General features: G+C 44.5%; 2 protein-coding genes across 3 annotated transcripts in view; one reads left to right on the forward strand and one right to left on the reverse strand.

The window, feature by feature from the left end:
* Positions 1 to 20,599, reverse strand: part of abhd6a (abhydrolase domain containing 6, acylglycerol lipase a) — a 37,233-nt gene extending 16,634 nt beyond the window's left edge. The window contains exons 1-4 of one of the 2 annotated variants that reach the window (XM_020484031.2): positions 20,316 to 20,599; positions 16,958 to 17,096; positions 5,683 to 5,842; positions 321 to 434 (exon numbers count right to left, since the gene is read on the reverse strand). In XM_020484031.2, coding sequence (XP_020339620.1) covers positions 321 to 434; positions 5,683 to 5,842; positions 16,958 to 17,076 — 393 coding nt within the window. In that variant the 5' untranslated portion in view covers positions 17,077 to 17,096; positions 20,316 to 20,599. Of the gene's footprint in view, positions 1 to 320; positions 435 to 5,682; positions 5,843 to 16,957; positions 17,097 to 20,310 lie in introns of both variants that reach the window. The other variant, XM_020484033.2, reaches the window with a different exon arrangement.
* Positions 20,600 to 30,862: 10,263 nt separating this feature from the next.
* Positions 30,863 to 49,461, forward strand: LOC109891470 (deoxyribonuclease gamma). The gene is made up of 8 exons (XM_031825834.1): positions 30,863 to 31,270; positions 33,860 to 33,948; positions 39,345 to 39,437; positions 43,436 to 43,548; positions 43,790 to 43,902; positions 45,014 to 45,171; positions 45,441 to 45,537; positions 47,172 to 49,461. The coding sequence occupies exons 1-8, from the start codon at positions 31,106 to 31,108 to the stop codon at positions 47,238 to 47,240; spliced, it is 897 nt and encodes a 298-aa protein (XP_031681694.1). The 5' UTR covers positions 30,863 to 31,105; the 3' UTR covers positions 47,241 to 49,461.
* Positions 49,462 to 60,948: the final 11,487 nt, after the last annotated feature.

Here is a 60,948-nt window from a genome sequence, read left to right on the forward strand (position 1 = left end):
GCGACGAATATGTAGCGAGGGCCAACTATCTGAGAAGTAGTTGGTGAACCAGGCGAGGCAGTCATTTGAGAAACCAAGGCTGTTGAGTCTGCCGATAAGAATAAGGTGATTGACAGAGTCGAAAGCCTTGGCCAGGTACTTACTATGACTGAGATATGTGGTTGTCTCACCTAGCTAAAGAGTTTCTGTTAAATGACTCAATTGTAAATGTAAAATGTGACTTTGGTACAGTAACAGTATATGGTGTTTACAGTGGTGTAACGTGACGGAGATCTTACAGAAGAAAAATTAATGTAATCAATCAATCAACCAATCAGTACCTGTCGTATCCTCTTGACCTGTCCCTCTATGGAATAGTCTCTGGCATCGGTTCGGCTGGTGCCCTCGTGTCCGGGCATGTCAATGCACAGCAGGTGCTGGTGCTTGGGCAGGAACTACAGGTAGAGACAAACAGCACAGTTAACACCTCAACCACACTGTCTATCGACTGCAAATAGACTCCATTCAGCACAGTTAACACCTCAACTATACTGTCTATCTACTACAGATAGACATACAGCACAGTTATATACAAGGTACATCACGGTTAAAAACGAAAAACATTACTTGAGTCTACATATCCTGTCTACTTGATCCATTAATGATCCTTATCCTGTTATTACACTACTAACAACATTGTATTAGCGCGTTACAGTATTTAGTAGGTATAAACATTGTTACTGTAGTAATTACATGGTTACAAAGGTATAACAGCAATGTAACATGACTGTTCACCAGTGTTGTAGTCCGAGTCACTATAGCTATGTCCGAGTCGAGTCCCAAGTCCCCTGTGCTCGAGTCCGAGTCACTATAGCTATGTCCGAGTCACTATGGCTATGTCCGAGTCACTATGGCTATGTCCGAGTCGAGTCCCAAGTCCCCTGTGCTCGAGTCCGAGTCACTATGGCTATGTCCGAGTCGAGTCCCAAGTCCCCTGTGCTCGAGTCCGAGTCACTATGGCTATGTCCGAGTCGAGTCCCAAGTCCCCTGTGCTCGAGTCCGAGTCACTATAGCTATGTCCGAGTCGAGTCCCAAGTCCCCTGTGCTCGAGTCCGAGTCACTATGGCTATGTCCGAGTCGAGTCCCAAGTCCCCTGTGCTCGAGTCCGAGTCACTATGGCTATGTCCGAGTCGAGTCCCAAGTCCCCTGTGCTCGAGTCCGAGTCACTATGGCTATGTCCGAGTCGAGTCCCAAGTCCCCTGTGCTCGAGTCCGAGTCACTATGGCTATGTCCGAGTTGAATCCGAGTCCAAGTCAGAGTCAACAATGCTCGATTCAAGAGTCCCTATGACTAAAGTCCGAGTCCCAGCGCTCCAGTCCGAGTCCCAGCGCTCCAGTCCGAGTCCCAGCGCCCCAGTCATGGGTCACAGTGCAAGTCCTGGTCCCAGTGCTCCAGTCTGAGTCACTGGGTCTGAGTCCTGGTCCCAGTGCTCCAGTCTGAGTCACTGGGTCTGAGTCCTGGTCCCAGTGCTCCAGTCTGAGTCACTGGGTCTGAGTCCTGGTCCCAGTGCTCCAGTCTGAGTCACTGGGTCTGAGTCCTGGTCCCAGTGCTCCAGTCTGAGTCACTGGGTCTGAGTTCAATATTAAATGTGGTATTTTCTGTTGGTTTATGTACAGATAAAAATAAACTGTTGAAAGGAAAATGAATGATTCAGTGGTTCTTCAGACATATTTGGCATTTTGGTTAGTGTTTTTGTTTTGTCACTTGCTAGCCGGATGCTCGTCTCTCTGCTACATTTACGCTTCTTTTGATTTGGTAGAGGAAATCTGCCCAGCAACAACTAGTGGCGAGGAGACTTTCATGTGAGTATTGAAGTTAGGCAAAGATTTTCCTCCTTCCCAATGGTCATAATTGCCTTCAATATCCAATAGCCTATGAAACAAATACGTTGTTCGTACACAGGCTCACACATTTTATGTTAACGTTCAATAGTTACGTCGCATCAATAATGATGTTTTGAAGGGATGAATGGTCTCTAGATGGCTATTAGCTATTGCTCCTGTCAGATTATTATTTGTAATGATTGTAACAGGCTCTCAGATACTTTCTTAGTGACTGCTCACTGATATGTGTAGTTTTAAAAAATCCAGAGTTGTCAGAACCTGGCTGTGGAACGCAAGGGGGAGACTGGTCAGAACCTGGCTATGGAATGCAAGGGGGAGACTGGTCAGAACCTGGCTGGAACGCAAGGGGGAGACTGGTCAGAACCTGGCTGGAACGCAAGGGGGAGACTGGTCAGAACCTGGCTATGGAATGCAAGGGGGAGACTGGTCAGAACCTGGCTGGAACGCAAGGGGGAGACTGGTCAGAACCTGGCTGGAACGCAAGGGGGAGACTGGTCAGAACCTGGCTATGGAACGCAAGGGGGAGACTGGTCAGAACCTGGCTGTGGAACGCAAGGGGGAGACTGGTCAGAACCTGGCTATGGAATGCAAGGGGGAGACTGGTCAGAACCTGGCTATGGACCCGGTTCTGGGATGCAGAGGGAGACTGGTCAGAACCTGGCTATGGACCTGGTTCTGGGATGCAGAGGGAGACTGGTCAGAACCTGGTTATGGGATGCAGGGGGAGACTGGTCAGAACCTGGCTATGGACCTGGTTCTGGGATGCAGGGGGGAGACTGGTCAGAACCTGGTTCTGGGAGGCAGGGGGGAGACGGGTCAGAACCTGGCTATGGAATGCAAGGGGGAGACTGGTCAGAACCTGGCTATGGACCCGGTTCTGGGATGCAGAGGGAGACTGGTCAGAACCTGGCTATGGACCTGGTTCTGGGATGCAGGGGGAGACTGGTCAGAACCTGGTTATGGGATGCAGGGGGGAGACTGGTCAGAACCTGGCTATGGACCTGGTTCTGGGATGCAGGGGGGAGACTGGTCAGAACCTGGTTCTGGGAGGCAGGGGGGAGACGGGTCAGAACCTGGCCATGGGATGCAGGGGGAGACTGGTCAGAACCTGGTCATGGGATGCAGGGGGAGACTGGTCAGAACCTGGTTCTGGGATGCAGGGGGGAGACTGGTCAGAACCTGGTTCTGGGATGCAGGGGGAGACTGGTCAGAACCTGGTTCTGGGATGCAGGGGGAGACTGGTCAGAACCTGGCTGTGGACCTGGTTCTGGGATGCAGGGGGAGACTGGTCAGAACCTGGCCATGGGATGCAGGGGGAGACTGGTCAGAACCTGGCCATGGGATGCAGGGGGAGACGGGTCAGAACCTGGTTCTGGGATGCAGGGGGGAAAGCACTCTTGTTGGATGTGGCAGGGCTTGCAAACCATTACAGATAACAAAGGGAAGCACAGCCGAAAGCAGCCCAGTGACATGAGCCTACCAGACGAGCTAAACTACTTCTATGCTCGACTCGAGGCAAATAACACTGAAACATGCATGAGAGGACCAGCTGTTCCGGAAGACTGTGTGATCACGCTCTCCACAGCCGATGTGAGTAAGACCTTAAAACAGGTCAACATTCACAAGGCCGCAGAGCCAGATGAATTACCAGGATATGCGCTGACCAACTGGCAAGTGTCTTCACTGACATGTTCAACATCTCCCTGTCCAAGTCTGTAATACCAACGTGTTTTAAGAAGAACACCATAGTGCCTGTGCCCAAGAACACTAAGGTAACCTGCCTAAATGACTACCGACCAGTAGCACTCACGTCTGTAGCCATGAAGTGCTTTGAAAGGCTGGTGATGGCTCACATCAACACCATTATCCCAGAAACCCTAGACCCACTCCAATTTGCATACCACCCAAACAGATCCACAGATGATGCAATCTCTATTGCACTCCACACTGCCCTTTCCCACATGGACAAAAGAAACACCTATGTGAGAATGGTATTTATTGAATAGAGCTCAGCGTTCAACACCATAGTGCCCTCAAACCTCATCAATAAGCTAAGGACCCTGGGACTAAACACCTCCCTCTGCAACTGTATCCTGGACTTCCTGACAGGCCTCACCCAAGGGGTAAGGGTAGGTAACAACACATCTGCCACGCTGATCCCCAACACAGGGGCCCCGAAGGGGTGCGTGCTCAGTGTCCTCCTGCACTCCCTGTTCACTCGTGACTGCACGGCCAGGCACGACTCCAACACCATCATTAAGTTTGCCGATGACACAACAGTGCCTGATCACCGACAACAACGAGACAGCCTATAGGGTGGAAGTCAGAGACCTGGTTGTGTGGTGCCAGGACAACAACCTCTCCCTCAACGTGATCAAGACAAAAATGAGATGATTGTGGACTACAGGACCGAGCACGCCCCCATTCTCATCGACGGGGCTGCAGAGGAGCAGGTTGAGAGCTTCAAGTTCCTTGGTATCCACATCACTAACAAACTAGAACCGTCCAAACACACCAAGACAGTTGTGAAGAGTGCGTGACAAAACCCATTCCCCCTCAGGAGACTGAAAAGATTTGGCATGGGTCCGGAGATCCTCAAAAGGTTCTACAGCTGCAACATCGAGTGCATTCTGACATATTGCGTCACTGCCTGGTATGGCAACTGCTCGGCCTCCGACCGCGAGGCACTACAGAGGGTAGTGTGTACGGCCCAGTACATCACTGGGGCCAAGCTTCCTGCCATCGAGGACCTCTATACCAGGCGGTGTCAGAGGAAGGCCCTAAAAATTGTCAAAGACTCCAACCACCCTAGTCATAGACATGGGTATGGCAAGCGGTACCGGAGCACCAAGTCTGGGTCCAAGAGGCTTCTAAACAGCTTCTACCCCCAAGCCATAAAACTCCTGAACATCTAGTCTAATGGCTACCCAGACTATTTGCATTGCCCCCTCTTTTACACTGCTGCTACTCTCTGTTGTTATCATCTAGGCATAGTCACTTTAATAACTCTACCTACATGTACATATTACCTCAACTAACCGGTGCCCCCGCACATCGACTCTGTACCGGTACCCCCCTGTATATAGGCTCGCTATTGCTATTTTACTGCTGCTCTTTAATTACTTGTTACTTTTATTTCTTATTCTTATCAGTATTTTTTTTTAAACTGCATTGTTTAGGTGGCTCGTAAGTTAGCATTTCAATATAAGGTTGTATTCTGTTGTATGTGACTAATAAAATTTGATTTGATGACCAGCTGATCATATCAAATTTTATTTGTCACGTGGACTGATGATGTGGGACGGATGATGTGGGGCGGATGACGTGGGGCGGATGACGTGGGGCGGATGACGTGGGGCGGATGACGTGGGGCGGATGACGTGGGGCGGATGACGTGGGGCGGATGACGTAGGCTGCATGTGCCGTCGTGGCGTGCCCTTCCCACTGCTAGCTACAGAACCCTTGCTGCTCAGCACACCCAATATTCTGCTTATCACAGTGACCAATCCAGTCCAAAAACAAGTCACGAGAAGGCCAGTCCGAGTCACCAATTGTCAAGAAGGCAAGTCATGAAAATCTGAACTCGAGTCCGAGTCCTGGACACAAGTACTACAACACTGCTGTTTACTATGATACTGTATAGTCTGATGTACTATGGTACTGTTTACTATGATACTGTATGGTCTGATTTCAGGTTGACATTATATGTGATATTCAGCAGACACTAAAAGTGTATTTTTAGTAAATGTGATTCCTGCAAAATGTGTGCATGTCTGTCCTACGGCTGTCCATACTGTACCTTAGCCACAGGCAGCCACATGTCCTTGTTAGCAGAAAACCCGTGGAGCATGAGAATAGTGGGGCGGCCCGGACCAGGCTTCCCTCTGTGGGAGTAACAGAACCGGTAGCCTCTGTTCTCAGAGTAGACAACCTGCAGGCCCAGCCGCCGACGCCAGTACCTGATAAGGGGCCGGGGGGAGACAGTCATGGGTCAGTTAGCTAGTTAGGAGAAAGACAGAACATAGTGAGTTAATGACTAACAGAAAGGCAGCAACAGGAAAACTAACAGGAAGGCCATAAAGGGCTTGTCGAGTAACCCCCCCCAACAATGGACATAAAGAGCTTGTTGAGTAACCCCCCCCCCCCCCAATAATGGACATAAAGAGCTTGTTGAGTAACCCCCCCCCCCCCAATAATGGACATAAAGAGCTTGTTGAGTAACCCCCCCCCCAATAATGGACATAAAGGGCTTGTTGAGTAACCCCCCCCCCCAATAATGGACATAAAGAGCTTGTTGAGTAACCCCCCCCCCCCAATAATGCAATAATGGACATAAAGAGCTTGTTGAGTAACCCCCCCCCCCCCCAAATAATGGACATAAAGAGCTTGTTGAGTAACCCCCCCCCCCCCCCCCCCCAATAATGGACATAAAGAGCTTGTTGAGTAACCCCCCCCCAACAATGGACATAAAGAGCTTGTTGAGTAGCCCCCCCCCCCCCCCAATAATGGACATAAAGAGCTTGTTGAGTAACCCCCCCCCCCCCAATAATGGACATAAAGAGCTTGTTGAGTAACCCCCCCAATAATGAACATAAAGAGCTTGTTGAGTAACCCCCCCCCCCCCAATAATGGACATAAAGAGCTTGTTGAGTAACCCCCCCCCCCCCCCCAATAATGCAATAATGGACATAAAGAGCTTGTTGAGTAACCCCCCCCCACCAATATGAACATAAAGAGCTTGTTGAGTAACCCCCCCCCCCCCCAATAATGGACATAAAGAGCTTGTTGAGTAACCCCCCCCCCCCCAATAATGGACATAAAGGGCTTGTCGAGTAACCCCCCCCCCAACAATGGACATAAAGGGCTTGTCGAGTAACACCCCCCAATAATGGACATAAAGGGCTTGTTGAGTAACCCCCCCCCCCCCATTAATGGACATAAAGGGCTTGTCGAGTAACCCCCCCCAATAATGGACATAAAGGGCTTGTTGAGTAACCCCCCCCCCCATTAATGGACATAAAGGGCTTGTCGAGTAACCCCCCCCCAACAATGGACATAAAGGGCTTGTTGAGTAACCCCCCCCCCCCCATTAATGGACATAAAGGGCTTGTCGAGTAACCCCCCCCAATAATGGACATAAAGGGCTTGTCGAGTAACCCCCCCCCCCCCCATTAATGGACATAAAGGGCTTGTTGAGTAACCCCCCCCCAATAATGGACATAAAGGGCTTGTTGAGTAACCCCCCCCCAATAATGGACATAAAGAGCTTGTTGAGTAACCCCCCCCAATAATGGACATAAAGGGCTTGTTGAGTAACCCCCCCCCCAATAATGGACATAAAGAGCTTGTTGAGTAACCCCCCCCCCCCCCCAATAATGCAATAATGGACATAAAGAGCTTGTTGAGTAACCCCCCCCCCCCCCCAATAATGAACATAAAGAGCTTGTTGAGTAACCCCCCCCCCCCCCCCCAATAATGCAATAATGGACATAAAGAGCTTGTTGAGTAACCCCCCCCCCAAAAAAAATAATGGACATAAAGAGCTTGTTGAGTAACCCCCCCCCAAAAAAAATAATGGACATAAAGAGCTTGTTGAGTAACCCCCCCCCCCCAATAATGGACATAAAGAGCTTGTTGAGTAACCCCCCCCCCCAATAATGGACATAAAGAGCTTGTTGAGTAACCCCCCCCCAATAATGGACATAAAGGGCTTGTTGAGTAACCCCCCCCCCCAATAATGGACATAAAGAGCTTGTTGAGTAACCCCCCCCCCCCCCAAATAATGGACATAAAGAGCTTGTTGAGTAACCCCCCCCCCCCAATAATGGACATAAAGAGCTTGTTGAGTAACCCCCCCCAACAATGGACATAAAGAGCTTGTTGAGTAACCCCCCCCCCCCCCCCAATAATGGACATAAAGAGCTTGTTGAGTAACCCCCCCCCCCCCCCCCAATAATGCAATAATGGACATAAAGAGCTTGTTGAGTAACCCCCCCAATAATGAACATAAAGAGCTTGTTGAGTAACCCCCCCCCCCCCAATAATGGACATAAAGAGCTTGTTGAGTAACCCCCCCCCCCCCCCAATAATGCAATAATGGACATAAAGAGCTTGTTGAGTAACCCCCCCCCACCAATAATGAACATAAAGAGCTTGTTGAGTAACCCCCCCCCCCCCAATAATGGACATAAAGAGCTTGTTGAGTAACCCCCCCCCCAATAATGGACATAAAGGGCTTGTCGAGTAACCCCCCCCCCCCAACAATGGACATAAAGGGCTTGTCGAGTAACACCCCCCAATAATGGACATAAATGGCTTGTTGAGTAACCCCCCCCCCCCCCATTAATGGACATAAAGGGCTTGTCGAGTAACCCCCCCCAATAATGGACATAAAGGGCTTGTTGAGTAACCCCCCCCCCCATTAATGGACATAAAGGGCTTGTCGAGTAACCCCCCCCCCAACAATGGACATAAAGGGCTTGTTGAGTAACCCCCCCCCCCCCCCCCCCATTAATGGACATAAAGGGCTTGTCGAGTAACCCCCCCCCAATAATGGACATAAAGGGCTTGTCGAGTAACCCCCCCCCCCCCCCATTAATGGACATAAAGGGCTTGTCGAGTAACCCCCCCCCCAACAATGGACATAAAGGGCTTGTTGAGTAACCCCCCCCCCCCATTAATGGACATAAAGGGCTTGTTGAGTAACCCCCCCCAATAATGGACATAAAGGGCTTGTTGAGTAACCCCCCCCCATTAATGGACATAAAGGGCTTGTCGAGGAACCCCCCCCCCAACAATGGACATAAAGGGCTTGTCGAGTAACCCCCCCCCAACAACGGACATAAAGAGCTTGTTGAGTAACCCCCCCCCCCCCCCCAATAATGGACATAAAGGGCTTGTCGAGTATCCCCCCCCCCCAAAATGGACATAAAGAGCTTGTTGAGTAACCCTGGGGAGTGGGCCATTATAAGGAGTTCAAAGTGGACATTTGGAAAGAGCCTGAAAGAAGAAGGGCTCTGCTGAAAAGCATGAGTCAGCAGGTCAGTGAGAGGTCTGCGCCACAGACATCACTCTCAAAGAATGGACAAGAAGTGAACTTGATTGACAAAGGAGAAGAAGAGTGCCTAGGAGATATGTCTTGGCTGTGGACAGCAGCAGAGGACAAAACTCAATTAGGGCCTCTTCAATGTGAAAGCAGACTGAGTATGTGAAACCATCACGCAATGGTCCAGGGTAACGGAGTGAAACCATCACGCAATGGTCCAGGGTAACGGAGTGAAACCATCACGCAATGGTCCAGGGTAACGGAGTGAAACCATCACGCAATGGTCCAGGGTAACGGAGTGAAACCATCACGCAATGGTCCAGGGTAACGGAGTGAAACCATCACGCAATGGTCCAGGGTAACGGAGTGAAACCATCACGCAATGGTCCAGGGTAACGGAGTGAAACCATCACGCAATGGTCCAGGGGTAACGGAGTGAAACCATCACGCAATGGTCCAGGGTAACGGAGTGAAACCATCACGCAATGGTCCAGGGTAACGGAGTGAAACCATCACGCAATGGTCCAGGGTAACGGAGTGAAACCATCACGCAATGGTCCAGGGTAACGGAGTGAAACCATCTCGTAATGGTCCAGGGTAACGGAGTGAAACCATCTCGCAATGGTCCAGGGTAACGGAGTGAAACCATCACGCAATGGTCCAGGGTAACGGAGTGAAACCATCACGCAATGGTCCAGGGTAACGGAGTGAAACCATCACGCAATGGTCCAGGGTAACGGAGTGAAACCATCACGCAATGGTCCAGGGTAACGGAGTGAAACCATCACGCAATGGTCCAGGGTAACGGAGTGAAACCATCACGCAATGGTCCAGGGTAACGGAGTGAAACCATCACGCAATGGTCCAGGGTAACGGAGTGAAACCATCACGCAATGGTCCAGGGTAACGGAGTGAAACCATCTCGCAATGGTCCAGGGTAACGGAGTGAAACCATCACGCAATGGTCCAGGGTAACGGAGTGAAACCATCTCGCAATGGTCCAGGGTAACGGAGTGAAACCATCACGCAATGGTCCAGGGTAACGGAGTGAAACCATCTCGCAATGGTCCAGGGTAACGGAGTGAAACCATCACGCAATGGTCCAGGGTAACGGAGTGAAACCATCTCGCAATGGTCCAGGGTAACGGAGTGAAACCATCACGCAATGGTCCAGGGTAACGGAGTGAAACCATCTCGTAATGGTCAAGGGTAACGGAGTGAAACCATCTCGTAATGGTCCAGGGTAACGGAGTGAACCCATCTCGTAATGGTCCAGGGTAACGGAGTGAAACCATAAGATTAAATCTGATCATATGTGATCTACTCAAAGCTACTCTGATTTTGAAAGGCTTTGCAGATTAAACATTGGCAATAAATAGTCCCCAGCCCCCCCAAACCCTGCTACCTCTTTCTTTCTCTCTCTCCTTACAGAGGAGGACACAACACAGAAAGACAGTTGAGTTTGACCGCTGCCCACTAAGCTACTGCAATATGAAAATAGCTCTGGTGACTCTGCTTCCCCCGGGATAGACTGACTTAAGGAAAATGTGTGTGTGTGTGTGTGTGTGTGTATGTGTGTGTGTGTGTGGTTTATGTGTGAACAATGTTCATCTAAGACTGTACTATTGACCTTGGATGAGTGATTCAACACAACACTCCCAGCCACAGCCAAGTCCCCACAGCAGCCTTAGTGACGAGATCATGACGGACAGGACAGCTAGTGGGGCCACTCTGTTCTATCTAGTCAGTCCACAGGTCAGGTTGCAGAAGGTAATTCTACTGAACAGATGCCCTAACTTAATTTGACCCATTTTTACAAAACAGGAAAATAATCCTGCAGCAACAGGAAATGTGAATTATAATGAATGGACATTTTTGTAGGAGTAGATACATTTTTCGTTAGGTTAAATCAAGTCAGAAATGTATAAATGGAAATTACAAACTTTAAGATTATTATTTTTAATTGAACCTTTATTTAACTAGGCAAGTCAGTTAAGAACAAATTCTTATTTACAGTGACGGCCTACCGGGGAACAGTGGGTTAACTGCCTTGTTCAGGGGCAGAACAACAGATCGGGGATTCGATCTAGTAACCTTTCGGTTACTGGCCCAAAGCACCTGCCACCTTTTAAAACCTCGAACACAGTACAATCTTGCATTTCTACAAGGAGAATCAAATTAAGATACGGCATCTGTACTCCTTTGTATTGCTTTCAGATAATACTGTGTTGCTCCATGCTCTGGGTGGCCTTTACTCCACTAGATTAGAAATGAGGCAAAGGTAATGGTTGAGTATTGTCAAGGATAGAAATAGGAAACAAATCACTATGGTAACTCCCCAATGTAAAAATCCCCAAATTCTATGTAACAAACACATACAATTCCACCAATGTTAAAATTACTTCACTTTGGGAAATCTGTCCTCCCCCGCCCCAATTCCACCCCTGGGTACAGTACTATAACAACAACTAAAATAGGAAGAATAGACAACGGTCGTTGTGTACAGAATTAGAATGTTAGGGATGGATCTACATTTACATAATGGGTAGCTGGAAAATGGGGGAGTTTAGTATTTAGTTAATCTCGTCCAAGGGTTATGTCGTTTGTAATTGATGAAATGTAAATATTTCTCAGTGTTTCAGAATTTATTTAATTTATTTGACCTTTAACTAGGCAAGTCAGTTAAGAACAAATTCCTATTTTCAATGACGGCCTAGGAACAGTGGGTTAACTGCCTTGTTCAGGGGCAGAACGACAGATTTGTACCTTGTCAGCTCGGGGGTTTGAACTTGCAACCTTCTGGTTACTAGTCCAATGCTCTAACCACTAGGCTACGCTGCCGCCTCTACACTCTAACCACTAGTCTACCCTGCCGCCCCTACACTCTAACCACTAGTCTACCCTGCCGCCCCTCCACTCTAACCACTAGGCTACGCTGCCGCCCCTCCACTCTAACCACTAGGCTACGCTGCCGCCCCTCCACTCTAACCACTAGGCTACGCTGCCGCCCCTCCACTCTAACCACTAGGCTACGCTGCCGCCCCTCCACTCTAACCACTAGGCTACGCTGCCGCCCCTCCACTCTAACCACTAGGCTACGCTGCCGCCCCTCCACTCTAACCACTAGGCTACGCTGCCGCCCCTCCACTCTAACCACTAGGCTACGCTGCCGCCCCTCCACTCTAACCACTAGGCTACGCTGCCGCCCCTCCACTCTAACCACTAGGCTACGCTGCCGCCCCTCCACTCTAACCACTAGGCTACGCTGCCGCCCCTCCACTCTAACCACTAGGCTACGCTGCCGCCCCTCCACTCTAACCACTAGGCTACGCTGCCGCCCCTCCACTCTAACCACTAGGCTACGCTGCCGCCCCTCCACTCTAACCACTAGGCTACGCTGCCGCCCCTCCACTCTAACCACTAGGCTACGCTGCCGCCCCTCCACTCTAACCACTAGGCTACGCTGCCGCCCCTCCACTCTAACCACTAGGCTACGCTGCCGCCCCTCCACTCTAACCACTAGGCTACGCTGCCGCCCCTCCACTCTAACCACTAGGCTACGCTGCCGCCCCTCCACTCTAACCACTAGGCTACGCTGCCGCCCCTCCACTCTAACCACTAGGCTACGCTGCCGCCCCTCCACTCTAACCACTAGGCTACGCTGCCGCCCCTCCACTCTAACCACTAGGCTACGCTGCCGCCCCTCCACTCTAACCACTAGGCTACGCTGCCGCCCCTCCACTCTAACCACTAGGCTACGCTGCCGCCCCTCCACTCTAACCACTAGGCTACGCTGCCGCCCCTCCACTCTAACCACTAGGCTACGCTGCCGCCCCTCCACTCTAACCACTAGGCTACGCTGCCGCCCCTCCACTCTAACCACTAGGCTACGCTGCCGCCCCTCCACTCTAACCACTAGTCTACCCTGCCGCCCCTCCACTCTAACCACTAGGCTACCCTGCCGCCCCTCCACTCTAACCACTAGTCTACCCTGCCGCCTCTACACTCTAACCACCCTCCACACGCAGCATACAAGCCACTGATGCAGACTCCTGGCTTCCACACGCAGCCTACAAGCCACTGATGCAGACATCTATATTCTAATTAATCCATGTAATATAGTCTACACCATCACAATAAATCCATGTAATATAGTCTACCTAGACCATCACAATAAATCCATGTAATATAGTCTACCTAGACCATCACAATAAATCCATGTAATATAGTCTACCTAGACCATCACAATAAATCCATATAGGCCTATGGGGTAGGCTACATGAGGTGTGATACTAACCTTATAGGCCTATGGGCTAGGCTACATGAGGTGTGATACTAACCTTATAGGCCTATGGGCTAGGCTACATGAGGTGTGATACTAACCTTATAGGCCTATGGGCTAGGCTACATGAGGTGTGATACTAACCTTATAGGCCTATGGGGTAGGATACATGAGGTGTGCGACTATGATTCGAAGAAGTCACACCTGTGAATGATGCTGGGCATCATTTACAAGTGATAGTATATAATTCACAAGTGATAAGCTAATAGTCACCCATCAAACTATTAGTGATTTAACCTTGTCTTTACATATACTAAATTATGTGTCTCGAAACAGGGAAAGCGGAAAAACATGTCATCTATGAACTTACATAGCGAATAGAGGACGCTTTTCCCGAGATTCATTTTCATGCCAGCCAGGTAGGCTATACTCCTGTTGTAAAGAAAAGCAATGTGCTTAATATTAGGAAAGACCAAGTCTATAGAAAGCTGATGGGATCCTCCTCTTTTTAGTAGAGGCCATCACTCTGTTTTCTCACGCAATTGCATGGCCTATAGAAATGTTGGATTGTGTTTGATTCGATTTTCCATTACATTGATGTCAGAGTGGTTAAAGGGACAATCGAGTGCTGAGTACCAGGCAGTTAACAAGTTTGGTAGGCTACTAATGACCATAAGCAGCATCAGAGCTTAGAGAAGCCTAATTACCATGACTACATGTGGAATTTGACTACCTTCATGACTAGTGACTGCCGGTGTGGCGGCTGCCCTAGGCTGCATTACACACCGCAATGGATATTCCAACCCTGAGCCCAGGCCTGCTCTGCTCTTGTTGATCAAAAACGTTGTTGTGTGCTCTCTAACTAACCTATGGCTGTGCTGTGTAGGCCTACAGAGGCGGTTCAGGAGGAAAGTCAAATGCTTCTTCGTTATGTTCATGTTATTAGGCCTCCTCTATAAAAATGCACTCTAGCCAATACGGTCTGTTCGGTTTGAGCAGAAGAGCGCGAAGGTGAGAAGGAGGATGACCGGAGGTCAACTTTGATAGCTTGCTACTACTATCATAGAATATTGTTAAAAACAATATGTTTCTTGCCCGTGATGTATTTATCAGAGTTGTTGACCTCACAATAAGCCAGATTCTGCTAACTCACACTGTGATGCTGAAACCTGAAGCAGCAGTCACGGTCACAATCAATCAGAAATGGACAGCTCATGGAGCTGAAAGACGCATTCCAGTAGGCATAACCGATTTCAACGTCTTCATTTTAATTACTAACAACAAGATGACTTTGTGTTGGAGCCTATTTCTTCCCATTTAAGAAATAAGAGCAAGGCCTGTTTGACAGAGGAAATTAGGCTACGGGCTGCTATATCAATAGATTTGTAGGTCATCCACCATGCACTCTTTAAATAGCCTACCTCCGTGTCTGTGAAGGGCTGTTAAGTTAAAACCAGGACTGGAATGGAGTGGGTATGTTCCATAGGCCTTCCTTTAGTAAAGACAGGCCTACCACTCGTTAGCTTAAGATTTATAAGAGAATATAACTGATTGATTAAAGTGATCTATGACAGCGGTTTGGTCCGCAACGCTTTATGATACAAACTAACTGTTTGGGAAAGAGGTGACTCCAAAGCATATAGGGATATAATAGTTTTGTTTCTTTGACATTCAGGAGGTACAACCTTCTATAGTCGAGGAGACAAAAAAAAATCCATCTATTACTATTAATTGATTAAGCTATGTAAAATGACGTAGAATTGCATGACAGAAATTCAATTTATTCTCTGACCTGCAAATACCATGATAAACTCAGCCCAAAAAAAAGAAACATCCCTTTTTCAGGACCCCGTCTTTCAAAGATAATTCGTAAAAATCCAAATAACTTCACAGATCTTCATTGTAAAGGGTTAAAAACACTGTTTCCCATGCTTGTTCAATGAACCATAAACAATTAATGAACATGCCCCTGTGGAACGGTCATTAAGACAATAACAGCTTACAAATGGTTTGCAATTAACATTATGAAAACTTAGGACACTAGAGAGGCCTTTCTAATGACTCTGAAAAACACCAAAAGAAAGATGCCCATGGTCCCTGCTCATCTCCGTGATCGTGCCCTTGGCATGCTGCAAGGAGGCATGAGGACTGCAAACGTGGCCAGGGCAATAAATTGCAATGTCCGTACTGTGAGACGCCTAAGACAGCGCAACAGAGAGACAGGGCGGACAGCTGATCGTCCTCGCAGCGGCAGACCACGTGTAACAACACCTGCACTGGATCAGTACATCCGAGTTACACCAGGAACACACAATCCCTCCATCAGTGCTCAGACTGTCCACAATAGGCTGAGAGCGGCTGGACTGAGGGCTTGTAGGCCTGTTGTAAAAGCAGGTCCTCACCAGACATCACCGGCAACAACGTCGCCTATGGGCACAAACCCACCGTCGCTGGACCAGACAGGACTAACAAAAAGTGCCCTTCACTGATGAGTCGCGGTTTTGTCTCACCAGGGGTGATGGTTGGATTCGCGATTATCGTCGAAGGAATGAGCGTTACACCGAGGCCTGTACTCTGGAGCGGGATCGATTTGGTGGTGGAGGGTCCGTAATGGTCTGGGGCGGTGTGTCACAGCATCATTGGACTGAGCTTGTTGTCATTGCAGGCAATCTCAACCCTATGCGTTACAGGGAAGACATCCTCCTCCCTCCTGCAGGCTCATCCTAACATGACCCTCCAGCATGACAATGCCACCAGTCATACAGCTCATTCTGTGAGCGATTTCCTGCAAGACGGGAATGTCAGTGTTCTGCCATGGCCAGCGAAGAGCCCGGATCTCAATCCCATTGAGCACGTCTGGGACCTGTTGGATCAGAGGGTGAGGGCTAGGGCCATTCCCCCCAGAAATGTCTGGGACGTGTTGGATCGGAGGGCTAGGGCCATTCCCCCCAGAAATGTCTGGGACCTGTTGGATCGGAGGGCTAGGGCCATTCCCCCCAGAAATGTCTGGGACCTGTTGGATCGGAGGGCTAGGGCCATTCCCCCGAGAAATGTCTGGGACCTGTTGGATCGGAGGGTGAGGGCTAGGGCCATTCCCCCGAGAAATGTCCGGGAACCTGCAGGTGCCTTGGTGGAAGAGTGGGGTAACATTTCACGGCAAGAACTGGCAAATCTGGTGCAGTCCATGAGGAGGAGATGCACTGCAGTACTTAATATAGCTGGTAGCCACACCAGATACCGACTGTTACTTTTGATTTTGACCCCCCCCCCCCCCCCTTTGTTCAGGGACACATTATTCCATTTCTGCAAGTCACATGTCTGTGGAACTTATTCAGTTTGTCTCAGTTGTTGAATCTTGTTATGTTCATACAAATATTTGTTAAGTCTGCTGAAAATAAATGCAGTTGACAGTGAGGACGTTTCTTTTTTTGCTGAGTTTAGATTCCGAGGCAATGCTTATACAGTAAATTATATCTTTCCACCCCTACTCTTGTCCACTGTGGTCTGCGAACCCACAACCTTCTCGCCCGCAACCCTGTGCTCTATCAAAATTCCTGCGTTGCCATGTAATGCTTACAGGATGAAGAACCGTTTCTAAACTGACATATCCACAGTGGCATCTCTGCTATCCACTTTGTTTTGTTTTGGGTATAGGGGTCACTTGTTTATTTTTTTAGAGGGTTTAGGTAATATAGATTTAGCTAAAGGGCCGGCCAACCATTTTCACTCCCTTAGTGCAGTTCTTACCAGTTGTAGACATGGATGATAGCAGCAGGCCACATGTAGAATGAGGCAAAGAAGGCCAGGATAGGGATGACTAGAGTTCCTCCCGCCAGGACAAACATGTTCACCACGTCTACATCCATGGCTGTAGCGCTGCAGTTCCCTGCAAACAACACAGTTATTAACACCCACAACATGAGTCAGTTAAACATATTAACACCCGCAACATGAGTCAGTTAAACATATTAACACCCGCAACATGAGTCAGTTAAACATATTAACACCCGCAACATGAGCCAGTTAAACATATGAACCTTTTTGGGATAGGGGGCAGCATTTTCACTTTTGGATGAATAGCGTGCCCAGAGTGAACTGCCTCCTACTCTGTCCCAGATGCTAATATATGCATATTATTGGATAGAAAACACTGAAGTTTCTAAAACTGTTTGAATGGATGTCTGTATAACTAACATAACTAATATGGCAGGCGAAAACCTGAGAAAAATCCAACCACGAAGTAGGACATCTGAGGTTTGTAGTTTTTCAAAGCTTGGCCTACCGAATACACATTGAGATATGGATAAAGTTGCACTTCCTACGGCTTCCACTAGATGTCAACCGTCTTTCTAAACTTGAATGACAATTCTGCTCATGAGACCTCTGAGTCAGTGGTCTGGCAGAGAGCCTTGGTCTCATGACGCGCGCTCCCGACAAAGTTACCTCTCGTTCCGGTGCCTTTCTGAAGACAAAGGAATTCTCCGGTTGGAACATTATTGATATTTTATGTTAAAAACATCCTAACGATTGATTCTATACATCGTTTGACATGTTTCTAAAGGACTGTAACGGAACTTTTAGAGTTTTTGTTTGGATGATATGCTCGCGCCTCATGAAGATGGATTACTGGGCTGAACACGCTAACAATAAATGATGGAACTTTATGGAACAAATCAGTCATTTATTGTCGAACTGGGATTCATGGGAGTGGCTTCTGATGAAGATCATCAAAGGTAAGTGAATATTTATGGTGTTGTTTCTAACTTTGTTGATTCCAAAATGGCGGATATTCCTCTGGCTGTTTTGGGTTCTGAGCGCCGTTCTCAGATTATGCTTTTTCAGTAAAGTTTTTTTGAAATCTGACACAGACTTCTAATTAATGCAACCGCTATCTTTAATTCTGTGAATAACACTAGTATCTTTTATCAATGTTTATTATGAGTATTCACCGGATGTTTTGGAATAAAAACATTACTGCACATAACGCGCCAATGTAAACTGAGATTTTTGGATATAAATATGCACATTATCGAACAAAACATACATGTATTGTGTAACATGATGTCCTATGAGTGTCATCTGATGAAGATCATCAAAGGTTAGTGATTCATTTTATCTATATTTCTGCTTTTTGTGACTCCTATCTTTTTTTCGCGCGCTGCCTTTTCAACGGAATGTTGTCGAGGGGTTCCGCCTGTGCTAGAAAGGTTAACACCTGCAACATGAGCCAGTTAAGTGGCAGCAACAGTCCTGAACCTAGCTTACAGTCCATGTTGGCATCAACAGTTCTGAACCTAGCTACAGTCCATGGTGGCAGCAACAGTCCAGAACCTAGCTTACAGTCCATGGTGGGAGCAACAGTCCTGAACCTAGCTTACAGTCCTGAACCTAGCTTACAGTCCATGGTGGCAGCAACAGTCCTGAACCTAGCTTACAGTCCATGGTGGCAGCAACAGTCCTGAACCTAGCTTACAGTCCACGGTGGCAGCAACAGTCCTGAACCTAGCTACAGTCCATGGTGGCAGCAACAGTCCTGAAGCTAGTTTACAGTCCATGGTGGCAGCAACAGTCCTGAACCTAGCTTACAGTCCATGGTGGCAACAACAGTCCTGAACCTAGCTACAGTCCATGGTGGCAGCAACAGTCCTGAACCTAGCTACAGTCCATGGTGGCAGCAACAGTCCTGAACCTAGCTTACAGTCCATGGTGGCAGCAACAGTCCTGAACCTAGCTTACAGTCCATGGTGTGAGCAACAGTTCTGAACCCAACTTACAGTCCATGTTAGCAGAAACAGTTCTGAACCTAGCTTACAGTCTATGGTGGTAGCAACAGTCCTGAACCTAGTTTACAGTCCATGGTGGGAGCAACAGTCCTGAAACTAGCTTACAGTCCATGGTGGGAGCAACAGACCTGAACCTAGCTTACAGTCCTGAACCTAGCTTACAGTCCATGGTGGCAGCAACAGTCCTGAACATAGCTTACAGTCCTGAACCTAGCTTACAGTCCTGAACCTAGCTTACAGTCCTGAACCTAGCTTACAGTCCATGGTGGCAGCAACAGTCCTGTACCTAGTTTACAGTCCATGGTGGCAGCAACAGTCCTGAACCTAGCTTACAGTCCTGAACCTAGTTTACAGTCCATGGTGGCAGCAACAGTCCTGAACCTAGCTTACAGTCCATGGTGGCAGCAACAGTCCTGAACCTAGCTTACAGTCCACGGTGGCAGCAACAGTCCTGAACCTAGCTTACAGTCCATGGTGGCAGCAACAGTTCTGAACCTAGCTTCGCTGGGGTGGCAGGGTAGCCTAGTGGTTAGAGCGTTAGACTAGTAATCGGAAGGTTGCAAGTTCAAACCCCTGAGCTGACAAGGTAAAAATCTGTCGTTCTGCCCCTGAACAGGCAGTTAACCCACTGTTCCTAGCCCGTCATTGAAAATAAGAATTTGTTCTTAACTAACTTGCCTAGTTAAATAAAGGTAAAACAGTTTTTTAAAAGTTTATACAGTCCATGGTGGCAGCAACAGTCCTGAACCTAAATTACAGTCCACCCTAGTCATTTTCCACACACACACTATGTAAGAGTGCCATTTGAGTTTAGTTATGTAAAAGGGTCAGCTCTGAGCAGACCATTAATTGGAAACTGCAGTCATTCACCATTCAGGACACTGTGCTGTGCAGTGTATTCACCCAATCCCCTAGGGGTGTCAACTGTCCATTGTTCTGCATAGGGACTGTCGACTCATGTTTCAGGACACCCTTCTGAAATTATTACGTATACACAGCCTCACCATTTCCCAATAAAAACTACTGAAACAAAATAATTATGTTACTTCCTGTTTTTTTTTTTTTACACATCAGACACACGCGCATAACAATCAGATCAGGTGCCGGAAAATAGCCAATAACCAGAAAAACACCCACGATCGTCATAATAGATCTCACTAATATCCTTACTCACTAATATGGTTATCAGTAAGCTAATCGGCCATCTTTAAAATGTTAACTTTCAGGTGAATAGGCTAGTTTTTCCTGGCCGGCCATATAATCTAGGCTACACAGTATTAAATGCATGCAATTAATGGCTACAATCAGTTCTGTTACCGTACTGTAGGCTAGACTTCGGTTGTCACAATGAAACACTCCTCTCGCTCTCTCCCTCTCTTCTCTTCCTGCAGTCTTTCTATGAAAATACCCGAGTAATCTTCACCGAAAGCCTACATTTCTATCAACTGACTCTTCACCTAGAGATGTCATGAAGCAACGTTCACTGAGATATGTAACAACGTTTCATCTATCTTAAAGGGAAGGACGATAGAAGCAACAAAAAAAAATACATAAAATGACTGCCGACATCAAGTCAAGGAAAAGGAAGCTCGACCAATAGAGAGGGAGTCAGATCCACATTTATGTAAGTGCTTGACCGAAGAGGGGCGTCAGAAACGTGGGAGAAGAGCCAAACACAGATACAATTTAAATACGGGGGAAATGTATTTGTGAATGTTTATTTAAATTATGTAGTATACCAGACACCTACTTATATTTTAATATTCATGCTCAAGTCATAATTGATATCTTTCCTATCATTTCAACCTAAAAAGTGTATTTCATTGTGTGTTGATGCATTTACAGTTGAAGTCGGAAGTTTACATACACTTAGGTTGGAGTCATTAAAACTCATTTTTCAACCACTCCACAAATGTCTTCTTAACAAACTATAGTTTTGGCAAGTCAGTTAGGACATCTACTTTTGCATGACACAAGTAATTTTTCCAACAATTGTTTACAGACAGATTATTTAACTTATAATTCACTATATCACAATTCCAGTGGGTCAGAAGTGTACATACACTAAATTGACTGTGCCTTTAAACATCTCGGAAATTCCAGAAAATTATGTCTTGGCTTTAGAAGCTTCTGATAGGCTAATTGACATAATTTGAGTCAATTGGAGGTGTACCTGTGGATGTATTTCAAGGCCTACCTTCAAACTCAGTGCCTCTTTGCTTGACATCATGGGAAAATCAAAATGAATCAGCCAAGACATTAGAAAAAAACATTGTAGACCTCCACAAGTCTGGTTCATCCTTGGGAGCAATTTCCAAACGCCTGAAGGTAACACGTTCATCTGTACAAACAATAGTATGCAAGTATAAACACCATGGGAGCACGCAGCCATCATACCGCTCAGGAAGGAGACGCGTTCTGGCTCCTAGAGATGAACGTACTTTGGTGTGAAAGGTGGGAATCAATCCCAGAACAGCAGCAAAGGACCTTGTGAAGATGCTGGAGGAAACAGGTGCAAAAGTATCTATCTCCACAGTAAAACGAGTCCTGTATCGACATATCCTGAAAGGTTGCTCAGCAAGGAAGAAGCCACTGGTCCAAAACCGCCATGAAAAAGCCAGACTACGGTTGCAACTACACATGGGGGACAAAGATCGTACTTTTTGGAGAAATGTCCTCTGATGAAACAAAAATATAACTGTTTGGCCATAATGACCATCGTTATGTTTGGAGGCAAAAGGGGGATGCTTGCAAGCCGAAGAAAACCATCCCAACCGTGAAGCACAGGGGTGGCAGCATCATGTTGTGGAGGTGCTTTGCTGCAGGAGAGACTGGTGCACATCACATAATAGATGGCATCATGGGGGAGGACAATCATGTAGATATATTGAAGCAACATCTCAAGACATCAGTCAGGAAGTTAAAGCTTGGTCACAAATGGATCTTCCAAATGGACAATGACCCCAAGCATACTTCCAAAGTTGTGGCAAAATGGCTTAATGACAACAAAGTCAAGGTATTGGAGTGGCCATCACAAAGCGTGTGTGAGCAAGGAGGCCTACAAACCTGACTCAGTTACACCAGCTCTGTCAGGAGGAATGGGCCAAAATTCACCCAACTTATTGTGAGAAGCTTGTGGAAGGCTACCCGAAACGTTTGACCCAAGTAAACCATTTAACAGCAATGCTACCAAATACTAATTGAGTGTATGTAAACTTCTGACACACTGGGAATGTGATGAAAGAAAAAAAAATCTGAAATAAATCATTCTCTCTACTATTATTCTGACATTTCACATTCTTAAAATAAAGTGGTGATCCTAACTTATCTAAAATAGGGGAATTTTTACTAGGATTAAATGTCAGGAATTGTGACTGAGTTTAAATGTATTTGGCTAAGGTGTATGTAAACTTCTGACTTCGACTGAATACTGTAGATCTCAAGCCTTCACTTCCTTAACATCACTCTTTGGTTAGTGAGTGAGTATAGAGAATGAGGTGGTGTTAAAACACTGTAAGAACACTGAATGATAAACAGAGAGAGAATGAGGTGGTGTAAGAACACTGAATGATAAACAGAGAGAGAATGAGGTGGTGTTAGAACACTGAATGATAAACAGAGAGAGAATGAGGTGGTGTTAGAACACTGAGTGATCACAGAGAGAGAATGAGGTGGTGTTGGAACATTGAGTGATCACAGAGATAGAATGCGATGGTGTTAGAACACTGAATGATCACAGAGAGAGAATGAGGTGGTGTTAGAACACTGAGTGATCACAGAGAGAGAATGAGGTGGTGTTAGAACACTGAATGATCACAGAGAGAGAATGAGGTGGTGTTAGAACACTGAGTGATCACAGAGAGAGAATGAGGTGGTGTTAGAACACTGAGTGAGCCAGAGTTAGGAATGATCACAGAGAGAGAATGATGTGGTGTTAGAACACTGCGTGATCACAGAGATAGAATGAAGTGGTGTTAGAACACTGAGTGATCACAGAGAGAGAATGAGGTGGTGTTAGAACACTGAGTGAGCCAGAGCTAGGAATGATCACAGAGAGCGGTACTAGGCTAATTATAGGATCATCACCAATCATTTTTATCAAATCAAAGTTTATTGGTCATGTACACATATTTGCAGATGTTATCGTAAGGTGCAGCGAAATGCTTGTGTTTGTAGCTCCAACAGTAACACCGAATCCAAAGCAATACAGACACAGTCCATAAAGTAAACATAAAGAAATATCTGAACGAGCAATGTCCGGAATATATATAGCTATCTATCTAATATATACATATATAAACTCAGCAAAAAAAGAAAAGTCCTCTCTGTCAACTGCGTTTATTTTCAGCAAACTTAACATGTGTAAATATTTGTAGGAACATAAGATTCAACAACTGAGACATAAACTGAACAAGTTCCACAGACATGTAACTAACAGAAATGGAATAATGTGTCCCTGAACAAAGGGGGAGTCAAAATCAAAAGTAACAGTCAGTATCTGGGGTGGCCACCAGCTGCATTAAGTACTGCAGTGCATCTCCTCCTCATGGACTGCACCAGATTTGCCAATTCTTGCTGTGAGATGTTACCCCACTCTTCCACCAAGGCACCTGCATGTTCCCGGACATTTCTGGAGGGAATGGCCCTAGCCCTCACCCTCTGATCCAACAGGTCCCAGACGTGCTCAATGGGATTGAGATCCGGGCTCTTCGCTGGCCATGGCAGAACACTGACATTCCCGTCTTGCAGGAAATCGCGCATAGAACGAGCAGTATGGCTGGTGGCATTGTCATGCTGGAGGGTCATGTTAGGATGAGCCTGCAGGAAGGGTACCACATGAGTTAGGAGGATGCCTTCGCTGTCACGCACAGCGCCAATGGGATTGAGATCTGGGCTCTTTGTCTACTTTTGTTCTGACAAATGAAGGCTATTCCATGAGAGAAATTGCCAAGAAACTGAAGATCTCGTACAATGCTGTGTACTACTCCCTTCACAGAACAGCGCAAACTGACTCAAACCAGAATAGAAAGAGGAGTGGGAGGCCCCGGTGCACAACTGAGCAAGGGGACAAGTACAATAGATTGTCTAGTTTGAGAAACAGACACCTAAACAAGTCCTCAACTGGCAGCTTCAATAAATAGTACCCACAAAACACCAGTCTCAACGTCAACAGTGAAGAGGCGACTCTGGGATGCTGGTCTTCTAGGCAGAGTTCCTCTGTCCAGTGTCTCTGTTCTTTTGCCCATCTTAATCTTTTCTTTTTATTGGCTAGACTGAGACATGGCTTTTTCTTTGCAACTCTGCTTTTTGGTCTGCTTTTCCTTCACTCTGCAGTCCAACTCATCCCAAACCATCTCATTTGGGTTGAGGTTGGGTGATTGTGGAGGCCAGGTCATCTGATACAGCACACCATCACTCTCCTTCTTTGTCAAATAGCCCTTACACAGCATGGAGGTGTGTTTTGGGTCATTGTCCTGTTGATAAACAAGTTATAGTCCCACTAAGCGCAAACCAGATGGGATGGCGTATCGCTACAGAGTGCTGTTGTAGCAATGCTGGTTAAGTGTGCCTTGAATTCTAAATAAATCACTGACAGTGACACCAGCAAAGCACCATCACACCTCCTCCTCCATGCTTCACAGTGGGAACCACACATGCAGAGATCATCTGTTCACCTACTCTGCGTCTCACAAAGACACAGCTGTTGGAACCAAAAATTTCACATTTGGACTCATCAGACCAAAGGACAGATTTCCACTGGTCTAATGTCCATTGCTCATGTCTCTTCTTATTGGTGTCCTTAAGTAGTGGTTACTTTGCAGCAATTCGACCATGAAGGCCTGATTTACACAGTCTCCTCTGAACAGTTGATGTTGAGATGTGTCTGTTACTTGAATTTGGGCTGCATTCTGAGGTGCAGTTAACTCTAATGAACTGATCCTCTGCAACAGAGGTAACTCTGGGTCTTCCTTTCCTGTGGTGGTCCTCATGAGAGACAGTTAACTCTAATGAACTTATCCTCTGCAGCAGAGGTAACTCTGGGTCTTCCTTTCCTGTGGTGGTCCTCATGAGAGACAGTTAACTCTAATGAACTTATCCTCTGCAACAGAGGTAACTCTGGGTCTTAGTTTCCTGTGGCGGTCCTCATGAGAGCCAGTTTCATCATAGCGCTTGATGGTTTTTACGACTCCACTTGATAGAAACTTTCAACATTATTGAAAATGTTCCCGTATTGACTGACCTTCATGTCTTATGGTAATGATGGACTGTTGTTTCTCTTTGATATTTGAGCTGTTCTTGCCATAATATTTACTTGTTTTTTTACCAAATAGGGTTATCTTCTGTACACCACCTACTACCTTGTCACAACACAACTGATTCGGCTCAAACACAGTAAGAAGTTAAAAAATTCCACAAATTAACAAGGCACACCTATTAATTAAAATGCATTCCAGATGACTACCTCATGAAGGTGGTTGAGAGAATGTCAAGAGTGTGCAAAGCTGTCATCAAGGCAAAGGGTGGCAACTTTGAAAAAAGTTCAATATAAAACATATTTAGATTTTTTTAATTAATTTTTTTAAAGGTTGCTCCATGAATCCATGTGCCATTTCATAGTTTTGATATCTTCATTATTCTACGTAGAAAACAGTAAAAAAATAATAATCCTTGAATGAGTAGGTGTGTCCAAACTTTTGTCTGGTACTGTATATACACACACAGTGCCTTGCAAAAGTATTCATCCCCCTTGGCATTTTTCATATTTAGTTGCATTACAACCTGTGATATACATACATTTTTATTTGGATATCATGTTATGGACATAAACAAAATAGTCCAAATTGGTGAAGTGAAATGAAAAAATAACTTGTTTAAAAAAATGTTTAAAAAAATGTAAACGTAAAAGTGTTGCGTGCACCACAACAAGAGAGGGCCGCCACCAAAAATCATGGAACAGGCAAGGAAGGCATTAATCAGAGAGGCAACAAAGATGAAGGAGCTGCGGAGATTGGAGTATCTGTCCATAGGTCCACTTTAAGACGAACACTCCACAGAGCTGGGCTTTATGGAAGAGATTGGAGTATCTATCCATTGGTCCACTTTAAGCCATACACTCCACAGAGCTGGGCTTTAGGGAAGAGATTGGAGTATCTGTCCATAGGACCACTTTAAGCCGTACACTCCACAGAGCTGGGCTTTACGGAAGAGATTGGAGTATCTGTCCATAGGACCACTTTAAACCGTACACTCCACAGAGCTGGGCTTTACGGAAGAGATTGGAGTATCTGTCCATAGGACCACTTTAAGCTGTACACTCCACAGAGCTGGGCTTTACGGAAGAGATTGGAGTATCTGTCCATAGGACCACTTTAAGCTGTACACTCCACAGAGCTGGGCTTTACGGAAGAGATTGGAGTATCTGTCCATAGGATCACTTTAAGCCGTACACTCCACAGAGCTGGGCTTTAGGGAAGAGATTGGAGTATCTGTCCATAGGACCACTTTAAGCCGTACACTCCACAGAGCTGGGCTTTATGGAAGAGATTGGAATATCTGTCCATAGGACCACTTTAAGCTGTACACTCCACAGAGCTGGGCTTTATGGAAGAGATTGGAGTATCTGTCCATAGGACCACTTTAAGCTGTACACTCCACAGAGCTGGGCTTTAGGGAAGAGATTGGAGTATCTGTCCATAGGACCACTTTAAGCCATACACTCCACAGAGCTGGGCTTTATGGAAGAGATTGGAGTATCTGTCTATAGGACCACTTTAAGCCATACACTCCACAGAGCTGGGCTTTACGGAAGAGTGTCCAGAAAAAAGCCTTTGCTTAAAGAAAAAAATAAGCAAACACGTTTGGTGTTTTCCTAAAGGCATGTGGGAGACTCCCCAAACATATGGAAGAAGGTACTCTGGTCAGATGAGACTAAAATTGAGCATTTTGGCCATCAAGGAAAACGCTATGTCTGGCGCAAACCCAACACCTGTCATCACCCCGAGAACACCAGGTTTTTCATCGGGGACTGGGAAACTGGTCAGAATTGAAGTAATGATGGATGGAGCTAAATACAAGGATATTCTTGATGGAAACCTGTTTCAGTCTTCCACAGATTTGAGACTGGGACAGAGGTTCCCCTTCCAGCAGGACAATGACCCTAAGTATACTGCTAAAGCAAGTGGTTTAAGTGGAAACATTTAAATGTCTTGGAATGGCCTAGTCAAAGCCCAGACCTCAATCCAATTGAGAATCTGTGGTATGACTTAAAGATCGCTGTACATCAGCGGAATCCATCCAACTTGAAGGAGCCAGAGCAGTTTTGCCTTGAAGAATGGGCAAAAATCCCAGTGGCTAGATGTGCCAAGCTAATAGAGACACACCCCAAGAGACTTGCAGCTGTAATTGCTGCAAAAGGGTGACTCTACAAAGTATTGACTTTGGGGGGGTTAATAGTTATACTATAATATATAATAGTTATGCACGCTCAAGTTCTGTTTTTTTTTTTCTTCTTGTTGGTTTCACAATTAAAAATATTTTGCATCTTCAAAGCGGTAGGCATGTTGTGTAAATCAAATGATACAAACCCCGTGATGATACCATCACGTCTACGCTGTGCTAAACTGTTCATGCCAGATACCATCACATCAACGCTGTGCTAAACTGTTCATGCCAGATACCATCACATCAACGCTGTGCTAAACTGTTCATGTCAGATACCATCACATCAACGCTGTGCTAAACTGTTCATGCCAGATACCATCACATCAACGCTGTGCTAAACTGTTCATGCCAGATACCATCACATCAACGCTGTGCTAAACTGTTCATGCCAGATACCATCACATCAACGCTGTGCTAAACTGTTCATGCCAGATACCATCACATCAACGCTGTGCTAAACTGTTCATGTCAGATACCATCACATCAACGCTGTGCTAAACTGTTCATGCCAGATACCATCACATCAACGCTGTGCTAAACTGTTCATGTCAGATACCATCACATCAACGCTATGCTAAACTGTTCATGTCAGATACTGTCAACGCTGTGCTAAACTGTTCATGCCAGATACCATCACATCAACACTGTGCTAAACTGTTCATGCCAGATACCATCACATCAACGCTGTGCTAAACTGTTCATGTCAGATACTGTCACATCAACGCTATGCTAAACTGTTCATGCCAGATACTGTCAACGCTGTGCTAAACTGTTCATGTCAGATACCATCACATCAACGCTATGCTAAACTGTTCATGCCAGATACTGTCAACGCTGTGCTAAACTGTTCATGTCAGATACCATCACGTCAACGCTGTGCTAAACTGTTCATGTCAGATACCATCACATCAACGCTATGCTAAACTGTTCATGTCAGATACCATCACATCAACGCTATGCTAAACTGTTCATGCCAGATACTGTCAACGCTGTGCTAAACTGTTCATGTCAGATACCATCACGTCAACGCTGTGCTAAACTGTTCATGTCAGATACCATCACGTCAATGCTGTGCTAAACTGTTCATGCCAGATACCATCACATCAACGCTGTGCTAAACTGTTCATGCCAGATACCATCGCGTCTACGCTGTGCTAAACTGTTCATGCCAGATACCATCACGTCTACGCTGTGCTAAACTGTTCATGAAAAGGATAAGAAACTACACTATGAAACAAAGATAAATTATTGAATCAGATGGCTCATTCATCACAAAACCCCACTGATATTGCCAACTACTTTGATGATTGTTTAATTGGAAATATTAGCAAACTTGGACATGATCGCAAGAAACACTGACACTACACATCCAAGTATATCTGACCAGATTATGAAAGACAAGAATCGTACATTTGAATTCCGTAAAGGGAGTGTGGAAGAAGTGAAAAAATGATTGTCATCTATCAACAATGACAAGCCACCGGGGTCTGACAATTTGGATGGAAAATTACTGAGGATAATAGCGGACAATATTACATTTCCTATTTGCCATATTGTCAATTTAAGCCTAGTAGAAAGTATGTCCCCTCAGGCCTGGAGGGAAGCTAAAGTCACTACCTAAGAATAGTAAAGCCACCTTTACTGGCTCAAATAGCTGACCAAATAGGCCTGTTAACAACACTTGGTAAACCTTTGGAAAAAATTGCACTGCTCTACCTTCTTAACAACACTATCAACAAGGCAGGTCCTACAGGCCCTAGTTTCTACCTTCTTAACAACATTATCAACAAGGCAGGTCCTACAGGCCCTAGTTTCTGCCTTCTTAACAACACTATCAACAAGGCAGGTCCTACAGGCCCTAGTTTCTACCTTCTTAACAACACTATCAACAAGGCAGGTCCTATAGGCCCTAGTTTCTACCTTCTTAACAACACTGTCAACAAGGCAGGTACTACAGGCCCTAGTTTTGTAGCACCTGGACTACTGTTCAGTCGTGTGGTCAGGTGCCACAAAGAAGAACTTAGGAAAATTACAATTGTCTCAGAACAGGACAACACGGCTGGCCCTTGGATGTACAAAGAGAGCTAATATTAATAATATGCATGTCACTCTCTCCTGGCACAAAGTGGAGGAGAGATTGACATCATCACTACTTGTATTTATGAGAGGTATTGACATGTTGAATGCACCGAGCTGTCTGTTTGAACTACTGGCGCACAGCTCAGACACCCATTCATACCCCACAAGACATGCCACCAGAGGTCTCTTCACAGTTCCCAAGTCCAGAACAGACTATGGGAGGCACACAGTACTACATAGAGCCATGACTACATGGAACTCTATTCCACATCAAGTAACTGACACAAGCAGTAATGGAGATCCATAATAAACCCCAGGAAGAGTAGCTGCTACCTTGGCAGGAACTAACGGGGATCCATAATAAACCCCAGGAAGAGTAGCCGCTGCCTTGGCAGGAACTAATGGGGATCCATAATAAACCCCAGGAAGAGTAGCCGCTGCCTTGGCAGGAACTAATGGGGATCCATAATAAACCCCAGGAAGAGTAGCTGCTGTCTTGGCAGGAACTAACGGGGATCCATAATAAACCCCAGGAAGAGTAGCTGCTGCCTTGGCAGGAACTAATGGGGATCCATAATAAACCCCAGGAAGAGTAGCTGCTGCCTTGGCAGGAACTAATGGGGATCCATAATAAACCCCAGGAAGAGTAGCTGCTGTCTTGGCAGGAACTAACGGGGATCCATAATAAACCCCAGGAAGAGTAGCCGCTGCCTTGGCAGGAACTAATGGGGATCCATAATAAACCCCAGGAAGAGTAGCTGCTGTCTTGGCAGGAACTAATGGGGATCCATAATAAACCCCAGGAAGAGTAGCTACTGCCTTGGTAGGAACTAATGGGGATCCATAATAAACCCCAGGAAGAGTAGCCGCTGCCTTGGCAGGAACTAATGGGGATCCATAATAAACCCCAGGAAGAGTAGCCGCTGCCTTGGCAGGAACTAATGGGGATCCATAATAAACCCCAGGAAGAGTAGGTGCTGTCTTGGCAGGAACTAATGGGGATCCATAATAAACCCCAGGAAGAGTAGCTGCTGCCTTGGCAGGAACTAATGGGGATCCATAATAAACCCCAGGAAGAGTAGCTGCTGCCTTGGCAGGAACCAAAGGGGATCCATAATAAACCCCAGGAAGAGTAGCTGCTGCCTTGGCAGGAACTAATGGGGATCCATCATAAATATATATAATCTCAATTTAAAAAGCAACACCACACGGCATAACGCCTCGCCCGTATTTGAGCTAGATAGCTTAAATGGCAATGGCCCATTAGTTCCTGCTGATAGACCTCTCACCACATCCTAGAGAGAGACAGAAACAGAGAAACAGAGAGAGAGAGAGAGAGACTGAAACAGAGAAACAGAGAGAGAGAGAGAGCAAGACTGAAACAGAGAAACAGAGAGAGAGAGAGAGAGAGAGAGAGAGAGAGAGAGACTGTAGCCAACATTACAGAAGATATGTGTGTTGTCTTTTTTTAATCACACATCTAAAAAGGAAGTGTTGTGTTTCAGATAGCTTAAACACACACACACAGCAGCTGCTACTTCTCCTGGCTCTCTGTACCCTCAGCCAGTCTGTTGTTGACCTCTCAGTGAGCATGTCGGGTAGTGTTAGTGTTTGGAGGGTAGTGAGCTGGATGGTGCTGGGCATGGTTCTGGGGCTCAGTGGTGGGGGCTCAGCCCTGAAGATCTGTACCTTCAACATCCAGTCCTTTGGAGAGAAGAAAATAGAGAAGCCAGAGGTGGTTGATGTCATATTGGCTGTAAGTAGTCTACATTTATTTAGTTTAACCAGTTGCAATCCGTAGTCTGGATTTTTTATGGCGATTTTGGAGCGGAGGCTTCTTCCTTGCTGAGCGGCCTTTCAGGTTATGTCGATACAGGACTCATGTACTCATCTCTTCTGACCCACTGGGTTTGTGATACAGTGAATTATAAGTGAAATAATCTGTCTGTAAACAAATGTTAGAAAAATGACTTGTGTCATTCACAAAGTAGATGTCCTAACCGACTTGCCAAAACTATAGTTTGTTATAACAAGAAATGTGTGGAGTGGTTGAAAAAATGAGTTTTAATGACTCCAACCTAAGTGTATGTAAACTTCCGACTTCAACTGCAATCCCTTATCATTTGCATAGAAACTGGATGTGGTTGTTCCATTTACAGTCTGCAGTTACGGTCTCTTTTGTGGTGTTCCTGCTAACAGTGAGTTTCGCAGTCGGTTCTGCAAACAGTGGTTGACATTTGAACCTTAGACTCTGTACCTTACGTGTTTACAGCAGACTAGTTGACCGCATTGTGTCACATTCATTACCTCACAACTATGACTTTAGCATAATAAATAATAATAAAACAGGATCCCTTGAAAACGAGACAGTGCATGTCAAGGGCAACAATCGTGTCATTACAATTTACATTAATAGATAAGGCTGTGCATTTACTGTGTGTATAGATAATGCTGTGCATTTACTGTGTGTATAGATAATGCTGTGCATTTACTGTGTGTATAGATAAGGTGGTGCATTTACTGTGCGTATAGATAATGCTGTGCATTTACTGTGTGTATAGATAAGGCTGTGCATTTACTGTGTGTATAGATAAGGTGGTGCATTTACTGTGCGTATAGATAATGCTGTGCATTTACTGTGTGTATAGATAAGGCTGTGCATTTACTGTGTGTATAGATAATGCTGTGCATTTACTGTGTGTATGGATAATGCAGTGCATGTAATGTATAGATAATGCTGTGCATGTACTGTATTGATAATGCAGTGCATGTAATGTATAGATCATGTTGTGCATGTACTGTATAGATAATGCAGTGCATGTAATGTATAGCCAATGCTGTGGATGTACTGTATAGATAATGCAGTGTATGTAATAAATAGATAATGTTGCACATGTACTGTATAGATAATGCAGTGCATGTACTGTATAGATAATGTAGTGCATGTGATGCATAGATAATGTTGTGCATGCACTGTACAGATAATGCTGTGTGTACTGTATAGATAATGCAGCGCTTGTACTGTGTATATAATGCTGTGCATGGATAATGCTGTGCATGTACTGTATGGATAATGATGAGCACGTACTGTATAGATAATGCCGCGCATGTAATGTATAGATAATGTTGTGCATGCAATGTATAGATATGTTGTGCATGTGCTGTACAGATAATGCTGTGCATATACTGTATAGATAATGCTGTGCATGTACTGTATAGATCATGCTGTTCATACACGATATGGAAAATGCTGTTTGTGTCATGTATAGATAATGTTGTGCATATACTGTATGGATAATGCTGTGCATGTACTGTATAGATCATGCTGTTCATACACGATATGGATAATGCTGTTCGTGTCATGTATAGATAATGTTGTGCATATACTGTATGGATAATGCTGTGCATATACTGTATGGATAATGCTGTGCATGTACTGTCTGTACATCAGTAACACTCAGGATGTGTTTTTGATTATTGTATAGTTCCAGTTCCTGGTGTGTTTTGTTGGGTGTAAGCAAAAGACCCCTGAACTGTAGTGTGTATAAATACGTTCCATGGAAAGCAGAGGTGAGGAAGGTGATTGTACAGATGTTACAACGTCCTTCCGAATACGGACGTGTTGAGTAAAGAAGGTGTCCTGACCTCAACCTATTGAACTGCGTATAAATGTGTTCCATGGAAAGCAGAAGTCAGCAAGGGGGATCTGGTGCGACAACATTCTTTAGTAAAACAGAACAGAGTCTGAGTGAGGTCAGGTTAGCGTGAGAATTGGATCTGTGAGAGAATAACTATATTATATAACTAATGAAGTACACTATGTGGTGGGCGTTGTCCTCTATGGGAAATTAAACTTCCTGTATATTAAGTACGCTGCCTTTCAAAAGTTTGGGGTCACTTCAGAATGTCCTTGTTTTTGAAAGAAAAGCACATTTTGTTTGTCCAGCTAACACAACGTGCCATTGGAACACAGGAGTGATGGTTGCTGGTAATGGGCCTCTGTACTCCTATGTAGATATTCCATAAAAAATCTGCCGTTTCCAGCTACAATAGTCATTTACAACATTAACAATGTCTACACTGTATTTCTGATCAATTTTATGTTATTTTAATGGACAACAAAATGTGAATTTCTTTCAAAAACAAGGACATTTCTAAGTGACCCAAAACTTTTGAATGGTAGTGTATATAATATACAGGAAGTTTAATTTCCCATAGAGGAGAATGTCCACCACATAGTAAAACCCTGGCCATCTGAGGAAGTACTTGATGTTAAGTTGAGGTTTCTCATACACATGCACCAGCATCTCTATCCAGTGTACTAAAAGCCGTCTCTATATTGCAGCTGATCGCTCGCTGTGACATCATGCTGGTGATGGAGATTAAAGATCTCAGTGCGAAGGCTTTCCCTCAGCTCATGACTCAACTCAACAGGTAGGTTGACCTGAAAGACACAGTTAAAATGGCAATGGCTGGTGTGATGACCAAGGCCTGAAAGACACAGTTAAAATGACAATGGCTGGTGTGATGACCAAGGCCTGAAAGACACAGTTAAAATGACAATGGCTGGTGTGATGACCAAGGCCTGAAAGACACAGTTAAAATGGCAATGGCTGGTGTGATGACCAAGGCCTGAAAGACACAGTTAAAATGACAATGGCTGGTGTGATGACCAAGGCCTGAAAGACACAGTTAAAATGACAATGGCTGGTGTGATGACCAAGGCCTGAAAGACACAGTTAAAATGGCAATGGCTGGTGTGATGACCAAGGCCTGAAAGACACAGTTAAAATGGCAATGGCTGGTGTGATGACCAAGGCCTGAAAGACACAGTTAAAATGACAATGGCTGGTGTGATGACCAAGGCCTGAAAGACATACTCCCCTGTTACAATAACACTAGTGTGTATTAGTCTGGGTGTTATAAGGACAAAGTGTTGGGGAAGCTACTCTGAAAATGTAGTTTACCAAACTACCAATTACAGTCTATTCTGAAAGTATTCAGACCCCTTGACTTTTTCTACATTTTGTTACGTTACAGCCTTAATTTTAAAATGGATTAAATTGTTTTTCTTCCTCATCAATCTACATAAAATACCCCATAATGGCAAAACAAAAAAACAGTTTTTTAGACATATCACATTTACAGTGCCTTGCGAAAGTATTCGGCCCCCTTGAACTTTGCGACCTTTTGCCACATTTCAGGCTTCAAACATAAAGATATAAAACTGTATTTTTTTGTGAAGAATCAACAACAAGTGGGACACAATCATGAAGTGGAACGACATTTATTGGATATTTCAAACTTTTTTAACGACTCAAAAGCTGAAACATTGGGTGTGAAAAATTATTCAGCCCCCTTAAGTTAATACTTTGTAGCACCACCTTTTGCTGCGATTACAGCTGTATGTCGCTTGGGGTATGTCTCTATCAGTTTTGCACATCGAGAGACTGACATTTTTTCCCATTCCTCCTTGCAAAACAGCTCGAGCTCAGTGAGGTTGGATGGAGAGCATTTGTGAACAGCAGTTTTCAGTTCTTTCCACAGATTCTCGATTGGATTCAGGTCTGGACTTTGACTTGGCCATTCTAACACCTGGATATGTTTATTTTTGAACCATTCCATTGTAGATTTTGCTTTATGTTTTGGATCATTGTCTTGTTGGAAGACAAATCTCCGTCCCAGTCTCAGGTCTTTTGCAGACTCCATCAGGTTTTCTTCCAGAATGGTCCTGTATTTGGCTCCATCCATCTTCCCATCAAGTTTAACCATCTTCCCTGTCCCTGCTGAAGAAAAGCAGGCCCAAACCATGATGCTGCCACCACCATGTTTGACAGTGGGGATGGTGGGGTTCAGGGTGATGAGCTGTGTTGCTTTTACGCCAAACATAACGTTTTGCATTGTTGCCAAAAAGTTCCATTTTGGTTTCATCTGACCAGAGCACCTTCTTCCACATGTTTGGTGTGTCTCCCAGGTGGCTTGTGGCAAACTTTAAACGACACTTTTTATGGATATCTTTAAGAAATGGCTTTCTTCTTGCCACTCTTCCATAAAGGCCAGATTTGTGCAATATACGACTGATTGTTGTCCTATGGACAGAGTCTCCCACCTCAGCTGTAGATCTCTGCAGTTCATCCAGAGTGATCATGGGCCTCTTGGCTGCATCTCTGATCAGTCTTCTCCTTGTATGAGCTGAAAGTTTAGCGGGACGGCCAGGTCTTGGTAGATTTGCAGTGGTCTGATACTCCTGCCATTTCAATATTATCGCTTGCACAGTGCTCCTTGGGATGTTTAAAGCTTGGGAAATCTTTTTGTATCCAAATCCGGCTTTAAACTTCTTCACAACAGTATCTCGGACCTGCCTGGTGTGTTCCTTGTTCTTCATGATGCTCTCTGCGCTTTTAACGGACCTCTGAGACTATCACAGTGCAGGTGCATTTATACGGAGACTTGATTACACACAGGTGGATTGTATTTATCATCATTAGTCATTTAGGTCAACATTGGATCATTCAGAGATCCTCACTGAACTTCTGGAGAGAGTTTGCTGCACTGAAAGTAAAGGGGCTGAATAATTTTTCACGCCCAATGTTTCAGCTTTTGAGTCGTTAAAAAAGTTTGAAATATCCAAAAAATGTCGTTCCACTTCATGATTGTGTCCCACTTGTTGTTGATTCTTCACAAAAAAGTACAGTTTTATATCTTTATGCTTGAAGCCTGAAATGTGGCAAAAGGTCGCAAAGTTCAAGGGGGCCGAATACTTTCGCAAGGCACTGTACATAAGTATTCAGACTCTTTATTCAGTACTTTGTTGAAGCACCTTTGACAGTGATTACAGCCTCAAGTCTTCATGGGTATGACGCTTCAAGTTTGGCACACCTGTATTTGGGGAGTTTCTCCCATTTTTCTCTGCGGATCCTGCGTTGTCTTGGCTGTGTGTTTAGGGTCGTTGTCCTGTTGGAAGATTTATCTTTGCCCCAGTCTGAGGTTCTGAGGGTTCTGGAGCAGGTCTCTCTGTACTTTGCTCCGTTCATCTTTCCCTTGATCCTGACTAGTCTCCCAGTCCCTGCCGCTGAAAAACATCCCCAACAGCTTGATTCTGCCACCAGCATGCTTCACCGTAGGGATGGTGCCAGGTTTCCTCCAGACGTGACGCTTGGCATTCAGGACAAAGAGTTCAATCTTGGCTTCATCAGACAGGAGAATCTGGTTTCTCAATCTTGTTTAGGTGCCTTTTGGCAAACTCCAAGTGGGCTGTCATGTGCCTTTTACTGAGGAGTGGCTTCCGTCTGGCCACTCTATCATAAAGGCCTGATTGGTGGAGTGCTGCAGAGATGGTTGTCCTTCTGGAAGGTTTTCCCATCACCTCCCTGACCAAGGCCCCCTCTCCCCTGATTGCTCAGTTTGGCCGGGTGGCCAGCTCTAGGTATTCTTGGTGGTTTCTAAAGACCTGTTTTCGCTTTGTGATTACATGTAGATTGATGAGAAAATTATATTTAATCCAGTTTAAAATAAGGCTGTAACATAACAAAAATGTGGAAAAGGGTCAAGAGGTCTGAATACTTTCTGAATGCACTGTACTTAACACTGGAAGAATTTAAGATACCCTTAAGAAAAATATATTTTGCTTAACTGAAGTTACTTTGAAAAAGTAGTTCACTACATCCAAACTACTTTGTGAAAAATGATCATATCTAAATCTAAAGTGGCATAGACAACAAACAGCAAGAATAGATCCCTTTGGAATCAGATGGGATCACTTTGGAATCAGATGTGATCACTTTGGAATCAGATGGGATCACTTTGGAATCAGATGTGATCACTTTGGAATCAGATGGGATCACTTTGGAATCAGATGGGATCACTTTGGAATCAGATGTGATCCCTTTGGAATCAGATGTGATCACTTTGGAATCAGATGTGATCACTTTGGAATCAGATGGGATCACTTTGGAATCAGATGTGATCACTTTGGAATCAGATGGGATCACTTTGGAATCAGATGGGATCACTTTGGAATCAGATGGGATCCCTTTGGAATCAGATGGGATCACTTTGGAATCAGATGGGATCACTTTGGAATCAGATGGGATCACTTTGGAATCAGATGTGATCACTTTGGAATCAGATGGGATCACTTTGGAATCAGATGTGATCACTTTGGAATCAGATGGGATCACTTTGGAATCAGATGTGATCACTTTGGAATCAGATGGGATCACTTTGGAATCAGATGTGATCACTTTGGAATCCGATGTGATCCCTTTGGAATCAGATGGGATCACTTTGGAATCAGATGTGATCACTTTGGAATCAGATGTGATCACTTTGGAATCAGATGGGATCACTTTGGAATCAGATGTGATCACTTTGGAATCAGATGTGATCACTTTGGAATCAGATGTGATCACTTTGGAATCAGATGTGATCACTTTGGAATCAGATGTGATCACTTTGGAATCAGATGTGATCACTTTGGAATCAGATGGGATCCCTTTGGAATCAGATGGGATCACTTTGGAATCAGATGTGATCACTTTGGAATCAGATGGGATCACTTTGGAATCAGATGGGATCACTTTGGAATCAGATGGGATCACTTTGGAATCAGATGGGATCACTTTGGAATCAGATGTGATCACTTTGGAATCAGATGGGATCCCTTTGGAATCAGATGGGATCACTTTGGAATCAGATGTGATCACTTTGGAATCAGATGGGATCACTTTGGAATCAGATGGGATCACTTTGGAATCAGATGTGATCCCTTTGGAATCAGATGTGATCACTTTGGAATCAGATGGGATCACTTTGGAATCAGATGGGATCACTTTGGAATCAGATGTGATCACTTTGGAATCAGATGGGATCACTTTGGAATCAGATGGGATCCCTTTGGAATCAGATGGGATCACTTTGGAATCAGATGTGATCACTTTGGAATCAGATGGGATCCCTTTGGAATCAGATGGGATCACTTTGGAATCAGATGGGATCACTTTGGAATCAGATGTGATCACTTTGGAATCAGATGTGATCACTTTGGAATCAGATGGGATCACTTTGGAATCAGATGTGATCACTTTGGAATCAGATGGGATCACTTTGGAATAAGATGGGATCACTTTGGAATCAGATGGGATCACTTTGGAATCAGATGGGATCACTTTGGAATCAGATGTTAACAGAATGGAATCAGATGTTAACAGAATGGAATCAGATGTTTACAGAATGTATAAATTAGCCGAATTAAATACAAAAAGTGCTTCAACTGAGGTCTGATGCTGAAAAAGAAAGGACGTTTTTTACCTACTTCACCCATATTTTATATCATTTTGGCCCCCCAAAAAGTTGTGTGTAGTTCGCTACAGCACTACATGACAAAAAGGTAATTAACTTGTGAAAACACGACCTACATTTACATACAGTTCAACTACTACCAAGCTACTGCAGAATTTAGTTACATTTCCAGTTGAATTACATATAGTTCACTACTCCCCAACACTGTCAATAAAGTACATTAAGTCGTCCGTCCGTTCATCCATCCATCCATTCATTCATCCATTCATTCATCCATCCATTCATTCATCCATCCATTCATCCATTCATTCTGCCATTCATTCATCCATCCATCCATCCATCCATTCATCCATCCATCCATTCATTCATTCACCCATTCATTCATCCATCCATTCATCCAACCATCCATTCATTCATCCACTCATTCATTCATCCATCCATTCATTTGTTTGTGGTTCATTCATTGATGGTTCATTTATCTATTTACCCATCCATCCATCCAACCCCCCTGCTCCCTCTGTCCTCTGCAGTGACTACAGCTCCAGGAAGAATGAGTATAACTATGTGATCAGTGACAGACTGGGACGTAAGTCCTACAAGGAGCAGTACGCCTTTATCTACAGGTAAGTCCTACAAGGAGCAGTACGCCTTTATCTACAGGTAAGTCTTATAAGGAGCAGTATGCCTTTATCTACAGGTAAGTCTTATAAGGAGCAGTATGCCTTTATCTACAGGTAAGTCCTACAAGGAGCAGTATGCCTTTATCTACAGGTAAGTCTTTCAAGGAGCAGTACGCCTTTATCTACAGGTAAGTCTTACAAGGAGCAGTACGCCTTTATCTACAGGTAAGTCTTACAAGGAGCAGTACACCTTTATCTACAGGTAAGTCTTACAAGGAGCAGTACGCCTTTATCTACAGGTAAGTCATACAAGGAGCAGTACGCCTTTATCTACAGGTAAGTCTTACAAGGAGCAGTACACCTTTATCTACAGGTAAGTCTTACAAGGAGCAGTACGCCTTTATCTACAGGTAAGTCTTACAAGGAGCAGTACGCCTTTATCTACAGGTTAGTCCTACAAGGAGCAGTACGCCTTTATCTACAGGCAAATCCTACAATTTTGCCTGTGCTTACAGCTGTATTCGGTTCATTTTTATCCTTAAAAAAAAACTTTAGTCCTTGCCGATGACAAGCATACTGATAACATGAAGCAGCATCACCATGCTTGAAAATCTGAAGAGTGGTACTCAGTGATTAGTGGGGCGGCAGGTAGCCTAGTGGTTAGAGGGGTAGCAGGTAGCCTAGTGGTTAGGGCAGCAGGTAGCCTAGTGGTTAGAGGCAGGTAGCCTAGTGGTTAGAGTGTAGAGGAGGCAGGTAGCCTAGCTGTTAGAGGCAGGTAGCCTAGTGGTAAGAGGGGCGGCAGGTATCCTAGTGGTTAGAGGGGGAGGCAGGTAACCTAGTGGTTAGAGGGGCGGCAGGTGGCCTAGTGGTTAGAGGGGGAGGCAGGTAACCTAGTGGTTAGAGGGGCGGCAGGTGGCCTAGTGGTTAGAGGGGCGGCAGGTGGCCTAGTGGTTAGAGGGGGGAGGCAGGTGGCCTAGTGGTTAGAGGGGCGGCAGGTGGCCTAGTGGTTAGAGGGGCGGCAGGTGGCCTAGTGGTTAGTGTGGCAGGTGGCCTAGTGGTTAGAGGGGGGAGGCAGATGGCCTAGTAGTTAGAGGAGGCAGGTGGCCTTGTGGTTAGAGGAGGCAGGTGGCCTTGTGGTTAGAGGGGTGGCAGGTAGCCTAGTGGTTAGTGCAGCAGGTAGCCTAGTGGTTAGAGGGGGAGGCAGGTAACCTAGTGGTTAGAGGGGGGTGGCAGGTGGCCTAGTGGTTAGTGTGGCAAGTGGCCTAGTGGTTAGAGGGGGGTGCAGGTAGCCTAGTGGTTAGAGGGGTGGCAGGTAGCCTAGTGGATAGAGGGGTGGCAGGTAGCCTAGTGGTTAGTGCAGCAGGTAGCCTAGTGGTTAGAGGGGGAGGCAGGTGGCCTAGTGGTTAGTGTGGCAGGTGGCCTAGTGGTTAGAGGGGGGAGGCAGGTGGCCTAGTGATTAGAGGAGGCAGGTGGCCTTGTGGTTAGAGGGGGAGGCAGGTAGCCTAGTGGTTAGAGGGGGGTGGCAGGTGGCCTAGTGGTTAGTGTGGCAGGTGGCCTAGTGGTTAGAGGGGGGAGGCAGGTGGCCTAGTGGTTAGAGGAGGCAGGTGGCCTTGTGGTTAGAGCGTTGGGCCAGTAACTGAAAGGTTGCTAGCTCGATTCCCCGAGTTGACAAGGTAAATATGTTGTTCTGCCCCTGAACAAGGCAGTTAACCTACTGTTCCCTGGTAGGCCGTCAATGTAAATAAGAATTAGTAAGCAAATGTTGCTATGGTAACCAGGGAAGAATCACCAACAAAGTCACGTGACTTTGTGTCGGTGGTGGAAACGATCTAATTTAAAACTTTAGTTATTGAAATGTGCTGTTTCTCTCAGTGTTTGTCATGGTAATTAAAGAAATGGAGGTGGTAGGAATAGGGTTTTCATAGCTTATAGTTATAGTGAGGCATTTTGGGGTGGTTTGTAGGTGTGGAGTTATTATTGTGGATTATAATGGGCGAGTTGTAATGGTAGTGGTAGTAGTGGTGACTGTGGCAGTAGTAGTAGTGGTAGTTACTGCAGTAACAGTAGTATGAGTAGTTAACTGTAGTAAACTCTAGCATAAAGCTTTATTGAAGTTGAGTCCGTCTGTACGCCCTGGACTAGCTATGCCCTGGACCAGAGCTGGACCCAAGCTAGCTACTAAGTACGCCCAGGACTAGAGCTAGTTAGTGTAGACCAGACCTAGCTAGCTACTATCTATATCCTGGACAAAAGCCAATTTGTGAAGACGAGAGCTGGCCCAGAGCTAGTTAGTGCAGACGTTAGCTAGACCAGAGCTAGTGTGGACCAGAGCTAGCTGGCTACTAGCTACACTCTGAACCGGAGCTGACCCAGAGCTAGTTAGTGCAGACGTTAGCTAGACCAGAGCTAGTGTGGACAAGAGCTAGCTGGCTACTAGCTTCACTCTGAACCGGAGCTGGCCCAGAGCTAGTAGTGCAGACGTTAGCTAGACCAGAGCTAGTGTGGACAAGAGCTAGCTGGCTACTAGCTTCACTCTGAACCGGAGCTGGCCCAGAGCTAGTTAGTGCGTACCAGAACTGGACCACAACTAGTGCGGACCAGAGTTAGTGTGGACCAGAGCTAGCTAGCTACTATATGCCCTGGCCCAGAGCTAGTTAGTGCAGACCAGAGCTAGATCATTGCGCTAGGGTCTCACACCCAACTCTGTTGCTCGGCAACGTTGGCTCAAAACATTGCCAGTGTAACATCTGCTATAAGCAACTCAACACGTATCAGTTCCTGCTCTCTGATATGGACATTTTATCAAAATCTTAAGGATTTTGCTTTCTTTTAGACCTGTTATAAACACACTGTAAAACAAAACTGTTGATTTTACAGTAATCTGTCATTTACTGTAAATTCCAAATATACTTTGGTCAACTTTACAGCAAAGTTTATTTGGAATTTACATTAACATACTGTACTTTTTTTTTTTTTACAGTAATTTACATGTAACCGGCTTACAGTATATTACCGTAATAACAGTAGGATGATTTTTAACATTTTTTTTTACAGTGCATGTATGGGCCTGATAACTGTCACAGACCATAAGCAAAGCACTGAACTAGTACTAAAGGAAGTGTGATGACATGTGTTTCTCAGACAGAGGCCGGGGTCAGTGAAGGAAGTGTGATGACATGTGTTTCTCAGACAGAGGCCGGGGTCAGTGAAGGAAGTGTGATGACATGTGTTTCTCAGACAGAGGCTGGTGTCAGTGAAGGAAGTGTGATGACATGTGTTTCTCAGACAGAGGCCGGGGTCAGTGGAGGAAGTGTGATGACATGTGTTTCTCAGACAGAGGCTGGTGTCAGTGAAGGAAGTGTGATGACATGTGTGTCTCAGACAGAGGCTGGTGTCAGTGAAGGAAGTGTGATGACATGTGTTTCTCAGACAGAGGCTGGTGTCAGTGAAGGAAGTGTGATGACATGTGTCTCAGACAGAGGCTGGTGTCAGTGAAGGAAGTGTGATGACATGTGTGTCTCAGACAGAGGCTGGTGTCAGTGAAGGAAGTGTGATGACATGTGTTTCTCAGACAGAGGCTGGTGTCAGTGAAGGAAGTGTGATGACATGTGTTTCTCAGACAGAGGCTGGTGTCAGTGAAGGAAGTGTGATGACATGTGTCTCAGACAGAGGCTGGTGTCAGTAAAGGAAGTGTGATGACATGTGTGTCTCAGACAGAGGCTGGTGTCAGTGAAGGAAGTGTGATGACATGTGTTTCTCAGACAGAGGCTGGTGTCAGTGAAGGAAGTGTGATGACATGTGTTTCTCAGACAGAGGCCGGGGTCAGTGAAGGAAGTGTGATGACATGTGTGTCTCAGACAGAGGCTGGTGTCAGTGAAGGAAGTGTGATGACATGTGTTTCTCAGACAGAGGCTGGTGTCAGTGAAGGAAGTGTGATGACATGTGTTTCTCAGACAGAGGCTGGTGTCAGTGAAGGAAGTGTGATGACATGTGTTTCTCAGACAGAGGCTGGTGTCAGTGAAGGAAGTGTACCAGTACCCTGACACCCAACCTGGAGATGAGGATGCCTTCTCCAGGGAACCTTTCATCGTCTGGTTCTCTTCCCCCAAAACAGGTGACTGTCTGGCTGAACTAACCAACACATTATTGCCGTTAGACTAGATGTTATCGGGGCAGGAAACTTCACTGCAGAGCTACACTTCAATTACAATTCTTGCTCGCAGTTTTAACAGCGAAGAAGAAATACCGAATTGGCAAGTTGCTTTAACAGTTAGAAGGCAGTAGGTTAAACTGGCATATTGTAATCACAGCTGTAAAAGTTGCTTGGGACAACAAGTATCCCTCTTTCCCTGCAGCCGTCCAGGACTTTGTGATCATCCCGATCCACACCACTCCAGAGACGTCCGTCAGGGAGATAAATGAACTGTATGATGTGTTCCAAGATGTCAAACAACGATGGACCTCAAAGGTAGAGCACACACACACCTACCTACCATGGTTTGGATTGACCTATTTCCTATACACACACACACCTACCTACCATGGTTTGGATTGACCTATTTCCTATACACACACCTACCTACCATGGTTTGGATTGACCTATTTCCTATACACACACACACCTACCTACCATGGTCTGGATTGACCTATTTCCTATACACACACACACCTACCTACCATGGTTTGGATTGACCTATTTCCTATACACACACACACCTACCTACCATGGTTTGGATTGACCTATTTCCTATACACACACACACCTACCTATCTTGGTTTAGACTGACCTATATCCTATATATACTCACACACACACACACATATATATATTTTTTATTTTACCTTTATTTAACCAGGTAGGCAAGTTGAGAACAAGTTCTCATTTACAATTGCGACCTGGGTTGTAGTCTATCAGCAGTTTAATAATTTCCTATCAATCATTCAAATGTATTTATAAAGCCCATTTTACATCAGCTGATGTCACAAAGTGCTACACAGAAACCCAGCTTAAAACCCCAAACGGCAAGCAATGCAGATGTAGACGCATGGTGGCTAGGAAAAACTCCCTAGAAAGGCCAGAAACCACCTTCCTAGTGGTTTATCAGTAGTTGTATCATTTCTGTTTTCACCCCGGTAAAAAAACGTGCACAGGTAAAGTTTATAACAACATACAGTATCTCCCAGAAATAGCTACAAGCTCATATACCTCCACTGGTAAACCACAACAGTCACCACCAACAGTAGAGATCAATGCTCTCCATGGTGTGTGATATTTGTAACAATGAGATATTTGTAACAATGATGTATTTGTAACAGTGTGAATTTGTAATAGTGTGTATTTGTAATAAATGTTCAGATTACTATGGGTATTAGCATTCTATAAATGGTGAAAAAAAGACCCTAAAATGACACCTTACTAAACCAAATTTGTGTTCACTGTAAACTGTAATCAGTACAAGATTAAAACAGATTATTCTGGTACAAAAAAAAATCTCCATTGAGCATGTTTTTATTTTGTCCAATGTACTTTGCACACCTGTGGTAGTTTCCATGCTCAATCTCACATCTCCTTTCTTCAGAATGTGATCATCATGGGCGACTTCAATGCGGCCTGCGGCTACGTACCCAAGAAGCAGTGGAGCAGCATCCGCCTGCGGTCTGACAGCAGCTTCCTGTGGCTGACGGGTGACACCATCGACACCACCGTCAAGGAGTCCACAGACTGTGCCTATGACAGGTCAGAGGGCGTTGCCATAGAAACATACATCAGGGGTCGTACAATCCCGTGCACATCCCTATGGCTTCCCTTTGAGTGTAACGAATGTGGTTAAGCTTTAAGCTCAGCGGGTTAAAACAGACTTGTAATGTGACCTAGGAGCCAACCCGATCAGTATACTGAGCAGGTGCTGGATGTCAACGTAACTGTTCATCAGCCAGAACGTCTTCTTTAGGATTTCTCTTTCTGCTCCTGTCTGATCCCATCCTTGTTCCTCTGTCTGTCTATAGGGTTGTCCTCCACGGGGACAAGATGATCCAGGCAGTCAACCCAACCTCTCTGGATGTGTTTGACTTCAGACGGGCCTACGGACTAACCGAGCTACAGGTATAGCACCCTCTCCTCTCTCCTCTCTCTCTCGACAGATCTGAAATGCATCTAATGTAGACTGTACCAACTAGAGATCCAAAACGTCTGAATGTAAAACAGTGTCAGTGTTAAATCCTCTGATGGTGTCAGTGTTAAATCCTCTGATGGTGTCAGTGTTAAAGCCTCTGATGGTGTCAGTGTTAAAGCCTCTGATGGTGTCAGTGTTAAATCATCTGATGGTGTCAGTGTTAAATCCTCTGATGGTGTCAGTGTTAAATCCTCTGATGGTGTTAGTGTTAAATCCTCTGATGGTGTCAGTGTTAAATCCTCTGTTGGTGTCAGTGTTAAATCCTCTGATGGTGTCAGTGTTAAAGCCTCCGATGGTGTCAGTGTTAAATCCTCTGATGGTGTCTGTGTTAAATCCTCCGATGGTGTCAGTGTTAAAGCCTCTGATGGTGTCAGTGTTAAATCCCCTGATGGTGTCCGTTTTAAATCCTCTGATGGTGTCAGTGTTAAAGCCTCTGATGGTGTCAGTGTTAAATCCTCTGATGGTGTCAGTGTTAAATCCCCTGATGGTGTCAGTGTTAAATCCTCCGATGGTGTCAGTGTTAAAGCCTCTGATGGTGTCCGTGTTAAAGCCTCTGATGGTGTCAGTGTTAAATCCTCTGATGGTGTCAGTGTTAAATCCTCTGATGGTGTCAGTGTTAAATCCTCTGATGGTGTCAGTGTTAAATCCTCTGATGGTGTCAGTGTTAAATCCTCTGATGGTGTCAGTGTTAAATCCTCTGATGGTGTCAGTGTTAAAGCCTCTGATGGTGTCAGTGTTAAATCCTCTGATGATGTCAGTGTTAAAGCCTCTGATGGTGTCAGTGTTAAATCCTCTGATGGTGTCTGTGTTAAATCCTCCGATGGTGTCAGTGTTAAATCCTCTGATGGTGTCAGTGTTAAAGCCTCTGATGGTGTCAGTGTTAAATCCTCTGATGGTGTCTGTGTTAAATCCTCCGATGGTGTCAGTGTTAAAGCCTCTGATGGTGTCAGTGTTAAATCCTCTGATGGTGTCAGTGTTAACTCCTCTGATGGTGTCAGTGTTAAATCCCCTGATGGTGTCAGTGTTAAATCCTCTGATGGTGTCAGTGTTAAAGCCTCTGATGGTGTCAGTGTTAAATCCTCTGATGGTGTCAGTGTTAAATCCCCTGATGGTGTCAGTGTTAAATCCTCTGATGGTGTCAGTGTTAAATCCTCTGATGGTGTCAGTGTTAAAGCCTCTGATGGTGTCAGTGTTAAAGCCTCTGATGGTGTCAGTGTTAAATCCTCTGATGGTGTCAGTGTTAAAGCCTCTGATGGTGTCAGTGTTAAAGCCTCTGATGGTGTCAGTGTTAAATCCTATGATGGTGTCTGTGTTAAATCCTCCGATGGTGTCAGTGTTAAAGCCTCTGATGGTGTCAGTGTTAAATCATCTGATGGTGTCAGTGTTAAATCCTCTGATGGTGTCAGTGTTAAATCCCCTGATGGTGTCAGTGTTAAATCCTCTGATGGTGTCAGTGTTAAAGCCTCTGATGGTGTCAGTGTTAAATCCCCTGATGGTGTCAGTGTTAAATCCTCTGATGGTGTCAGTGTTAAATCCTCCGATGGTGTGTGTTTGTGTGTTCCAGGCCCTGGCGGTGAGTGACCACTACCCAGTGTGCATCACTGTGAAGGCCGCTCCGAGGAATAAGGGTTAACGTCTTGTCCTCATAATGGTACCGTCCTGAAGACGTCTCGGTGTCCCGCGGGTGGTCTGTGTGCGTCCTGCAGTGTTTGCTTTGCTACAGTCCAGAGCCAATTAATCCCAGAAGCATGGTCACTGAGCTGCACTGTGTGCTTCACCGTTATTATAGTTTTGTGTTTTATATTCGTTTTTCTATATTCGTTTTTTCATTTCTATTTGGTTTTTGATATGGTTTAGTTTTAGTGTTAGCCTGGGTGGCTAATAGCTAGGAGGCATGTATGTGTTGTAGGTTGTATTTCTAGTAGTCTCAGACCTAGATTATAGATTATTACAGATTGCATTACAGATTAGATTATTACAGACCTAGACCCAGAGCAACAGACCTAGACCCAGAGCAACAGACCTATAGCAACAGACCTAGAGCAACAGACCTATAGCAACAGACCCAGAGCAACAGACCTATAGCAACAGACCTAGACCCAGAGCAACAGACCTAGACCCAGAGCAACAGACCTAGACCCAGAGCAACAGACCTAGACCCAGAGCAACAGACCTAGACCCAGAGCAACAGACCTATAGCAACAGACCTAGACCCAGAGCAACAGACCTAGACCCAGAGCAACAGACCCAGAGCAACAGACCCAGAGCAACAGACCCAGAGCATTTCACCTTTATTTAACCAGGTAGGCCAGTTGAGAACAAGATCTCATTTACAATTACGACCTGGCCAAGATAAAGCAAAGCAGTTCGACACATAAAACAACACAGAGTTACACATGGAGTAAAACAAACATACAGTCAATAATACAGTAGAAACAAGTAGTGAAGCTAGGCCTATTGAAACAGACGTATAACAGCAGCACTATGTCTGGGGAGGATGTCTAGGCCTATTGAAACTTGACCATCTCCTGACAGCATTTACCTGACAGATTCAGAAGCTTGAAAAACCCATTAGAATTTTTTTCTAAAACTAAACAAAGTGGGTTTTTATTTAGTTTAGTTTTGGAATCAAAAATAATAGTTTCAGTACAGTTTTAGTTTTTAAATTATATATATATATATATTTTTATAAATCTTTTTTTCATGATTAGTTTTAGTTTACTATAATACCGTTGGCGTACTTTGCTTCAGCCAGCACTCAGAGGTTAATGTGTGTGTTTCCTTGTTGCTAGGCGACCAGCTGTGCCTGTGACCAGCTCATTTGAAGCATCTTGCTTTTCTTCTCCCGATGCTTTGTTTACTGCATCACATGGCACATGGTTATATCCTATATCAGAGAATATATTTGGTATATTCTATATCAGAGAATATATTTGGTATATCCTATATCAGAGAATATATTTGGTATATCCTATATCAGAGAATATATTTGGTATATCCTATATCAGAGAATATATTTGGTATATCCTATATCAGAGAATATATTTGGTATATTCTATATCAGAGAATATATTTGGTATATTCTATATCAGAGAATATATTTGGTATATTCTATATCAGAGAATATATTTGGTATATTCTATATCAGAGAATATATTTGGTATATTCTATATCAGAGAATATATTTGGTATATCCTATATCAGATAATATATTTGGTATAATCTATATCAGAGAATATATTTGGTATATTCTATATCAGAGAATATATTTGGTATATTCTATATCAGAGAATATATTTGGTATATTCTATATCAGAGAATATATTTGGTATATTCTATATCAGAGAATATATTTGGTATATTCTATATCAGAGAATATATTTGGTATATCCTATATCAGAGAATATATTTGGTATATTCTATATCAGAGAATATATTTGGTATATCCTATATCAGAGAATATATTTGGTATATCCTATATCAGAAAATATATTTGGTATATCCTATATCAGAGAATATATTTGGTATATTCTATATCAGAGAATATATTTGGTATATCCTATATCAGAGAATATATTTGGTATATCCTATATCAGAGAATATATTTGGTATATTCTATATCAGAGAATATATTTGGTATATCCTATATCAGAGAATATATTTGGTATATCCTATATCAGAGAATAAATTTGGTATATCCTATATCAGAGAATATATTTGGTATATCCTATATCAGAGAATATATTTGGTATTTCCTATATCAGAGAATAAATTTGGTACTTCCTATATCAGAGAATATATTTTGTATTTCCTATATCCACCATAATTTGCAAATAAATTCATTAAAAATCCTACAATGTGATTTTCTGGATTTTTTTTCTCATTTTGTCTGTCATAGTTGAAGTGTACCTATGATGAAAATTACAGGCCTCTCATCTTTTTAAGTGGGAGAACTTGCACAATTGGTGGCTGACGAAATACTTTTTTTGCCCCACTGTCTACAGCGTTATGGTAATGTGGCCGCACCGTCTCCCATGAGCTTCCCCACGTTGTACCAAACGGACCAGTTCCTAGCTGGATTCTTCACCGATCTTTTATACCTTCTCCAGAACATAAATGTTGTTCGGACCTCAAGTTCTGTGAGGTGGAAGAAATTCCTTTGTTCTCTATGAAAATTCACTCTCTCTATACTGTGGCCATGAGGAGATCATCTCTTCCAGCAATTTACGACCTCTCTGACCTCAGCAGCCTAGTTGTAGGAGGCAGGGAGAGGGGGATGGGGCTTGCTGTACCCAAAGATGGCAACGTCATGACACCGACTTGCCAAAACTATAGTTTGTTAACAAGAAATTTGTGGAGTGGTTGAAAAACGAGTTAATGACTCCAACCTAAGTGTATGTAAAATTCCGACATCAACTGTACTTCTCATAGAAAAACATATATTGACGTCGATCTCAAGGTTAACTATTCAACACCAAGGTGGCATAGCAGTTCAGACGTCTTTTGTCCTCGTCTTGTCGTGTCCTGTATATATATACAGTGCCTTGCGAAAGTATTCGGCCCCCTTGAACTTTGTGTCCTTTTGCCACATTTCAGGCTTCAAACATAAATATATAAAACTGTATTTTTTTGTGAAGAATCAACAACAAGTGGGACACAATCATGAAGTGGAACGACATTTATTGGATATTTCAAACTTTTTTAACAAATCAAAAACTGAAAAATTGGGCGTGCAAAATTATTCAGCCCCTTTACTTTCAGTGCAGCAAACTCTCTCCAGAAGTTCAGTGAGGATCTCTGAATGATCCAATGTTGACCTAAATGACTAATGATTATAAATACAATCCACCTGTGTGTAATCAAGTCTCTGTATAAATGCACCTGCACTGTGATAGTCTCAGAGGTCCGTTAAAAGCGCAGAGAGCATCATGAAGAACAAGGAACACACCAGGCAGGTCCGAGATACTGTTGTGAAGAAGTTTAAAGCCGGATTTGGATACAAAAAGATTTCCCAAGCTTTAAACATCCCAAGGAGCACTGTGCAAGCGATAATATTGAAATGGAAGGAGTATCAGACCACTGCAAATCTACCAAGACCTGGCCGTCCCTCTAAACTTTCAGCTCATACAAGGAGAAGACTGATCAGAGATGCAGCCAAGAGGCCCATGATCACTCTGGATGAACTGCAGAGATCTACAGCTGAGGTGGGAGACTCTGTCCATAGGACAACAATCAGTCGTATATTGCACAAATCTGGCCTTTATGGAAGAGTGGCAAGAAGAAAGCCATTTCTTAAAGATATCCATAAAAAGTGTCGTTTAAAGTTTGCCACAAGCCACCTGGGAGACACACCAAACATGTGGAAGAAGGTGCTCTGGTCAGATGAAACCAAAATGGAACTTTTTGGCAACAATGCAAAACGTTATGTTTGGCGTAAAAGCAACACAGCTCATCAACCCTGAACACACCATCCCCACTGTCAAACATGGTGGTGGCAGCATCATGATTTGGGACTGCTTTTCTTCAGCAGGGACAGGGAAGATGGTTAAAATTGATGGGAAGATGGATGGAGCCAAATACAGGACCATTCTGGAAGAAAACCTGATGGAGTCTGCAAAAGACCTGAGACTGGGACGGAGATTTGTCTTCCAACAAGACAATGATCCAAAACATAAAGCAAAATCTACAATGGAATGGTTCAAAAATAAACATATCCAGGTGTTAGAATGGCCAAGTCAAAGTCCAGACCTGAATCCAATCGAGAATCTGTGGAAAGAACTGAAAACTGCTGTTCACAAATGTTCTCCATCCAACCTCACTGAGCTCGAGCTGTTTTGCAAGGAGGAATGGGAAAAAATGTCAGTCTCTCGATGTGAAAAACTGATAGAGACATACCCCAAGCGACTTACAGCTGTAATCGCAGCAAAAGGTGGCGCTACAAAGTATTAACTTAAGGGGGCTGAATAATTTTGCACACCCAATTTTTCAGTTTTTGATTTGTTAAAAAAGTTTGAAATATCCAATAAATGTCGTTCCACTTCATGATTGTGTCCCACTTGTTGTTGATTCTTCACAAAAAAATACAGTTTTATATCTTTATGTTTGAAGCCTGAAATGTGGCAAAAGGTCGCAAAGTTCAAGGGGGCCAAATACTTTCGCAAGGCACTGTATATATTTAAATCTGTAATCCTCCAAGAAGCTAGCCAGAAACTCCAAGAAGCTAGCCTGAAACTAGCCAGAAGCTAATCCAGAAGCTAACCAGAAGCTAGTTCAGAAGCTAGTTAGCTCCTTTACTGGCAAATCGTTAGTATTCAGCTAACCACGGTTTGTGGCTAACCATCAGCTATCCTTTAGCTCGAAAATCTATCGCCAGTTCTGTACGGCGCAGCGCGGCTCGGAACGGAACATACCGGACCAATTTTTCTCTCCATGTCCCTGGATTTCGACTGCTCTCTGGACATTCATACCCGGATCTCACAGCTAGCTAGCTGCTATCCGTGTGACTATTGGCCTTCGTCGATTCCGGAGCAAACATCAATTATTCCGGAGCTAGCCAGCTCCATCAATCACTCCTGAGTTCCATCAATCACTCCTGGGCTGCAGTCACCTATCCGGACCCGTTTTACTGCCTACGCGGAGCCCCACCGGGCCTTCACAACTGGACTCACTCATGCTGCCAAACATACCCTTGTAAAACTGACCATCCTACCAATCCTCGACTTTGGCGATGTCATTTACAAAATAGCCTCCAATACCCTACTCAACAAATTGGATGCAGTCTATCACAGTGCAATCCGTTTTATCACCAAAGCCCCATATACTTCCCACCATTGCGACCTGTACGCTCTCGTTGGCTGGCCCTCGCTTCATACTCGTCGCCAAACCCACTGGCTCCATGTCATCTACAAGACCCTGCTAGGTAAAGTCCCCCCTTATCTCAGCTCGCTGATCACCATAGCATCTCCCACCTGTAGCACACGCTCCAGCAGGTATATCTCTCTAGTCACCCCCAAAACCAATTCTTTCTTTGGCCGCCTCTCCTTCCAGTTCTCTGCTGCCAATGACTGGAACGAACTACAAAAATCTCTGAAACTGGAAACACTTATCTCCCTCACTAGCTTTAAGCACCAACTGTCAGAGCAGCTCACAAATTACTGCACCTGTACATAGCCCACCTATAATTTAGCCCAAACAACTACCTCTTTCCCAACTGTATTTAATTTTTATTTATTTATTTATTTTGCTCCTTTGCACCCCATTATTTTTATTTCTACTTTGCACATTCTTCCATTGCAAAACTACCATTCCAGTGTTTTACTTGCTATATTGTATTTACTTTGCCATCATGGCCTTTTTTGCCTTTACCTCCCTTCTCACCTCATTTGCTCACATTGTATATAGACTTGTTTATACTGTATTATTGACTGTATGTCTGTTTTACTCCATGTGTAACTCTGTGTCGTTGTATCTGTCGAACTGCTTTGCTTTATCTTGGCCAGGTCGCAATTGTAAATGAGAACTTGTTCTCAACTTGCCTACCTGGTTAAATAAAGGTAAAATATATATATATTTTTTAAATGTGATTTCCCTGGTTAAATAATGAATAGAATAGAATAGGGATGTCGATATCAATGTGATGTCGATCTGAATGTGATTACCCAGTGTGCAAAACCTCGGAAGATCATTGCTGAAGACACTAACGTCCCACGAAGACACTAACGTCCCACGAAGACACTAACGTCCCACGAAGACTCTAACGTCCCACGAAGACTCTAACGTCCCACGAAGACACTAACGTCCCACGAAGACACTAACGTCCCACGAAGACACTAACGTCCCACGAAGACACTAACGTCCCACGAAGACACTAACGTCCCATGAAGACACTAACGTCCCACGAAGACACTAACGTCCCACGAAGACACTAACGTCCCACGAAGACACTAACGTCCCATGAAGACACTAACGTCCCAGGACCTGGGACAGGGTAACAAGGACCACCATGGCACTAGATTTTAATGTGTTTTTTAATCCTCAATCATTTTTTTTATATGAAATTGTACTGTATATTTTTCTAAAACATTTCTGAGCATGTGTTTGGGAAACTGGCCCATCTTAAAAGTTTACTTCCTTCTCCTCATTAAGCTCAAGGTGACTCACCTGTCCCTGGGCACCGCAGCCTCTCTCCTCTCCAGGGTGGAGAACACAGGAGGCAGCTCTCCTCCTCTCCAGGGTGGCTAACACAGGAGGCAGCTCTCCTCCTCTCCAGGGTGGAGAACACAGGAGGCAGCTCTCCTCCTCTCCAGGGTGGATAGCACAGGAGGCAGCTCTCCTCCTCTCCAGGGTGGATAACACAGGAGGCAGCTCTCCTCCTCTCCAGGGTGGATAACACAGGAGGCAGCACTCCTCCTCTCCAGGGTGGAGAACACAGGAGGCAGCTCTCCTCCTCTCCAGGGTGGCTAACACAGGAGGCAGCTCTCCTCCTCTCCAGGGTGGAGAACACAGGAGGCAGCTCTCCTCCTCTCCAGGGTGGAGAACACAGGAGGCAGCTCTCCTCCTCTCCAGGGTGGAGAACACAGGAGGCAGCTCTCCTCCTCTCCAGGGTGGAGAACACAGGAGGCAGCTCTCCTCCTCTCCAGGGTGGAGAACACAGGAGGCAGCTCTCCTCCTCTCCAGGGTGGAGAACACAGGAGGCAGCTCTCCTCCTCTCCAGGGTGGAGAACACAGGAGGCAGCTCTCCTCCTCTCCAGGGTGGATAACACAGGAGGCAGGACAGTCTTGTTGGTGGACAGGGGGAGTTTAGAGAGTGCCCCAGCCCTAGCTGCTCCTTGGCCCTGCGAGGGACAAAGCTGGTGGGGAAGTCTCGTCGTTGATGGCTCTGCCAGGCGGGTGTAACACTCCTTTACGATCTCCTTCCGGTAACAGTTCTGGTTCTGGGTGGTCAGGAGGTTTCTCATCCTCAGGTCTGCGGTTCTAGAATGCCCTTTACTGTTCTAGAATGCCCAGTACTGTTCTAAAATGCCCAGTACTGTTCTAGAATGCCCAGTACTGTTCTAAAATGCCCGGTACTGTTCTAGAATGCCCGGTACTGTTCTAGAATGCCCAGTACTGTTCTAGAATGCCCAGTACTGTTCTAGAATGCCCGGTACTGTTCTAGAATGCCCGGTACTGTTCTAGACAGTACCGGGCTGGTTGGTTCTACTGTTCTAGACTGTCCTGTACTGGGTGGCTGGCTTCAGAGTGGTGAGACTGACTGAAAGAGCAGTTTGACCTCTCTCTCTCAATTCAATTTCAATTTAAGGGGCTTTATTGGCATGGGAAACGTATGTTTACATTGCCAAAGCAAGTGAAATAAATAAACAAAAGTGAAATAAACAATACAAAATGTACATTAAACACTACACTTACAAAAGCTCCAAAAGAATAAAGACATTTAAAATGTCATACCATGTCTATATATAGTGTCGTAACAATATGCAAGTAGTTAAAATACAAAAGGGAAAATAAACATAAATATGGGTTGTATTTACAGTGGTGTTTGTTCTTCACTGGTTGCCCTTTTCTTGTGGCAACAGGTCACAAATCTTGCTGCTGTGATGGCACACTGTGGTATTTCACCCAGTAGATATGGGAGTTTATTGAAATCGGGTTTGTTATTGAATTCTTTGTGGATCTGTGTAATCTGAGGGAAATGTGTGTCTCTAATATGGTCATACATTTGGCAGGAGGTTAGGAAGTGCAGCTCAGTTTCCACCTCATGTTGTGGGCAGTGAGCACATAGCCTGTCTTCTCTTGAGAGCCATGTCTGCCTACGGCGGCCATTCTCAACAGCAAGGCTATGCTCACTGAGTCTGTACATAGTCAAAGCTTTCCTTAAGTTTGGATCAGTCACAGCGGTCAGGTATTCTGCCACTGTGTACTCTCTGTTTAGGGACAAATAGCATTCTAGTTTGCGCAGTTTTTTTGTTAATTCTTTCCAATATGTCAAGTAATTAAATTTTTGTTTTCTCATGATTTGGTTGGGTCTAATTATGTTGCTGTCCTGGGTCTCTGTGGGGTCTGTTTGTGTTTGTGAACAGAGCCCCAGGACCAGCTTGTTTAGGGGACTCTTCTCCAGGTTCATCTCTCTGTAGGTGATGGCTTTATTATGGAAGGTTTGGGAATCGTTCTCGCTCTCTCTCTCTCTGTGGCTCTCTCAATTTCAATTCAATTGACTTTATTGACATGGCAAGTTCATTAATACTTACATTGTCAAAGTATACATATAGAAAAAGACAAATATATATCTATTTATTTTTATATAAAATATTTCTATATATATAAAGAAATGGTGATATTAATAGTAATAATAGTAATAGTAGTAATGGACATGGGATTACCATTAACAACAACAACAACAACAACAATATTAATGAGAACAACAATACATTAAAGCCATGGTAGTAGACCAGTGTCAACATGACTGAGAAGACACATGACCTGGTAGTAGACCAGTGTCAACATGACTGAGAAGACACATGACCTGGTAGTAGACCAGTGTCAACATGACTGAGAAGACACATGACCTGGTAGTAGACCAGCGTCAACATGACTGAGAAGACACATGACCTGGTAGTAGACCAGTGTCAACATGACTGAGAAGACACATGACCTGGTAGTGGACCAGTGTCAACATGACTGAGAAGACACATGACCTGGTAGTAGACCAGTGTCAACATGACTGAGAAGACACATGACCTGGTAGTAGACCAGTCTCAACATGACTGAGAAGACACATGACCTGGTAGTAGACCAGTGTCAACATGACTGAGAAGACACATGACCTGGTAGTAGACCAGTGTCAACATGACTGAGGAGACACATGACCTGGTAGTAGACCAGAGTCAACATGACTGAGAAGACACATGACCTGGTAGTAGACCAGTGTCAACATGACTGAGAAGACACATGACCTGGTAGTAGACCAGTGTCAACATGACTGAGAAGACACATGACCTGGTAGTAGACCAGTGTCAACATGACTGAGAAGACACATGACCTGGTAGTAGACCAGTGTCAACATGACTGAGGAGACACATGACCTGGTAGTAGACCAGAGTCAACATGACTGAGAAGACACATGACCTGGTAGTAGACCAGTGTCAACATGACTGAGAAGACACATGACCTGGTAGTAGACCAGTGTCAACATGACTGAGAAGACACATGACCTGGTAGTAGACCAGTGTCAACATGACTGAGAAGACACATGACCTGGTAGTAGACCAGTGTCAACATGACTGAGAAAACACATGACCTGGTAGTAGACCAGTGTCAACATGACTGAGAAGACACATGACCTGGTAGTAGACCAGTGTCAACATGACTGAGAAGACACATGACCTGGTAGTAGACCAGTGTCAACATGACTGAGAAAACACATGACCTGGTAGTAGACACATGACCTGGTAGTAGACCAGTGTCAACATGACTGAGAAAACACATGACCTGGTAGTAGACACATGACCTGGTAGTAGACCAGTGTCAACATGACTGAGAAGACACATGACCTGGTAGTAGACCAGTGTCAACATGACTGAGAAGACACATGACCTGGTAGTAGACCAGTGTCAACAAGACTGAGAAGACACATGACCTGGTAGTAGACCAGTGTCAACATGACTGAGAAGACACATGACCTGGTAGTAGACCAGTCTCAACATGACTGAGAAGACACATGACCTGGTAGTAGACCAGTGTCAACATGACTGAGAAGACACATGACCTGGTAGTAGACCAGTGTCAACATGACTGAGAAGACACATGACCTGGTAGTAGACCAGTGTCAACATGACTGAGAAGACACATGACCTGGTAGTAGACCAGTGTCAACCTGATTGAGAAGACACATGACCTGGTAGTAGACCAGTGTCAACATGACTGAGAAGACACATGACCTGGTAGTGGACCAGTGTCAACATGACTGAGAAGACACATGACCTGGTAGTAGACCAGTGTCAACCTGACTGAGAAGACACATTACCTGGTAGTGGACCAGTGTCAACATGACTGAGAAGACACATGACCTGGTAGTAGACCAGTGTCATCATGACTGAGGAGACACATGACCTGGTAGTGGACCAGTGTCAACATGACTGAGAAGACACATGACCTGGTAGTAGACCAGTGTCAACATGACTGAGAAGACACATGACCTGGTAGTAGACCAGTGTCAACATGACTGAGAAGACACATGACCTGGTAGTAGACCAGTCTCAACATGACTGAGAAGACACATGACCTGGTAGTAGACCAGTGTCAACATGACTGAGAAGACACATGACCTGGTAGTAGACCAGTGTCAACATGACTGAGGAGACACATGACCTGGTAGTAGACCAGAGTCAACATGACTGAGAAGACACATGACCTGGTAGTAGACCAGTGTCAACATGACTGAGAAGACACATGACCTGGTAGTAGACCAGTGTCAACATGACTGAGAAGACACATGACCTGGTAGTAGACCAGTGTCAACATGACTGAGAAGACACATGACCTGGTAGTAGACCAGTCTCAACATGACTGAGAAGACACATGACCTGGTAGTAGACCAGTGTCAACATGACTGAGAAGACACATGACCTGGTAGTAGACCAGTGTCAACATGACTGAGAAGACACATGACCTGGTAGTAGACCAGTCAGTGTACCTAGTCAGTGTTTTCCTCAGTTACTATCAGTCACAGTGGTCAGATAGTCTGCCACCATGTACTGTCTGTTTAGAGCCAAATAGTATTGAAGTTTACTTTCCAATAGGTGATACATTTTTATTTTTGTTTTGTGATGATTTGGTTGGGCCAGATTTTCTGAGTGCTGTCCTGAGGCTCTATGGGGTTGGTTTGGGTTAGTGAACTGAGCCTCAGAACCAGCTGGCTGACTGCTGTCCTGAGGCTCTATGGGGTTGGTTTGGGTTGGTGAACTGGGCCTCAGAACCAGCTGGCTGACTGCTGTCCTGAGGCTCTATGGGGTTGGTTTGGGTTGGTGAACTGGGCCTCAGAACCAGCTGGCTGACTGCTGTCCTGAGGCTCTATGGGGTTGGTTTGGGTTGGTGAACTGAGCATCAGAACCAGCTGGCTGAGGGGACTCTTCTCTTGTTTCATCTCTTGACATTGTAGAGCTGTGTGATGGAATGTTTTGGGATCACTTGTTCTTAGATGGTTGTAAAATTTGATGTCTCTTTTTTCTATTAGAATGAGGAGGGTATTGGCCCCATTCTGCTCTACATGTGTAATTTGCAGTTTTTCTTTGCACTTGCAATACAGTCTTGCAAAACTCTGCATGCAGTATTTCGATTGGATGTTTGTCCCATTTGGTAAATTCATTATTAGAGATTGGACCCCATACTTCACTGCCATATAGAGCAATTGGTTCTAGAACTGATTGGAACATTTTGAGCCAGATTCTAATTGGAATTTTGATTTTGATGTTCCTTTTAATGGCATAGAATGCTCTTCTTGCTTTGTCTCTCAGCTCATTCACAGCCATGTGAAAGCTACCTGTGTTGCTGATATTTAGACCTAGATATGTGTCGTTTTTGGTGTGTTTTTATAGAACTGTGTCCAAATATAATTTATATTTGTCATCCTGATTTCCGGGCCTTTTTTGGAATATCATTATATTTGTTGTTTTTAAGGTTAACGGTCAGGCCCAGGTCTGACAGAACCTGTGAAGACGATCTAGGTGCTGATGTGACCCCTATTTAGTGGGAGACAGCAGCACCAGGTCATATGCGTACAGCAGACACTTGATTTCAGTGTTGTGTAGGGTGATACCAGGTGCTGCCGATTCTTCTAATGTTTTTGCCAATTCATTAATGTAGATGTTAAATAGTGTAGGACTTATTGGACAGCCCTGTTTCACTCCCCGTCCCTGAGAGAAGAAGTCTGTTGTTAACTCATTAATGTAGATGTTAAATAGTGTTGGACTTATTGGACAGCCCTGTTTCACTCCACGTCCCTGAGAAAATAAGTATGTTTGCTTGTTGCCAATTTTAACCGCACATTTGTTTTTAATGTACATTGATTTAATAACATCATATGTTTTTCCTCCAATACCACTTTCTATTAGTTTATAAAAAATACTTTTGTGCCAAATTGAATCAAGTGCTTTCTTGAAATCTACACAACACGAGTAGATTGTGCCTTTGTTTTGGTTGACTTGTTTGTCAATCAGAGTGTGGAGGGTGTAAATGTGGTCTGTTGTACAACAATGGTTTAGAAATCCAATCTGGCTTCTGCTCAGGACGTTGTGTTCCTCAAGGAAATGATGGTCTGCTATTTATGATACTGCAGAGAATTTTCCGCAAGTTGCTGTTAACGCAAATTCCTCTAATTATTTGGGTCAAATTTGACTCCATTTTTATAGATTGGTTCCAAATATCAGGGAAAATACCTGCAGTGAGGATAATGTTGAAGAGTTTGAGTATAGCCAATTTGAATTTGTGGTCTGTATATCTGATCATTTCATTTAAAATACCATCAGCACCACAGGCCTTTTTGGGTTGGAGAGTGCATAGTTTTTCCAATAATTATTCTTCTGTAATTGGAGTATCCACAGGATTCTGATAGTCTTTGACTGCTGATTCAAGCATTTGTAATTTTTCTTGTATATCTTTTTGTTCTGGGCTCTTTGTTATATTGCTGTGGAGTTTTGCAAAGTGATTTCTCCACATATCCCCATTTTGGATAGCCAATTCCTCATGATGAGGTTTGTTTAATTTATTCCAATTCTCCCAGAAGTGGTTTGATTCTATGGATTCCTCAATTCCATCCAGCTGATTTCTAATGTGCTGTTCCTTTTTTGTTATTCAGGTATGTTTGTATTGCTTCAGTGTCTCGCCATATTGAAGGCCTATATTCTTGTTGTCTGGTTCTCTGTGTTTTTGATTAGATATATTTCTCAATGACTTTCTTAGATTTTTGCAATCATTATCAAATCATTTTTCATTTTCTGTTATTTCTGGTTTGCTCTTGTGCCTCTTTAGATTAGACAAGGAGGCTAATTTGTCAAATATAAAGTTTATGTTCCAAACAGCCAAATGTACACCTTCATTGCTGAAGGAGAATGTTAATGCTAAAAAGTTGTCCAGGAGAGATTGTATTTTTTGGCAACTAATTGCTTTTTGGTAGATGTCTGTACTGTTTGCAATCCATCTATAGGCCTGTTTCGTACCATGTAATTTATTGGGCCGTGATGCTTCATGGTTGGGTTCTGCTCTTCTCAGATACACTGTGATTTTACTGTGGTCTGAGAGAGGTGTTAGTGGGCTGACTGTGAAGGCTCTGAGAGAGGTGTCAGTGG

This window comes from Oncorhynchus kisutch, linkage group LG5 (assembly GCF_002021735.2).
Source record: "Oncorhynchus kisutch isolate 150728-3 linkage group LG5, Okis_V2, whole genome shotgun sequence".
Lineage (NCBI taxonomy): Eukaryota > Metazoa > Chordata > Actinopteri > Salmoniformes > Salmonidae > Oncorhynchus > Oncorhynchus kisutch.

What these genes read in the sequence shown, in the direction of transcription:
- LOC109891470 (XM_031825834.1), top strand. Translation starts at nt 31,106, where the DNA reads ATGTCGGGTAGTGTTAGTGTTTGGAGGGTAGTGAGCTGGATGGTGCTG. An exon ending in GTTCTCTTCCCCCAAAACAG is followed by an intron (nt 43,549 to 43,789) that starts GTGACTGTCTGG and finishes CTTTCCCTGCAG; the next exon opens with CCGTCCAGGACTTTGTGATC. An exon ending in ACGGACTAACCGAGCTACAG is followed by an intron (nt 45,538 to 47,171) that starts GTATAGCACCCT and finishes TGTGTGTTCCAG; the next exon opens with GCCCTGGCGGTGAGTGACCA.